At 38.6% G+C, this 72,089-nt stretch overlaps 1 protein-coding gene across 1 annotated transcript; it reads right to left on the reverse strand.

Moving 5' to 3' along the window:
* Positions 14,802–60,736, reverse strand: PPM1A (protein phosphatase, Mg2+/Mn2+ dependent 1A). The gene is made up of 6 exons (XM_018054085.1): positions 60,316–60,736; positions 25,162–26,015; positions 22,673–22,790; positions 18,403–18,511; positions 16,917–16,974; positions 14,802–15,705 (listed from the first exon to the last, which is right to left on the reverse strand). The coding sequence occupies exons 2-6, from the start codon at positions 25,993–25,995 to the stop codon at positions 15,676–15,678; spliced, it is 1,149 nt and encodes a 382-aa protein (XP_017909574.1). The 5' UTR covers positions 25,996–26,015; positions 60,316–60,736; the 3' UTR covers positions 14,802–15,675.

A 72,089-nucleotide genomic window follows, 5' to 3' on the forward strand; every position in this document is an offset into this window, starting at 1 on the left:
GTATCTGCTTGTGCCCCGGAACATGCAATAGAGACGGCAGATGGTTTCCACGCACACTGCCTCCTGAGTCACAGGTGTGGACCTCAGTGGAGGGACCTTTGACAGGAGCGGTTTTAGGGTATTTCAGGGTTTTGTAGGCAGGGGTTCATTTAATGCTGGGGAATAATTCTCCCCAGCGACACTGGGCAGGACAGCTGAGCAGCAGGAAGATGAAGCATCCGGTAGGTGAGCAGAGCCCATGCTGTTAGCTTTTGCTTTTGTTTTTCTTGCTTACTACTTACCTTCAGAGAATTTCTACTAAACAAATCACGTTTAATAGGAAGAGAAATATGTCACTGTTTACCTTATGTCCGAGCTGCAAACGGTAGAGTAACAACTGCTTTAGAATGGAATCAAGCAGAGCTCCACGGGTGAAGGGAAGCTTTCTGAGAGAATAAAGCAGTATTTACATGCAAATCGTCACATTCATCATGAATTGACTTGGGTAATAGCTTTAAAAGCAGCTCAAATATATGCACATAATTATACATCTGAAGATAGTCACATCAGAGATAAGTTGCTGACAAACTGGAGGTTATTTTATAATGTTTTTTAAATTTTATACGTTGTCCATCTTAAAAACTTGGAGAATGATAAACTTTCAGATGGCTGACTGCTTTTAACTGACTCCACGTTCTCAATGTCAATGTTACTTTGTTGGCTTGGAGGGAGGTGGTGGCAAAGGGCAGCAGCAGCAGAGCGAGAGCAAACAGGAAACCTCAAACAGCATTTCATGTGGTCCCGCCTCCCTGCTCCCAGTAACTCGCCTCAGAGTGCACAGTTCAAACTAGACCACAGCTCCTGGCTCATGCTGGGCGGGTAGTAGCCCGGCTACCTAAGGTTGTGAAGAACGCCTTCTACATGAATCTGAAGGGCCGCCAGATCTACTGCCAAGGCTCTCCACAGCCCATCTCTCTTCCGGAGACTCCAGAATACTCCATTTGGGTGAAAGACATAACAAGATAGATTTTTCTGACTGGACAATCAGCCAAAATTATTTAAAGACTGAGGTTCAGGGCCACATTGCCCTGAGTGGTGTATGACGGAAGGATAATTCCATGTGTTACTGAAATGCCACTGAGTAAAGCTGATTTGAGATGAGCAATGTCGTACTCATAAGATAAATTTCATGGAAGCTCTTTTCAAGAAGCAAAGGACCCAAGAATTGACTTTCTTAGACATCTGTCCTTCTCTAACCTCTCTTATACCCCTTTGTCCTCTCTGGTCACCTCCTCCAGTTCAGTTCAGTTCAGTTCAGTTGTTCAGTCGTGTCCGACTCTTTGCGACCCCATGAACTGCAGCACACCAGGCCTCCCTGACCATCACCAACTCCCAGGGTTCACCCAAACCTATGTCCATTGAGTCGGTGATGCCATCCAACCATCTTATCTTCTGTCGTCCCATTCTCCTCCTGCCCTCAATCTCTCCCAGCATCAGGGTCTTTTCCAAAGAGTCAGCTCTTCACATCAGGTGGCCAAAGTATTGGAATTTTAGCTTCAACATCAGTCCTTCCAGTGAACACCCAGGACTGATCTCCTTTAGGATGGACTGGTTGGATCACCTTGCAGTCCAAGGGACTCTCAAGAGTCTTCTCCAACACCACAGTTCAAAAGCATCAATTCTTTGGCGTTCAGCTTTCTTTATAGTCCAACTCTCACATCCATACATAACCACTGGAAAAACCATAGCCTTGACTAGATAGACCTTTGTTGACAAAGAAATGTCTCTGCTTTTTCATATGCTGTCTAGATTGGTCATAACTTTCCTTCCAAGGAGTAAGCATCTTTTAATTTCATGGCTGCAATCACCATCTGCAGTGATTTTGGAGCCCCAAAATAAAGTCAGCCACTGTTTCCCCATCTATTTGCCATGAAGTGATGGGACCAGATGCCATGATTTTAGTTTTCTGAATGTTGAATTTTAAGCCAACTTTTCCACTCTCCTCTTTGACTTTCATCAAGAGGCTCTTTAGTTCTTCGCTTTCTGCCATAAAGTTAGTGTCATCTGCATATCTGAGGTTATTGATATTTCTCTCAGCAATCTTGATTCCAGCTTGTGCTTCTTCCAGCCCAGCATTTCTCGTGATGTACTCTGCATAAAAGTTAAATAAGCAGGGTGACAATATACAGCCTTGACGTACTCCTTTTCCTATTTGGAACCAGTCTGTTGTTCCATGTCCAGTTCTAACTGTTGCTTCCTGACCTGCATACAGGTTTCTCAAGAGGCAGGTCAGGTGGTCTGGTATTCCCATCTCTTTCAGAATTTTCCACAGTTTATTGTGATCCACACAGTCAAAGGCTTTGGCATAGTCAATAAAGCAGAAATAGATGTGTTTCTGGAACTCTCTTATTTTTTCAGTGATCCAATGGATGTTGGCAATTTGATCTCTGGTTCCTCTTCCTTTTCTAAATCCTGCTTGAAAATCTGGAATTTCATGGTTCATGTACTGTTGAAGCCTTGCTTGGAGAATTTTGAGCATTACTTTGCTAGCGTGTGAGATGAATACAATTGTGTGGTCATTTGAGCATTCTTTGGCATTGCCTTTCTTTGGGATTGAAATGAAAACTGACCTTTTCCAGTCATGTGGCCACTGCTGAGTTTTCTAAATTTGCTGACATATTGAGTGCAGCACTTTCACAGCATCATCTTTGACGATTTGAAATAGCTCAACTGGAATTCCATCACCTCTACTAGTCCTTGGACTGCAAGGAGATCCAACCAGTCCATTCTAAAGGAGATCAGTCCTGGATGTTCTTTGGAAGGAATGATACTAAAGCTGAAACTCCAGTACTTTGGCCACCTCAAGCGAAGAGTTGACTCATTGGAAAAGACTCTGATGCTGGGAGGGATTGGGGGCGGGAGGAGAAGGGGACGACAGAGGATAAGATGGCTGGATGGCATCACTGACTTGATGGACATGAGTTTGAGTGAACTCCGGGAGTTGGTGATGGACAGGGAGGACTGGCGTGCTGCAATTCATGAGATCGCAGAGTTGGACACGACTGAGCCACTGAAATGACCTGAACTACTACCTTTGTTTGTAGTGATGCTTCCTAAGGCCCACTTCACTTCACATTCCAAGATGTCTGGCTGTTTTGGGCTTCCCTGAAAGCTCAGTTGGTAAAGAATCTGTCTGCAATGCAGGAGACCCCGGTTGATTTCCTGGGTTGGGAAGATCCCTACCCACTCCAGTATTTTTGGGCTTCCCTTGTGGCTCACCAGGTAAAGAATCTGTCTGCAGTGTGGGTGATCAGGGTCCGATCCCTGGGTTGCGAAGGTCCCCTGGAGAAAGGAAAGGCTACACACTCCAGTATACTGGCCTGGAGAATCCCATGGACTGTATAGTCTATGGGGTCGCAGAGTCGGACACGACTGAGGAAATTTCACTTTCACTCTTATCCCCCTTAGGATATGCATGGAAAGTTCCCACTAAGACCAACATTCTCACTGGCTTCAGCTACCTTTCCTGATACTTCTTTTCCTTTGCTGTTTCCTTTGCTTGGAAGGTTCTTCCTACTTGGCTTTGTGTACAGATATCTTGGGCTTCCCAGGTAGCACTAGTGGTAAAGAACTTGCCTGCCATGGGAGACTTAAAAGACCTGAGTTCAATCCCTGGGTTGGGAAGATCCCCCGGAGAAAGAAATGGCAACCCACTCTATTATTCTTGCCTGGAAAATCCTATGGACAGAGGAGTCTGGTACCCTTCTGTCCATGGCATTGCAAAGGGTCAGACCCGACTGAAGTGACTTAGCATGCACAGATATCCGATCTCATCCTTAACATTATGTATTCCAACTTCATCCCCAAAGGTGCAATAGCATTGACTCTTCATAATTTTGAACACTTACAATATGACACTATATGCTAATGTGCTCCCAGCCATTCTGCTACTAGTACTCCTCTCAAAGGGCACAGTTCAGAAGAGACCACATCTCCTAGAGTGTATGTAACACCAACCTCATCTTCTGCAGGCACACACATGTACAGGCTTATTCATCCATATTATATCGTGCCCGCATGTTAGTAAGTAGGATTGTTCATAATATTCTGGTTTGGTCCTTTTAGGTCCGCTTGAAGTTAGATGTGACTCATTTTAGTCAATGAAACAAACCAGGTAGAGGGAACAGGTGAAAAAAGACACAAGTGTCTGTAAGACCCTAGGGTTTGGATGAGACAGGCATTATCTGGACCAGCCAGGAGAGCAGTATGGAAGCCCAGGGAGGGAGAGGTATGTGAGAAGTCACAGGGACCAGGTTATTTAGAGGGCTTTGTAGGGAGATCATGTAAGGCCTTTGATTCTTACTGAGTGAAATTGGAGCCACTGACTGGGGATGGGGGGCGGGGGGTGGGTGGGTAATTTTAAGTGTGAACCTTTCAACCTAACCCGCACTGCTGAAGGATTTTTTTAAGCTTCCCAAGTAATTCTGTCTTGCTGGCAGACTGCGATCCACTGCTTCAGAAAGGCTAGGAACAGATAATACTGTAGAAGAGAAACCTGCAATCCTTATCATAAACTTCCTTTTGATTGCTTTCCCAATGGAACCTACAAGTGACAGTTAACACCTGAAGTTGGTTCATTCCCTTCTCCTAATACAGGGCCTTTGGAGGGACTTATTGGAGAGCACAAACAGACTCGACTAATTCATCAACTGTAATGCATCACTGACTACTATAAAACAAAGATGATTTATAGGGACTAAATTGATTAATTCTATTTGGAATTTCAAAACAAAATTTTAACTTAAAAAAGATACTTTACTTTAAAACGACTTCCTCTTGTTGCCTTTTGTATCTCTCTCCTTTTCTGCCCCTCCTCCACATTCCCTTCCTCCTCCCATGCCAAAAAGAAAAATGCCAACTCCATTAAATGACTGCAAGTTAATGTTTAAGAAAAATCAGATTCTAAGATTAAAAATTATAATTCTTTTTACATGAAGTATTCCAATTTTTATACCTGAACAAATGATTTCTGAACAAAAGTGTTAACTTTCAGTCTAAGAAACTAAAGTGTCAAGACAGTTCCAAGAGATTTAGAGTACCAAATATGTGATCCTCAAAAACTGCTACTTCATTCTTCCTTATCTCCAGTTACGGAGACTTGCCCTCTAGGAAGTTTCCTTGGAGCCCTGATCCTTCTGAGATGAAGCATTTATTGACACTGTGGTCCTGTGAGATGTCAAATCCATTTGGTAGTGAAGCAGGCAAACCTCTCTGAAGGTCAGGTTGAACCAGTAACAGTACTGATGGGCACGGTGCAGTGGACCTTGAACCAGGATATTTATACATGCATATATAACACATTTATAATCTCACTATCATTAAACAGTCCAGTCCGTATGTTTTAAAAATCAGAGCACATGATAAACCTTTATGATATCCAAGAATACAGAATTCAAAGCTTTCAGATATTTCTAAAAAATATTTACAGAAGTCCTAAAGTAGAATGCACGCTAGGAACTTAGGATATTTAAGACAAAACCAAAGGAAAAAAACAAGGCAATCATTCTGGTTTCAGACAGAAAAGGAAATATTGAGGAAAGCCATCAAGCAAGCTTCCTTTCTGTGACCTAGGCACAGAAACAGTTTCATTACCCTTAAAAAGACCTCTTTCCATTAAGGATCATTGCTGCAGTTTGGCAAAATAACATCAAAAAAGGCAGATAGTTATAAAAACTGAATGTCCATTAGGGAGACTTTTATTTGTCTAATGCAAAGTTTAAAAAATTACTTCCCATGTGCTTCTACTTCAATCACTAGAAAATTTTAAGTTTTTGTTAGGAATGTTCTGGAGACTTTTAGTCTTAAAAAACCATACAGTTTTGTTAGTAGGCAGTTAAAAGACCAATGGCTAAAATAATTGAGAATAACTCTGGTCTCATAATGAAAGGAAAAGTGAAATGTATTAATTGCTCAATCGTGTCCGACTCTCTGCAACCCCATAGATTGTAGCCCACCAGGCTCCTCTGTCCATGGAATTCTCCAGGCAAGAATACTGGAGTGGGTAGCCATTCCCTTCTCCTGGGGAATCTTCCCAACTCAGAGATGGAACCAGGGTCTTCTGCATTGCAGGCAGATTCTTTACACTTTGAGCCACCAAGGAAAACAATGACATAGAAGTAAACATTGTTTTCTTCATTAAATAGAACCAACTATACATTCAAAATGTTAACACTGAGAATTTAAAAGACAATCCCAGAATGGTTTCAGGATGCTAGCTAATATGAGGAAAATACATAATCCCTTTGACTTAGAACAAAAACTTTTCTAGCAAACCTTTTGATCTTTAAATACTAGGCAATTTTAGCCACTTTTTAACAAAACAAACACAAATAGCAAAAAGATCCTTAGGAAGGGAACAGCTTGACTACAACCTAAGTCAGAGTCTGATCATCACCCACAACTAAATTAGAGCCTTCATCCACCTTTAACAAGGACTGAACTTAAAGAGTATGATTCTCAGAAACTTGATTGTATGGATCCAACAGTCAAAGACTGAGTTGGAGCCATACATTTCAACAGCCTTAATAAAATGTTTGAAAGGAACTCTTCACTTATCTCAATTATGTCATATAATTTCCCCACCTTATCTTTTATGCTTTATTACAATTCTTCCTGAACATTTAAATTCAATTTTATTCCCTTTCTGGGTCACTGCTAGAATAACATTTCTCATACCAATGTCTATGCAGCAAGTTGGATCTATCCTAGAACAACTATAGGGGCTTTATGAAAAGTGGGAGTGACAAAGAATAAGTTAGTAATATGAATGTTATCTTAAGAGCTGTCACTTAATTTCAAGGTAGAAATTATAAATTTGGTATTGTCTATATTCAACAAACTTCATATTTGCAAATGTTTTCAAAGCTATAGCTTTTCTTTAAACTTGTCATCTAGTTCTAAGGATCAGTTCTAAGGAGACATGATTTAACTGAAATATAAATGAGAAATGCAGGTGATCCTTGAACACCACCAGGTTTAACTGCACAGGTCACTTGTAGGTGGATTTTTTTCCACTAAATATGTGCTACAATACTACCCAATCTGGTTGGTTGAGTCTGCCGACACAAAAACGAGGGTTTGGAAGGCCAACTGTAAGGTTATACTTGGATTTTCAGCTGTACAGAGGGTCGCGACTACTAACTGCCGCTTTGTTCAAGGGTCAACTATACTGACTCGCAATGTGATCATTTAGGAAGTAATTTCAGAAACTATTAAATTGAGCCAGATAAAAATGGCCATTTTGGTAGATCAAAAATGATCAAATATTGGCAATTTCACTGAATCAAGTGTCTAGAAAAACATGTGTGTAGCTATAAGGAAAACCATAGAGAAAATGATGTATCTGAAAGACCCAACCTGGTACCCCAACTACAGCAGAGAATGACACACATTTAGTGTGTTTAGCTAATGCACTATTTAGGTAACAGTAACATGAAACACAATCTTATAAAAAGCTTTGTTGATACTCTGAATAGCACTATATTAGGTACGAGAATAAATATGAGTCTCCTGTAGACAACAGGCAGCAGAACACAAATCTTTCACCAGTCTCTGGTTAACTGTGTGGTTTTGAGGCAAGTAAACCAAATTCTACAGAGAACACTCATGCCAAGGTTTTCAGGGTAGTTCATCTAAGGATGAACTTCCCTGGTGGCTCAGATGGTAAAGCGTCTGTCTACAATGCGGGAGACCCTGGTTCAAGCCCTGGGTTGGGAAGATCCCCTGGAGAAGGAAATGGCAATCCACTCCAGTACTATTGCCTGGAAAATCCCATGGACAGAGGAGCCTGGTAGGTTAGTCTATGGGGTCACAAAGAGTCGGAAACGACTGAACAACTTCACTTTCACATGTAAGAATAGACTTTTTAACTAGAATTAAAATGTCTGTGATTTGATGGGAATTTCAAGTCTGAACTATTAAGTGATAACAAAGAAAAAAAGGGGTTCCCTAGTATCAATTTCTCAGTGTGTGACCAATTAAGAGACACAACTGAAATCAACATTTTTTACTTAAAAAACCCAAAAGACCCCACAAAAACCTAGGTTCAACATTCAAAAGAATAACTACAAAAAAACAAAAAAACTACAGAACACACTTTGACAAGTGAACGGGTACTAGTTATGCATAAACCAAACTAATCCTTATTTACTTCAATTTTACTTAGCTATAAGACTTGCTGCCTTTGGTTATGATGTCTCATTATTGTGTTTTCATTACAAATTGCAAATGTACAAAATGAGCTCTTGCAGTTCATAGAACTTCACTTACATCATCAATTCAATGTACTCTAAAATCCCTCTATTTATGCAAGCTTATAAAATAAGTCACACTTTCAGACATGAATGAACACAGGGCAGAGGTAGTACAACCAATTTTCAGAATGAGCAGAGGAAGCAAGCACCCTAAACACGTGTCTACTAAGTAGGCACTACACCAGGGGTACTAGCGAGGTGGAGAAGTCCTTTTCCAGGCCACTCCCCATGCAGTCTCAACTCTAAGGGAGTAAGAAATATACATTTATAACATGACAAATGAGAAGTTCTTGCCAAGAGGAACAACTTATGGCTTTTTAAAAAAATTTCTGGGATGTTTTCATGAAAACAACCATCAATCTGAACTTCCTAGCTTTCAGTCATCTTCCTAAAATCAGGGAGGGACAATTCTAGTTCAAATCATTAACTATCAGATCTATCTTCTTTTAAGCAAATTAACCAAGTTCAATTGAACGAAAATTTTCTTGAGGTCTCCTAATGAATAAATTCATCATTTCCAGGTTCTAGGCAAAACAAAAATGCTGCTTGCAGCATCAAACAATCATAGATACACACACATTATGCAACTGCCTGTTTATTTGGTGGCACCAGTTTTGCAAGCTAGAATTATTTCTACTTTCCATTTCATACAATCTGTAACCACTCACAAGTTATTGAATGTGATTTCTTCAATGGACTTGAAAACAAAAAGTACATTCTTAAAAGTTAGAACTGAATTTACATACTTTCTTTGGACCAGGAAATGTACAAAATACAACATATACATTAATGGAATTTCTTTAAGAGTTTGGATCACATAAACTACAAACAGTAGGTGAATTACTGTAGAGAATTTTGTTATACATTGTGTTTAGGAAATAATTCTGTATTAGTTTTACATGTATGGATTTTGAAAAATATATAATGCAACATGCTTTTAACATGGTCTCTCCACTCATAACATTTATACAAATTAACTGAAATAATTTCAAGAGTGAAACCAACAAGTATTCGGGCATATTACTATAAATAAGCTATTCTGCTGCAGATACGCTGTTGACTTAGGTAAGGGCTAACCATGTAAGACAACAGTCTCTATGTTTCAAAATTCCCACAAATGGGAATTACATATACTGTAACCAAACATCCGATTTTGGCAACAAATGCAACAACTAATCCATTTTTTCATGGTAGTTATGTTTAAAAGAAATCTCATAATCCTGTACATTGGTGGCTGTTAGATCCTATTTTAACATTCTGTATCAGTAAATACCTAATTCCTCAGAATTTGAAGTGAATTAAATACTTAATCAACTAAACCTGAGTGAGATCTGATAGTCAAATGTGCTGTTTGTGAATATATTAAATCTATACTACACAGGTCAGAAATGTTCCATCAGCATTTCTGTTTTACCTCTTGTCTGCTGAGATTCAAAAGTGGCAAATTTAGAAATGATGTTATCCTCCAAAACTAGCCTGGATACTAATCATTCTCTTTCTAGCCCTCAAGATACAAATTTTTAAAAGAATATGTTAATACTGATATTAACATAATTAATATCAGTTAATTAATTCTAGCCTAGACCCGTCTACCTCCTCTACCTTTTAAATATGGAAACTATTCTTTAAAATAGACTCAAATTATTTTGACATCCTTGATGTATTTATGGGTTTTGAAGGAAAAAGGCTGATGTGCCCTGTTGTATTGTAGTATAGGGTCTCAACCAGGAGCCCATGAACCACAATACTGGAAACTTTGAGGAGTTATTTGCATTCTATGCATTTTCCTGGGAGACATATTCTTGGGATTATTCAGTCTCAAAGGGCCTGTGACCCTAAAAGGTTTAGAAGCATTGCGACAATTTGTACCATTCATTATACCTAATTAAAATAATACTAGTTTTGTTCTGCAGCTACCCAATTTGTTACACAAATCTAACTTCAGATAGTACCATACAAATATGAATGTTACTAAAAGTTCTTTACTGGATGAAGAGGACTATGTTTAAAAAAATTTTTTTTAAAACAATTTTTCTAAACATTCAGTTCAGTGAGAAAGCTATTATAGAACACTGGCTTTTGGAACAATGAAAAGAACTGAAAGACTTTTTTTTCTCAGTTGTTTCTATGCTGGAGAAGCAGTATTTTTATTTTTATTTTAAATCAATCATCTGACTGGCTAGAAAAATCAAACAATCTGCAAAACCAAAGTGGGTTCTTGCTGGTTTATGTGATGCAACAGTTCTTATTAATATACAGCTAGGTCCAAGGAAGACTTTTCTATGGCTTTTTAAATAATTAAGAGTAATCTTCCTCTGTCCTCTTCACTGGCATCTTCCCACTCCTTGTCCCACATTTTCCTATTTTCAGCCCACGTTTACACAGTTATTAATTGGCTTGGTGAGGTAATGCACTAAGCTTTCTTGCTCAAGAAAATGGAATTGGCCTGTTTTGGTTTGAAAAAAAAAAAAAAAGAAGCCACCAAGAGGGTAGTAGAGGAAATGAAGCAACATTTCCTCCAGGAGAGGGGAGAAAAAAATGTCACTCTGTTGTTATATCAAGTTAAACAACCTCTTCCCCCACTTTTATAAAAGTGTAAGCTATCAACTACAATTTCAGTTTTAATAAGAGTATTTCTAACTGGCATTCTCCTACCTGCTGGTAATATAATTAGGAAAATACGAGAGCAGAGGACACTAAATATATAAAACATGGAAAAGGGAAAGAATCTGTGTCAAAGGGAACAGAAGTGGAGCCAAATGCCTTCCATCGTCTCTGTATAGCATTCTATTGGTAGTAACACGTAACTGAGACTTACTGTTCTGACCCAGTGAAAAAATACAGTATTATTCTCACAATATTTAGAAAATGTATTCTTAAATCTTTCAAGCATATTCTGAAGTATTGTATATAAAAATTAAATACAACTCGAAACTCATACCACATTATAGAAAGAAGTAAAATTAAGCTTCTTAAATTTTAAACTATAAAGTCTTTCTAATGCCTAAAAGAAAAACTTAATTAGAAGACTAGATCACTTAATTTAAAAATGGTCATCTCACCAGCAGTATTTGAAAGCAAAAGTATATGCAACTCTGAAAGTTTCCTTTGAAGAAAAATCTCAAATGAGAAACATTTATATATGGAAATATTTACATAATATTTTCTAATTCCAAATCCTAACATAATATTGTACAAATGGCAATCAAGACATTAAAGGTTTAAACCTCTCAAACTTTATGAATTAGACGTATACAACACCATGAAATTCAAAATTAAAAAAAAACCCTGTAACCAGTTTCATCAGTTCCTTCAGAAACTACAAATAGAATTTCTATATGAATTTGTTCTGTAAAGATGGTCAGTAAAATTATTAAAAAAATTAAAACACAGTAATCACTTAGCTAGAATTGGATATTAACACTGGCAGTGTTTTTTCAAGAAAATACAGACTTTTGGTAAAATAAGGTTAGAGAGATGTGTTTTTACTTTTTATTTTTAAAATTTTCTTGTCTGCACCATGTAGCATGTGGCATCTTAGTTCCCTGACCAGGGACTGAACACACGCACCCTGCATTGGAAGCCTGGAGTTTAACTACTGGACCACCAGGGAAGTCCTAGATATATGTTTTCAAATGCCTTAAACTCCTATTCCCAGGGTTGGATACTTCTAAGAAATACATTAACCTTATTTCTATGATTTGCTGCTGTCAGCAGGAAGTCTAAGCCATTTGTGAAAGGCAGTCAAGCACACTGAAGAGACATGAGCCTCATCAATCCAATTTTATTCCTATGCAAAGTAAAATTTTCTTTTGAATAAGATTTTTAACTCTGAGGAGAATAAAACAAAAGGGTTTTCAAGTGACTAAGGAACTGCAAATAAGCTCTTCGGGCAGACCCACCTTGTTCAGGAAAATATCTGGCAGAGAGCAGGTGGGCAGTAGCTATTTTCTGGATGAGTGATCCAGTTATGACATTAACATACATTAGATTATAAATTATATTCAAATGTAAACTCCTTGAGAGCAAGGACCTATTCATTTCTTGATAGTCCCAAGGTGCTTATCCTAGAAGAGCATGTTGCAATTAACACTTAATTTTGTACAAAAGGTGAGTGGATGGATGATCACTGAAAGTACTGCTATAATTCACATTATTTGAATTACATAGTTGATTTGTTCTTTAACCCAAATTTCTTAATTTTATGAAGTTAGTAAAAAAAAAATTAAGTGTTTGAGCAGTACACTATTTGCACAGAACTCGAAGAACAAATTAATGCATAATTAAAAATGAGTTTGAAACAGTTCTAAAGCTGAGTAAGAAAAATACCACTTAGATTTTTAAATTTAATGCTAATATTGAGAACTGCTTCTGTTATCTGTAAAAGTATACTCCCTAAGAAAATGGAAATTAAGAGAGCCTACCTTGCTAAAATATAGCAAGAGATCAGTGAAATTATTAATGTTAGGGTAGCAAGAATCTGCTATACAAAATGAATGTCCTATTAAAAGCAGCAAAGTTAAAACATTTAAATGAAAGTACATTTGAATAGTATGTTATCATCACACAAAAACTTTTTCCCTCCAAAGAAAATATCAAACATATCAAAAAATAGAGACATTGCCCTGAGTCGCTAATTAGCACACAAAAGGGGATAGGAGGTCAAAAATTTAAGTGGTACAAAAGTGAAATGCACAACAGAGGTGCAAAAGTGCCTTTAAAAAGTGTGCTGGTTCCCCACACACCATGAGCCCTAGGAATCAAGAACACACACACTCTGCCGTTATAATGCATACTTCCTTCCTGCACTTTTATAATGAAAAATTCTATCTAGTATGGCAATGTTGACTCACGTGGAAAAGATTTAGTCTTCTTAGATCATACTTAATACAGTTTTCTCTCACTTCCAGGCCTAACTTCAGTACTAATAATTCTAACAGAGGAATTTTTAACCTCCTCTTTTTAAAAGACTCTCAAATTAAGAAGTCACTAAATATACTACGATGGTTTGAAATATAGCTTTCCATCACATATTTCAGTTATGATTTAAGATTTTGCATCTCAAAATCCTGTTCAAGTTTTTGAAATTTCCATAACTAAAAACTTGAGTCTACTTAAAAAATTAAGGAATTATAATAGGAATTTAGTTTTCAGTACTTGTAATCTATACTAGAAGCACTGGTGTTCATTAAATGTACATTAGGATGCTTACAAAATTGAAACTTAGAACATTATCTTACTTTGTACCTTACCACAGATTTAGACATTAAGCATTTATGTGTAAGTAAAGTACAGAATTGGTTCTGTAATTTCAACTGTTACGGATTTCTAAATATAAATAATACTTGTTTTTCTTCATGCTGGCTTAAGACATAAATTAAATACAATTACGTTACATTTAATCACCTCACAAATAAGATGGATAATGGAAAGATTTTGCTGGTATGTAACTACTTAAGTCTGAGACATTTCACATTATTGTTTCCAACACTTCTCTAACCTTATATTAGTTTTAAGGTTATATATACAAATATGTATATTTCCAAGTTAGGAAAAAAAAACAAATATAACAAAATTATACTACTTTTTTATATACAGTTTTGATTTTATATTTGGTGTTGTATTTAAATCTTATATTTTAAGAGGTTTGTAGTGGGGAATCTGGGAAAGATTGAGGGCAGGAGGAGAAGGGGACGGCAGAGGATGAAATGGTTGGATGGCATCACCGACTCAATGGACATGGGTTTGGGTAGACTCCGGTAGTTGGTGATGGGTAGGGAGGCCTGGCGTGCTGCGGTTCATGGGGTCACAAAGAGTCAGACACGACTGAGCGACTGAACTGAACTGAGTGGGCAATCTGCTTACTGAATGATTAAATTAAATGATGAGTAAATACAATATTCAACCCAAAGAGACAAAAATACAGAAGGGCACAGAACAGTAGTCTTTTCAATGTGACAGATTTTAAAACTTACTTTCACATGCTTAATCAGAGGAATTGAAACCTAAATTAGGTTATTTTTATATCTACAACTCTTTAAGCTGTTGGAACTTATTTTTAAAGGCCAACTGCTAAATATTATCAACATGCTGTATTTCAAATCACTAAATACATCTTAACTACCAGATTCTAAAGACATGGGCCACTTAAAGTCACAGGCGCGCGTGCGCGCATACACACACACATAAACGCACACGCCCCCACCACTGTTGGATTGTCTGGCTTTGACAATTACTTTAACTATACAGTAGGCAAATTCAAGCTGATACACATCTTAATGAAAAAATTAGTAGTCAGAAAGAAACCCACTTAAAAATAGATCAAGGAACAACATAGACTTAAATCTTTTATAGTCTTTCTAATAGAACCAGTTCCATCTATGCCTTGAGTAACAGTATTTTCCAATTAAGAGACTAACATCTTTCCCCATGAGAAACTTCTCATTTACAATGGTATGGTGTTTTAAAATAAGGGCAGAGTAAAGGAGGAATTACACATACATGATTAAATTTCTTGTTTGTTAAATCAAGCTTTATTGATAAAATGGAATTCAGAATATCTTACTAGGAACAGCAGCAGGCCCAGCCAATCATGATAGCAAAAATGTGGCAGTCTCCTACTATTTGTAGGAAGCTGCTGCTTATCAATTAGTAATTAAATGTAAGGACTTGTAAAAGAGGTGCAAAGAATCAAGGCATTTTAGCCCCAAGATTGATATTCTTATGAATATACTCTATTACCTGCAATACTCATGGCAACAAGGAGAGAACCTAAAAGACAGTTAAATGAAGGGATCAACTTTATCAACAATTCCAATCCCACTGCCAAGAACATTAAAAGAGTTTTCAATTAACTCCCTGGATATTCAGCTTTGTAGTAATATTTTGGAATAATTCTCCATAATCAGGTGCACATGTGAGTGTCTAGCTGACACGGCTGCTGCTCTTCCTGTCCCAACCCCAAGTCCAAACACAACATGACTTGAAAGGGCTATATATCTGTTGCATCACACAATAAGCCAAATATTTCTTATAACTTCGATAGTGATTTAAAGCAGTTCATAATTAAATATGAGCATTTTGTACAAGGACAATTACACTTTACAAAAAACAAAATCATACAACAAAAATTGCTGGAGTCTGATTTACAACATATGAATTATGGTTTGAAATCACGTTTACATAAGTCTCAAATTTACAACAACAACAAAAAATCAGTTCTGGGCTAGCTGTTGTACTGCTGAAGTTCTCTGGTGTCATCACTCTCACCCATGTCATTTATGCCCTTCTTTAAAGTTGAGGATGTATGTTTAAAAGGTTCAATGAAGTTGAGCTGCACTCTCCTTTGGAGGTGAAGGTAAACTCCGTGGCTAGATGAGCAGTTTTACCACATATCATCAGTTGATGTAGAGTCCTTTATAGAAGGAAACAAATCAAAACAATGAACTAAATTAAAACTTAAAGATGCATTATTTTCTGGGTAATGCAGAAAGACACGGTTTTGTACGGTTGATCTTTAGGATATAAATGTTTTCTATAGTATATATGTATATGTGTTTATGAAATATCAATATATAATCTATTCCAAGAATTGTTACAAGGCAAAAGAATCAGACACAACTTAGAGACTAAACAATAAGAACCTTTGGGTTTGGTTTTGGAGTAAAATATTTAATATAAGATTTTACGGTGAGGTTGACCAAATGTATTTCTAAACCAATAAATTTCCAGAAAGAATTTTATTTTTCTCTTCAATAAACCCAATTTATTTTTAGAATATTATCTTTATAAATTTTTATTGCATAAAAACCTCAAGAGATTTGAGGATGCTTCATAATGCAGTATATAAAATATTTCAGAGCCAGGCTGAAATGATTTTAAGTTACCAGTTTTTTGTAATCACAACAGTACAATTGAATTGTAATAGAAAACTTAACTGAAGAATGTTGCTGTTGTTAGTCACTCAGTCATGTCTGGCTCTTTTGCAACCCCATGGACTACAGCCCATCAGGCTCCTCTGTCCATGGGATTTCCCAGGCAAGAATGCTGGAGTGGGTTGCCATTTCCTTCTCCAATAGATCTTCCCAACCTAGGGATCAAACCTGCATCTCCTGCATTGGCAGGCGGATTCTTTACTGCTGAGCCACCAGGGAAGCCCTAACTGGAGAATACAACATTCTATACATCTTTATATACACAGAATTCTCTACTTTAGTATTTAAATGATATGTGTAGGGTTCCTGGCATAGAATGGGTATTAATGGAGATGGGCATTCTGAGGTCTTTTGCAGCTGCTTACAAAACTCAGAATTAATTCAAGAAACTGAGCAGAGATACTCCCAACTTCAAAAAAAATTTAGTGGGAAAAAACTTCTGAAGTTGATTGCTTGAAGAGACTTAAAAAAATAATTAAAAGGGACTTTCCTCCTGTTTGAGTTAAATGGCCACTCATCATGATTAATGTCCTCAAGCGCTAGAACTGTGATGCAGGCAGAGTTCAGAGCAATCCATCAAGGGTGTGTGTAAGAGAATGGGTGCAACAAGCAGCTCTGCAAAAACAGGTAGGAAGGATCTGCATTCAGAGTGGAAGGGAAGGGAAAGCAGAGGAGCTAAAATGGTACTTACGGTGTCATCATTTTTATATGGATTCAGTCTATTGTAAACGGCTTCAATTACATTCCGCCTAAATTTAGAGAAAAAAAAAATACAGAAAGTTAATTCTTCAGAGCACAAGACTGCTTAGTAACTCACAGCCAGGTGTTCATTAAAATGTCAAGGATAATCATTCACAAATTATTTTACTTATATTTCTTACTGTCAATAACTGAGCTCTATCTTAAGATATTTGGGCCCCATTGTTAAAGTAGAGGTGAATTTATTCTAAAATGTACCATTCTACTAATACAATTAATAGAAGAAAAAAGTCATGGCTTGGGGGGCGGGAATCGGTCTATATGGTCTATGTCTATTTGAACTGGCATTTAGTTTTTATAAGTCAAAAATGATGATACATTTCTTAAGAAATATTATTAATATATTCTGGTTAAGACTTGAATGTTTTGAAGTAGATATAACTTCAACATCTGTTATGGTAAAATAATTTAGATATTTTACATATAGGTTTCTGCTTTTCATAATGCCCCTTTAAAAAAGCTCTATTAAAACTAAAATGTCAAATATGACATTTCCCTGGCAAGTCTAGTAATTACTTTTTGAATAATATTTTATTAAAAGTAAGAATCGGTAGTGATACTTCTGAGTTATAGCCTCCCTACTTACAAAATTGACTTGAAGCAATTTTATATTCAATCATTTCACAGAATATCTTATCAGAAGAAACAATTTCCAAGACATAAATGCTTCAAACAGGAAGTTTTGAACAATTACATGAAATTTTTAAAAACATGGCTACACTCACAGAACAAGTAGAGAAACAAGGAAATTTGTCAATATATTTTTGTAGATCAATTACATGGACATCTGAGGTAAAAATGTCTTAAGCCTTGAACTGTAAAACTGCGTAAAGTCTCCACTGCAGTTTACAAAGATGTAAGGTTAATATTTAACACAGATTAAGTCCAATTCTATGAACTAAAGTGCAAAGAGAAAAAAACAAGAAATGCATCTACCTATCTTCCTTCACATCAAAACCCGAGCAACCAGCATCGACAACCAAAAACAGGAAAACCAGAGATACAGAGAAATGGTCCAGGTGGAGGAAGAGACAGATGCTCATACATGGGGTATTCAGTTATCCAGAGATTAACAAAATCAAATTGTAGTAGGAATAATACTGACACCTGGAATTTTATAGTACTATGTAATTTAGTTTAAAATTTTCTTTTACTGTTTGATCTCATTTACACTATATGAGATAATCAGTGTAATCTAAGCCTCCACTGAAGACAGCCTTCAGTATAATTAGTTACAATGATATTCTGATACCTACTCCAGATAAGCACCATATATCATTAACACTGAAAAGCAATGAACCACAAGGTAAACATTCTGAAGTCACTTTAGAAATTATGTAAGTACGCATCTGACCTACTGACACCAAACATTTTCATGTACTGAGACAAATGCTAAGAGTGTTCAAAATGTAACTTACTTGCTTGCCAGTTCACCCCCTGGTGGGAGGCTGGGTATGTTCTCACTCGCTAATGTGCGCATCACATGGACTAAGTCAGGGACGCCTTCCCCCTGCTTCTTTATGATTTCTGGGAATCAGAAGTACTTTTTTTGTAAGTGTTATTCAAACTTAATAATAATAATAATAATAAAATGAAACAAAGATAACTTAGGTTTTTAAAGACGGCATATACCACATCTGAGATTTTCTAAACTAGTACAAGGAAAAAAAAATCAAATTGAACTTTGAAAATTGATGACAAAAGGATGTACAAAATGATACAGAGATACAATACTTTCCAGATTAACTTCAAAGACCAAATATAAACAAGATAAAAATGTGAAAAAAATTCGTATTAAAATCAATATATTACATAATCAGGGATACATGTGTACACATGAGGATATTCCTCTTAAGATGCCAGCTAGTTACTTCTGAGGAGATTAACTCCTCTAATTAGACTGGAAACATGTTTCCTGAATTTTGCCCTGAAAAGACAATACACAGATTTAAAGAAAAATAAACAATTGCAAGATCTTAAAAAAGAAAAGTGAAACCCTATAAGTATGTGGGATTTACTGATGATACACTAACACAAATCATATTTACATGTTTATATTTACAAAATGATACTTAAGTAGCATGGGCAGAATAGGTCATACACTTGACACTACTCCCAGCTTAACTTCTATCTAAAGTATCTTTAAGCAATAAACAGATAAATACCATTTCCTGTTGATTATCTGAACAAAGCCTACAGAACAGAAAAAAGTCTAAATTTCATAAGTTTTTTTAAAAAGAAAAAATTTGATAAACCATACAACTGTATTTAAAATTGTTAATTTTAAAACTGTTATTAAATAGGAGAGTGATATGATCTACAGTATTGCCACGCAGATGCATATTGTCATTCATACCACAGAATACCAACCCATTATGCACAAACAACTTAAAAGAGTGCTCAAATTATTCACTTTAAGTCCAATAAGTCTTTACCTGGAGTTTTAGCATATTTATTCTAAACATAAGATCATGCCCAGAGTATTTGTGGTTATATGCTCAATTTTTTGTTTTCCATTATTTACACTAAGAAATTTTCTTTGTTATCACCGGATATCATTCTAGTTCTCAATCTGTAAATACCACTGAAAATAACAATGCATGTAAAGATCTTTCATCCTTTGATCAAGTTTCAAAATATTAATTCATCATTAAAGGCACATATTAAAAGACAGACGCTGCTACCCATACTTCTTTAAATGGCTCAAATTGTCCTTTTGAGGATTAAGGCCAAATTTTACCATCTCTTTTTTAAACCAGTCTTAAATCTGAACAAAAAGCAAGGATCTCAGATTTGGTTTGCCAAGTTCCTTTATTGTATAATCTTTAACATCTAGTATATTTATTCTACATGATTCTAATGCTGGAAATTTGCTGTACAAAAATAAAGGAATTTGATGTTTACCTAAACTGCACAATTTCACAATCTAAAGCTGTAATACACTTAACATACAGTCTCTGCTAAGCCAGTACAATTATTGGACAGATAACTAGATACAATATAAATGAACACTGATGATAAATTCAATTGATGCTTTCAGGTCTAAAAACATTACCTTGAATCATCTATATTTGATGTATTATATACCTTCTTTGTTAAAATATAAAAATTAGGATATTTTAATTGTGAAGAAAATTACAGGAAGACAAATTCTTTAAAAAAATAAGACTTTAAAAACAGTCATATCTCCTGTTCCACATGGGACAATACATTTAAACTATCTGAGCATTTAACACTACACTAGCCTTGCTTCTTTCTGCTTTAAAAAATAAAGAAAAAGAAATTTTAAGAAATATTCCTTTAACTGTTCTTGGACCATACATTTCAATTAGAATTGTAAAAAGACTGAATGCTTTTATTAAAGAATATATGTGTATAGAAGACCTACATTTCACATGCTCACATATGCTGCTCCTCCCCACTTCCCTCTGCTAAGTCTGAGAAATTCTAATAGTTATCTCCAAATTAGCAACTTTAAAGCTTGTGCAGTCAGTAGCAAATAAAAATATATAAACGACACATATATCATCTTAAATTGGCTTAGAAGGACCACAGCCTTAAGTGGTACGGTTTAAATTATGAGCTCCATCTTTTCACAACCCTAGAGAGTCAAGTATAGGAGGAGAGCTAAAAAGCCTTTGTCCTTTTCTGTGGTGTGGACAGAGAAGCCAAAAGTATTCAGTGCAAATAAAATGAGGTTTAGTAGGTCACAGCAATTTAGTGAAGGCATGTATTTAAAGAAAGAAGACTAGAAAAAGGTATTCAGTGCCTGTTTTAAAAGCTGACTGCAGTATTTATTACTTTTTAAGACACATAACAATTTTTACAATGCAAATAGCTACATTCTTTCTATGTTTTTAAATATAGTAGTGATTTTAATTAATATAATATTTAGATGCAGTCTCATCAAATCTACCTTGGTAAAGAATATTGTATTTCTGACATAATAATCTCCAATTGAATAGCACAAGTATAACAAAACTTCAGCATACCCAAAATATTGAGTATTAATGTAAAGTTTGTTCAGATGGCAATTCTTGCTTGGTAATAGGCAATACAAAACTTAACATTATAACATAAAATTACCTATCTAAAGCAATTATTTATAATTGCCTCAAAAACTTAAGAGTGCACACTAAAGAGAAAAAGCAGCAATTCATTTCTAAAATTTGACTTCATTTCTTAGTAAATAAAACTAAACTCGGTATTTCTTTAAATCAATAAGAAAACATGTACACTCAAGTTAAAGTGCGAATAAATTAAATATCAACATATTTCAATATATATTCCTCTTCAGATTTTGTATTTTTCTAAGAACAAGCAGTGTGAACCAATGTGTTGTAACTTGGTAGCATTCTAAATATTTTCTTACTGTATTATGTATAAATAACTCATACTGAAATGAATTGTTTAAAACAAAGAATTTCCAAGACCCTTGGTAATGAGGAAACAAACTCATTGAATAGTATGCTCAGTAAGTGAAATACTAAGTACTACTATGTATATACTTTTAATAGATATATAACTATCAAGTAGGGGAGAGGAGTAAAAAACAAAATAGCAACTCTAAGACAGTACTGGAAATCAAAACCAATCACCATCCTAACACCAGACTAATTATAACTGGTATCAAACAGTAAAAAGAGAGAAAACAAAATTAAAGTGCATATTAATTTTAATAATGCAGGCACAACAGGATTTAAGTATATAGTATATCAATGTTTACATGGTATTAAAGGTCTTTAATAGTGTATCAATGTTTACATGCTATTAAAGGTCTTTAACGTGCAAAGTAATAACATTAGGAGCCCCCCCAAAAATGCGCTTTAACACTATCATAGGCATGTCAAGTTTTTCCTGCTTAAAGAAACTATATAATCTACATGCTTATTGCATATATGCAATAAACTGTAATTCTCTGGGGATACTTAATATTTATACCAAATAGCAGCTGCATCAATAATTATTTTAACATTTTTCAAATATTTGAAGGCATCACACTTGAGAGTTACAAATGCCTTTCTAATTGTCTCAAAGCAATCTGCAGAATTATGATAAATACACTTCCGTAATTTCCAACTTAATTTCTTGAATTTATTCAGCATTTACATTTCTGCCAGGTAGAGACCTAGTATGTCTTCTATTCAGGTTTATGTTGTCTAGGTGAGGCAGTTTATGGCTTAGGCAAGAAGCTTTGAAATAGTTTAAAATAAATTTTTAAAAGCTGTGGCACATAAAAGGCATTAATAGCCAGGCTATAATCTTCAAGTTCTTATTTTAAAATTCCCAAAGATGTTAAATTCATAAACACAGCTTTACACAAAAGATGGCATTCAAATTATCACCATCATAAATAATCTATTTATAATAAACCATAAATCAGACTTTCCTGGCATAAAATTATTCATGCCAGTGAATTAATCAAGAATTTGAAAGCATACAAACACTTTACCAAGTATCCTGAACAGAATGTACTGGGCCATACTTGTTATTTCTAATATAACTGTAATAGGACAGTAACAAATACCTCAACAGCTACTACAGAAATGCCCTTTCCCACTTGTGTACACTAAACACCAAATGTTGAAGTCATGTACGTAAAGATCTAAAAGTTAACATGTTATAAAAGTTTGATTATGCTGAGGTTTTTCTTTAATAAAGCTACTTATTTTTTGTTAAGTGATCCACCTTCTACTCTGCTTTCCAGGTATTTGTCCAACTCTTCCTCCTTCTTCACTGCTTCTGGTGATACTTTGGGTGCATTTGGAAAACAGATCAATATCACACTCATGTTGTCTCGACTTCCCTGGGAAGAAAAAAGTTTGAGAAAACATTTTGTTTCCTTTTTGCTCTTCAAAGCCTTGAGAACCTTTACAGCCATGTCAATTATACTTGTTCTAGTGAAAATATATATTGTTTATAAGGAAAGAAAACTATATATGCCTATGTGGAAGGGCACCCCCCAAATACATATAGAGTACCTATGGTATACAGAATAATCAACACTCCAAAAGACAGGAAAGAAACACTACAGGTTAAACTCTACTGCAACAATAATTTTTTAAAGTTCTATAAATAAATATTTCTGAACATTTACTGGTGGCCTACTTAACATGAAGTGATACCTAACACAAATACACATACACACATACACTGAATTCAACAAGGTAGAAAATTCTAGTGATATTCTTTACAACATGATTTCATCTGTAGTTACACATGTCCCTGACAAATTTACATTTAAAATAAATTGTGGGACTAATTGATTTGCTTCATAATAAGTAGAAATATAGAATTAGAAATAAAACTATATATATAAAGTTTATAAACCAACTTTTAACTTTCATAATTTAAAAAAAAAGGTTTAACTTTTAGGAAGTACATTCATTTAAAGACACCTACATATTCAAAATACTATAATTACAATACTTGAATCAATTTTGGCCTCCCCACAAATCAGACTTTTCCTATTATTAATAATAACTGGGAGTTACCTTCTATAGAGCATAATGCAGAACAGATAAAGTGGAATCTGAGTCATAATTTACTAATATCTGAATCTGGTAAGTCTCTTAAGAAAACAGCTTTTAATTTAGTTAACAAAGTATTTAATTCTCAAGTGCTAATGGATAAACCTAACAAATGAATGCTACTTTGTCCTTTTATACTAAAAGGGACAAAGAACATAAGCATCATTGTATTGTTCCTCCTAAATTCAGAAATTAACAGTGTGCACTATCAAGTTGTTGTTCTATTGATTTTTTAAAACATATTTGTTAGATGTTACATAAACTTGATTTGTGTTAGATGTTACATAAACCTGAATTTTGGTTAAGATTTTAAGTATAGCTGGCAGTTGCGCATATAAAGCTACACACAGTATTCTGTTGACTTACTGTTTCTGAGTTTTAAAAGAAAATCAAATACACAGCCTCCGAAGTTTTATAAAATCAGCATTTTTAAAACAAACAAAAGAAAACCCACAAGAATTAGTAGGCATTATTGACAAAATACAAAAGTGTGGTAGAAAGAACACTGCACCCAAGTCAAGGGCTTGGATTCTAGTGTCATTGCTGCAACTAAAGGAGTAAGTTGTGTAACATTTTAAACTTTTTTAAAAGGGAGCAGCATATTTATATGTATACATTAGCTCATTAATTTCATTCCCCAGTCTTATGAGATAGATACTATTTTCTCCATTCAAATAGCTGAGAGAGGCTGAACAATTTGTTCAAGACTGTACAGTACAAAAGTAACAGAGGTAAGATTTGTTTCCACGTCTGACTCTTAAGGGGCTTCCCTGATGGCTCAGAGGGTAAAGCGTCTGCCTGCAATGCAGCAGACCCAGGTTCAATCCCTGGGTCGAGAAGATCCCCTGGAGAAGGAAATGGCAACCCACTCCAGTATTCTTGCCTGGAGAATCCCATGGACAGAGAAGCCTGATGGGCTACAGTCCACGAGGTCGCAAAGACTCGGACACGACTGAGCGACTTCACTTTCTGACTCTTAAGTCTGTAGAACCTTCTGTTGCTCATCTACACAATACCATTTGATTATCCAGACAACCCCATAAGACAGGGTAATAATATCTCTCTCTTGAACAATTAAAGAAACTGATTTTCCAGATAGTTTAAAGAGCTTACCTGAAGTCATACACAGTCTCATACCAAGTTCTTCTGACTCCATGTCCAAGGCTATTTCTATTACATAACACCAGATCATCACTAAATCCCCTCTGTTGGTGCTATGGATTCATTAGACCAGCCTCAAAGTACTTCCAGAAACATTCTAAGATATCACATGGTAAGATATTAAAATTCTAAAATGCCTTTCATTTATAGACAATGAGGCTTAAACTCTCCCCATTCCCCTTTTGAAAACATTCACTTTGATACAGTCTTTTTACCTTTGATAATATTCCATAATATCAAAAAACTCAAGTAATTATGGTTACTAAAAAAAGACTAAACATCCAGATTATAACTCTTGCATTTATGGTAACTGGATAATTTATTTCTAAGAAGTATTCCTATATTATTTTTGTAAATGATGAAAAGTATCCTGCAACTGTACCAAAAACTTATTTCTGAGCTATAGGCTCTAAGATGATTTTATACTAGAGTAGTAATTAAGATACCATAAAATCATTTTGTCTTAAAAAGAAAAAGTCTAGCTACCTTATACAAACAGGTGTCGACTACTTCATTGCAAACTTTCTCAAGGTCATCAGTGACTTCAAGTCTGGATCTTACAAAATCACAGAGCTCTTCATTTCCCATGACATCCCAAATACCATCACATGCAAGAATAATGAATTGATCATCTTCTTCAGATCTTTCAATATCATGGACTTCAGGCTCTGGTGAAACAAGCTGCTCTGTAGGACCTTTTCCATGGACACATTTGTAATCAAAGTCCCCAAGGGCCCTCGACACAGCCAGAGAGCCATTCACACGCTGAATCATTACAGAACCACCTGCATTCTGAATTCGTTCTTTTTCCAGCGGATTACTTGGTTTGTGATCTTGTGTGAAGAAGTAAACTTTCCTGTTCCTACACAGTAACCCTCTTGAGTCTCCACAGTTAATGAAGTAGGTGTGTTGAGGAGAAATGAGGACACCCACAGCTGTTGACCCACTTCTGTCAGCACCGTGTTTCTTCTCCGACATAACTCTCATATGTTCATCAATCTCCAGGAAACCTGTTCTGATTCCATTCTTCACATTTTCCACAGAGGGTGCTCCTGCAGACCCTTTAAAATCCTGGTTATTGGTGATGTGATCTAACAAATGCTCACAGCAGTATTTGGCAACCTGAGAACCAGCATGCCCATCATACACAGCAAAGAACGACCATGTTTCAAGTCCACTCGGCAAACCGATCACAGCAGTATGTGCATCCTCCATTTCAACTCGCCAGCCTTGCATGCTGCTTAGCCCATATCGCAACCCATTACCCTGCCCCTGGGCATTATGTTTTTCCATCTTTGGTTTGTCTAAAAATGCTCCCATTATGTCTTGATTCTCTAGGTCTGCAAAGGAAGAGAAACAAAAAAGTTAATAACTATCTTATAAACAAACTATCAATATGTATCCAACAACCTTTTTTTTAAGAGTGAAGGAAATAGAAAGAAAGCTTAAATATTTTAGCTGAGTATTCAGGATTTTCCAAAGTTTGGTTCCAAATATCTAGTTTTATTCTTATTACACAAACCCTCTGAAAACAAATAAAAAAAACAGATCTACTTACAATGATCCAAATTTGCATGCTCCTTCCCTTAAGCCTTTCCTCAAGTCAATGCTCTTAACTGGGATTTCCCACCCTTCCTCCTTCCTTATATAAGTACGTATACCAGTCCTTTATGTTCTAGCTCAAATTGTATGTTTTCCATAGGTTTTTCCATCTTTGATAAGCCAATAAGTTATTAAATTACTGTAAGTCATTCAGCCTCAATTTTCAAGCTGCAAAGCCATTATACACATATAACAAAATTTATCTACTATAACCTAACCTAGTGGTAATAACACGTATCATTATTATAGCACTTTACCATCACTCGGTATAAACAAAAGGTCTAGGACAGCATTGTGGGCAAGTCTGAAAGTTTGGCTAACCTTTCCCAACAATCAAAAGCGAAAACCCCTGACTTGGAATGGGCTTACAAGGCAGGAAGACAGTGTTCAGGATTTAGGTTGGCCTTTACTTGAGTAATAGCCTAGGAATGTAGAGACTTGGGGTCCAAGTTATCAAATGAGTCACAACTGAATGCAATCTGAAAGAATGACAGAATGAGATTTAATGAAGGTGAAGAGAGATGGGTAGGAGTGGGGAAAGTACCTAGGTAAATTAGGATGAACTTAGGAAATTGGGAATTTGTGATACTATGATGCTAAGCTCTGAAAAGAAGATGGGAAGAGAAACAGGAAGAAGAAAAACAACTCAGGAACATTTCCCGGCAACCTCTCCCTCCTTTATCCTACTAAAGCCAAACTAATACACAGCAGAGAAGTCTGGCTGATGGGAATGATAAAATGATCTCCTGCCTACTTGTCCGCTTCCATTACAGTTCCACTAATGGAAGTTAAATAATGAAAACTCGCCATTATTCCTTTCTTAAGGTGGTGTTCATCAAATGGATACACAATATGGCAAGGGTGAGTGTTTTGATGGGACAAAAGATAAAATAGTAATGACATCTTAATAGCAGACATTGTACAAGATGAACTCTAAATCATTCTAAGTTTTGCAAGCGTTACTTCAAATTATTCTCAACAAAACTCTGAGGTAGGTTATAATATTATGTTCAGTTTATATTAGGTTGATGAAAAAGTAATTGTGGTTTCAAACCTTGAATTTTAAAATACTGTAACCAGGCTCAAACACATCTTTATTAATCAAAATAGGAACCATTACAATCAAACATTTTTGCCAACAAGAAATAAGTTTGTGTATTCTTGTAGTGCAAAAATCCATGCTTGGGGGCTTCCCTGGTGGCTCAGTGGTAAAGAATCTGCCTGCCAATGCAGGAGACATGAGTTCAATCCCTGCTCCGGTAAGATCCCACACGCCTCAGAGCAACTAAGCCACAACTACTGAGCTTGTGCTCTAGAGCCCAGGAACTGCAACTACTTAGCCCATGTGACCCAACTACTGAAGCCTGTGCATCCTAGAGCCTGTGCTCCACAACAAGAGAAGCCCCGACAATGAGAAGCCCCCACATGGCAACTAGAAAGTAGCCCTTGCTCTCGGCAACTGGAGAAAAGCCCACACATCAATGAAAACCCAGCATGGTCAAAAATAAATTAATAAATAATAACGAAAAATCCATGCTTGGGGATTCAATCAACTCTCGGAAAGCATTTTCTGCCTCCTGCTGATTGTGGAAGCTATTTTCCCTGCAAAAAGTTGTCAAGATGCTTGAAGAAGTGGTGGTTGGTGAGAGGTCAACTGAATGTGGCGGATGAGGCCCAATTTATTCAATTTCTGAAGTACTGGTTGTGCAACGTGCAGTCAGGCATTGTGGAGAAGACTGGGCCCTTTCTGTTGACCAGTGCCAGCCAGCTGCAGGCACTGCAGTTTTCGGTGCATCTCATAAATCTGCTGAGCATACTTCTCAGATGTACTGGTTTTACTGCACTCAGAAAGCTGTAGTGGATCAGATGGGCAGCAGACCACCAAACAGTGACTATGACTTTTTTGGGGTGCAAGTTTGGCTTTGGGAAGTGCTTTGGAGCTGCTTCTCGGTCCAACCACTGAGCTGGTCATCACTGGTTGCATATAAAATCCTTTTCGTTGTGTGTCACAATCCAGTGGAGAAATGGTTCACTGTTGTTGCACAGAATAAGAGAAGACAACACTTCAAAATGATGATTGTTTTTTGGTTTTCAGTCAGTTCATGACGTACCCACTTATTGAGCTTTTTCACTGTTCCAATTTCAAATGCTGAATGACTATAGAATGGTCACTGTTGGGTTCTTGAGCAACTTATCATGTGTTTTAAGAGGATCAGCTTTGACAATGTCTCTCAATTGGTCACTGTCAACTTCCAGTGGCTGGCCAATACCATCCTCGTCTTTAAGGTTCTTGTCTCCTTTGCAAAGCTTCTTGAACAACCATTGTATGTTTTGTCAGCAGCTCCTGAACCAAATGAGTTGTTGTGAGCTGTCTCCACTGGTTTATGACCCATTTGAACTCAAATAAAAAAATTGCTTGAATTTGCTTTTTGTCTAACCTCATTCCTATAGTCAAAAATAAACAGCAAGTAATAAGTCATTAGCAAAAAAACAAAGTGAGAAATGTGCATTAAAACGATGTGTAACATAACTACATTTATTTAAGAATGTATTCCAATATCCAATGGCAAAGTTCAACAATGCAAACTTGCACTTACTTTTGCACCAACCTAATAGATGAACTTTATTGAGACTAAAAAACTTGGCCAACATCACTTATCAGAAAAATTTAGGGGAATTAGGACTCAAATTCAAGTATGCCGCACTCTAAGGCACCATTTACTAAGGCAATGGTCTCAGTCATGGTTGTACAAAAGAACTTATCTGTAGACCTTTAGAAAAAAATCAAAATTAAAAAAAAATAGAATTTCCACAGTAGGATTGCAACCTAGGCATCTGTGTACCACTGGTAAAAATTAGAGAGATGGAAAGTCTAGATAGGAAGATAGAAGATGATAGAGCTGTGGTGAGGTTAAGTCATCTGCTGAAGGTCAACAGCAAGTTGCCTCATCTCTGTACCTCAATTCTTTTAGCGAGGCTAAAGGGGAGGTAGGAGGGGTTACAGCCAGCCCTCAATATCTTTGGGTTTCACATCCGTGAATATGGAGGGCTCACCATATTCACTGCACTACCCTTATAGAAAGGACTTGAGCATCCACACATTTGGTATCCACGAGGGCTCCTGGAATCACTCCCTGTGGATAATGTTGGACAACTGTATACTTAAGACAGTCGTATCACTAACCTAGCATTCTTTCTTCATCTGTAAAGTGGGCATAGTAACACTTACCTCTGAATGTTGCTGCAAAAGTTTAAATGAGGTGATGGGTGCAAAGTAGTTACATTGAGTACAGCAAAAATGAGGAACTCTGCAAATGGAAACTATTTAATTATTACTACATTCTCACATACACAGCCAATCTAGATTCTGTTATTACCTAATAGGGACTTTGCACTTTTATAGAAAAGTCCAGTAGTTATTTTCTAAATATACACATGAAACTACCAAACAAATAATTCTTTGAAACTTTTGAAAAAATATATATTAGGAATGTAAAAATATAACAAACCAAGTCAATCATATGATAAAATTTTAGGTCCAGCTCTACTGTAAATGCAAAAAATGCAAATTAATAATTGTTATTATTAAACATTAATAATAATTATTAACAAATTAATAATTTTGTGTCTGGAGTTTCACATACTGAAAAAAAGCCATTTAGAAATCTTACCTCCTTGAATTCTGAATAATTTGCAGAAGCCTGGTGAAGCAGTTATATAAAAATAATACTTATCAGAAATTATATATATAAGTAAGTAACTTCATAACTGTCATAGTACTTTGTATTGAAATGTTCAGACTGGCTAATAATGCTAGTGTTGTGACGCAACCTAGCATGTGCTCAGAGTTGACTAAATAAAATTAGTAGGCTAAAATGTAGGCTTTAAAAAACAACATAAAAGGCAGATAGGCATGGAAGATAGTCACCAAAGAAAGCAGAAACTTCTTTTAGTGTCATTTTTTCCTATGCCCACTCTATATAATTTGTTTTCTAAATTTCTAAATTACCAAGGGTAAATGACCAAAAAAAGAGGAGAGAAGAGGTAAAGAAGAAGAGAAAATAAAGGGAGAAAAGCAAGAAATCTCAACTTTTAACTTTTATTTTTGGGACTAACAGCAAACAATAGTGCACTAATTGCAGTTTCTGGCAATGCCAATCTCAAATACTCAAGCTAAATAAAATATATTAATAAGCAAAGAACAATAAGAAGATGTATTTTTAAAGATTCAGAAGTTAAAGGTGGGAATGGGCAGGAGGGGAGGGTGGTGAACTCAGTATGCATTAGCTCCAAACTAGAAAACACCCATCAATTTATGAGATGACACTGAATGAGTAAAACAATTGCAGGCTGTCAACCAAAGCAGAAAGAAACAAACCACTCTGAAAGTAGGTCCATGGAAACGAAAAACAATTAGTGAACTAAAATTTTCAATAGAGACAATGAATAGCTAGATACCACAGTTAAACAAGAAACAGAAAACCAATAAATGAGATCACTTCAAGGAATTCTTTTAGAACTCAGAAGTTCTTTCCTCATCTTGATTCCAAACATACAAACCCACCCACGTACGTACCCATCCTCCCTCAGACCTTTCTCTTATATTAGAGTACTCCATCCTCTCACTTAAGTTAAATCCTTCTATTATAGTGTTAGAGGCTAGGCTTCAAAAGAATCTTATACAACTTTTATGTCTTCCCAGGAACCCAACACTATTATTCTCTTTTGACTCCTTTTATTCCTTTATGTTCAGCCTCTCCCTTCCTACTGCAGTACAACTTTTACAGACATTCAAATGTTACCCATTAAAAGTTAAGTATTTAGGTGACTCACTCCCTTTAGCTACCTCCTGCTTCTTTCTCTACAGTTGAGACTCTTTTTAAAAGTGTTGAAGCTCCTAACTGTTGTCTGGCCATTCCATCAAAACAAGTTCCTCCAAACTTAATCCAATGGACATCTGGCTGGCTGATCACAGCAGTGATCAACACAATACTCCCTCTTCAAACACTGTTCCCACTGGCTTTTCAAGATGCTACCTACTCCAAGCTTTCCTCCTACTCCTAGCTCTTCCATCCATGTCTCCTTTGCAGGACCATCTTCATCTCTCAAGCCGTTAAACATAAGCATTCAAGGCTTAGATCTAGGTTCTCTTCTCACTCTATCCTGGCTCCCAAGGTGCCTTTATGCATCTTTTTTTTTTTTTTTTCTTTCACAGCTTTTGCCAGTGAATGTCACCATCATTCATCAAAATGAATAGAAACCAAGGACATATCTTTGATATCTCTTTCTACTTCATCTCCCATCAGTCCATCATCAAGTTCCATGGATTGTACTACTTATATTATTTTAAATATATGTTAGATATTTTACAAAGACTTTCAAATCTGCCCAGTGTTTTCTCTAACACTGTAGTCTTCAAGCTATCATTACCTCTCAATGCGTTATTCTTCAAGGTAGTGTGTGCTCAGTTGTGTCTGACTCTTTGTGATACCATGGACTGTAGCCCGCCAGGCTCCACTGTCCATGGAATTTTCCAGGCAAGAATACTGTAGTGGGTTGCCATTTCCTTCTCCAAGGGATCTTCCCAATCCAGGGACTGAACCTGGGTCTCCTGCCCTGCAGGCAGATTCTTTACCATCTTCAGTTCAGTTGCTCAGTCGTGTCTGACTCCAGGCCTCCCTGTCCATCACCAACTCCAGGAGTTCACTCAGACTCACATCCATCGAGTCAGTGATGCCATCCAGCCATCTCATCCTCTGCGTCCCCTTCTCCTCCTGCCTCCAATCCCTCCCAGCACCAGAGTCTTTTCCAAGGAGTCAACTCTTCACAAGAAGTGGCCAAAGTACTGGAGTTTCAGCTTTAGCATCATTCCTTCCAAGGAAATCCCAGGGCTGATCTCCTTCAAATGGACTGGTTGGATCTCCTTGCAGTCCAAGGGACTCTCAAGAGTCTTCTCCAACACCACAGTTCAAAAGCATCAGTTCTTTGGTGCTCAACCTTCTTTATAGTTCTACTCTCACATCCATACATGACTACTGGAAAAACCATAGCTTTGACTAGACGGACCTTTGTTGGCAAAGTAATGTCTCTGCTTTTTAATGTGCTGTCTAGGTTGGTCATAGCTTTTTTTCCACGGAGCAAGAATCTTTTAATTTCATGGCTGCAGTCACCATCTGCAATGATTTTGAAGCCCCCCAAAATAAAGTCTCTTGCTGTTTCCATTGTTTCCCCATCTATTTGCCATGAGGTGATGGGACCAGATGCCATGATCTTAGTTTTCTGAATGTTGAGCTTTAAGCCAACTTTTTCACTCTCCTCTTTCACTCTCATCAAGAGGCTTTTTAGTTCCTCTTCACTTTCTTTACCATCTGAGCCACCACAAAAGTCCAACATAGTGTTATAAGTCAACTGTATTTTAAACAAAACAATAGAAAATAAGACAAAATACCCCCAAACAAAAAAACAAGCTCATAAAAAAATATCATATTTGTGGTCACTAGGAGTGGTAAGAAAGGGAATTGGATGAAGGCAGTTGAACGATACAATCTTAACAGTTACAAGATAAATAAGTACTAGGGATGTAAGGTACAACATGATTAATATAATGAATGCTGCTGTGTGTTTTATGCATATATAGATATATGTTGTTAAGATAGTAAATCCTAAAAGTTCTTATCACAAAAAATTTTTTTTGTTTTTTTGAATGTAGCAAGGAGATCCAGCCAGTCCATCCTAAAGGAAATCAGTCCTGAATCTTCACTGGAAGGACTGATGCTGAAGCTGCAACTCCAGTCAATACTTTGGCCACCTGATGCAAAGAACTGAGTCATTTGAAAAGTCCCTGATGCTTGGAAAGATTGAAGGTGGGAGGAGAAGGGGGACGACAGAGGGTGAGATGGTTGGATGGTATCATTGACTCAATGGACGTGAGTTTGAGTAAACTCCGGGAGTTGGGGGTGGACAGGGGGGCCTCGCCTGCTGCAGTTCATGGGGTTGCAGAGTCAGCTATGACTGAGCAACTGAGCTGAACTGAGATGACAGATGTTCAGCTAAACATGATCACTGTGGTAATCATTTCATGATGTATGTAGGTCAAATCATTATGGTGTACACCTTAAACTTACATGGTACTGTATATGTCAATTATATATGAATAAGAGTGGAAGAAAAAGATAATACAAGTTTCACCATATCATTCTGTATTAAAAGTTATTCAATGACTATCCTCTCTTTAGGGGGGGATAATGAACTGCTTACTATGGCTCACATGAAATCCCTGAGTTGTCAGGAGCTCATCAACCTTTTCCAGACTTACCTTGCTTCATAATCCTCCCCACTCCATAACCACTCCACCCCAACAACATTCTCTACTCCAACCAGATGGCTTTCTTCAAGTACCTGGCACTTCTCACCGGTTCCTTCCTCCAAAATAACAAATAAATGCCACTCCCTCTACTTAAAAAGCCAATCCTTCCCTCTTACTCATTCTTAGATCTTAACTCAAGTATTAGGTCTTCAGGAAAGATTCCTTCAAATACCCTGGATCAGCTCCTTCAGCATGGAACACACAGCAGACCTTCAACAAACACAATAAAAGAACTCCAAAGAAAAAGCAGATGCAAATAATAAAAGTTTGCTAATAGAAACAGTACACCCACGGAATAAATATAAACATAAAAAGTAAGGCTTTTCTGATGGAAAAAATAGAGAGGCTACCTACTGTTTTGTTGTATTAAAGTCAAATAATATGGTATCATTTGTTTCTTTTTCTTTTTAGTCCCCAGGGTGAGGTGTGTAGGAGGATGTTAGTAAAGCTATATAGCTTTTGTTTTTCAATATATAACCCAATAAATGCTTGAGTTTAATGTTTCAATTGCAGTTGAATATAATATATAGTTTTGGTTTAAGCATATAGGATTTTTGATAAGCTTTCTGTCATTATCTGGCATAATAATTATAGCACATAAATAGGTGTAAATTATCATTTTAGACAACACCTTCACAAATTAAAAAAGATGCTCATCTTATTTTATTCCTTATGCTTGCCTTTGTCTGATATTAAAATTTCAACCTTTGACTTCTTTTTTGTTTTATTTACTTAGTATATTTTGCTTAGTACAAAGTTCTACATACTGGGACATATCCAATGAGTTTCTTGTTTTGATTAATCTCCTGATAGCACTAACCTACCTTTAAACAGATTTTATAGGAATGGTACGTGTATAATACCCCTTTTCAGTGCTGGTATATTTGATAATATCTTTCAATTATCTTGGATTACTGTGATATTGAATGGTTTGCCTTGGAAACAAACAAAGATCATTCTGTCATTTTTGAGACTGCATCCAAGTACTGCACTTTGGACTCTTTTGTTGACCATGATGGTTACTCTACTTCTTCTGAGGGATTTCTGCCTGCAGTAGTAGATATAATGGTCATCTGAGTTAAATTCACCCATTCCAGTCCATTGTAGTTCGCTGATTCCTAGAATGTCGATGTTCACTCTTGTCATCTCCTGTTTGACCACTTCCAATTTGCCCAGATTCATGGACCTGACATTCCAGGTTCCTATGCAGTATTGCTCTTTACAGCATCGGACCTTGCTTCTATCACCAGTCACATGCACAGCTGGGTATTGTTTTTTGCTTTGGCTCCATCCCTTCATTCTTTCTGGAGTTATTTCTCCACTGATCTCCAGTAGCATATTGCGCACCTACTGGCCTGGGGAGTTCCTCTTTCAGTATCCTATCATTTTGCCTTTTTATACTGTTCATGGGGTTCACAAGGCAAGAATACTTAAGTGGTTTGCCATTCCCTTCTCCAGCGGACCACGTTGTGTCAGACCTCTCCACCATGACCCGCCCGTCTTGGGTTGCCCCGTGGGCCTGGCTTAGTTTCATTGAGTTAGACAAGGCTGTGGTCCTAGTGTGATTAGACTGACTAGCTTTCTGTGAGTATGCTTTCAGTGTGTCTGCCTTCTGATGCCCTCTTGCAACACCTACCATCTTACATTCAATATCACAGTAATCCAAGTATATGCCCCAACCAGTAACACTGAAGAAGCTGAATTTGAATGGTTCTATGAAGACCTACAAGACCTTTTAGAACTAACACCCAAAAAAGATGTCCTTTTCATTATAGGGGCTGCTGCTGCTGCTGCTAAGTCGCTTCAGTTGTGTCTGACTCTGCGTGACCCCATAGACAGCAGCCTGCCAGGCTCCCTCGTCCCTGGGATTCTCCGGGCAAGAATACTGGAGTGGGTTGCCATTTCCTTCTCCAACGCATGAAAGTGAAAAGTGAAAGTGAAGTCACTCAGTCGTGTCCAACTCTTAGCGACCCCATGGACTGCAGCCCACCAGGCTCCTCTATCCATGGGATTTTCCAGGCAAGAGTACTGGAGTGGGGTGCCATTGCCCTCTCCTCATTATAGAGGACTGGAATGCAATAGTAGGAAGTCAAGAAACACCTGGAGTAACAGGCAAATTTGGCCTTGGAATGCGGAATGAAGCAGGGCAAAGACTAATAGAGTTTGCCAAGCAAATGCACTGGTCATAGCAAACACCCTCTTCCAACAACACAAGAGAAGACTCTACACATGGACATCACCAGATGGTCAACACCGAAATCAGACTGATTATATTCTTTGCAGCCAAAGATGGAGAAGCTCTATACAGTCAACAGAAACAAGACTAGGAGCGGACTGTGGTTCAGATCATGAACTCCTTACTACCAAATTCAGACTTAAATTGAAGAAAGTAGGGAAAACCACTAGACCATTCAGGTATGACCTAAATCAAATCCCTTATGATTATACAGTGGAAGTGAGAAATAGATTTAAGGGCCTAGATCTGATAGAGGGCCTGATGAACTATGGAATGAGGTTCGTAACATTGTACAGGAGACAGGGATCAAGACCATCCCTATAAAAAAGAAATGCAAAAAAGTAAAATGACTGTCTGGGGAGGCCTTACAAATAGCTGTGAAAAGAAGAGAAGTGAAAGGCAAGGGAGAAAAGGAAAGATATAAGCATCTGAATGCAGAGTTCCAAAGAATAGCAAGAAGAGATAAGAAAGCCTTCTTCAGTGATCAATACAAAGAAATAGAGGAAAAGAACAGAATGGGAAAGACTAGAGATCTTCTCAGGAAAATTAGAGACACCAAGGGAACATTTCATGCAGAGATGGGCTCAATAAAGGACAGAAATGGTATGGACCTAACAGAAGCAGAAGATAATAAGAAGAGGTGGCAAGAATACACAGAAGAACTGTACAAAAAAGATCATCATGACCCAGATAATCACAATGGTGTGGTCACTCATCTAGAACCAAACATCCTGGAATGTGAAGTCAAGTGGGCCTTAGAAAGCATCACTACGAACAAAGCTAGTGGAGGTAACAGAATTCCAGTTGAGCTGTTTCAAATCCTGAAAGATGATGCTGTGAAAGTGCTGCACTCAATAATGCCAGCAAATTTGGAAAACTCAGCAGTGGCCACAGGACTGGAAAAGGTCAGTTTTCATTCCAATCCCAAAGAAAGGCAATGCAAAAGAATGTTCAAACTACCGCACAATTGCACTCATCTCACACACTAGTAAAGTAATGCTCAAAATTCTCCAAGCCAGGCTTCAGCAATACGTGAACCGTGAACTTCCTGATTTTCAAGCTGGTTTTAGAAAAGGCAGGGGAACCAGAGATCAAATTGCCAACATCCGCTGGATCACTGAAAAAGCAAAAGAGTTCCAGAAAAACATCTATTTCTGCTTTATTGACTATGTCAAAGCCTTTGACTGCGTGGATCACAATAAACTGTGGAAAATTCTGAAAGAGATGGGAATATCAGACCATCTGACCTGCCTCTTGAGAAACCGATATGCAGGTCAGGAGGCAAGAGTTAGAACTTGACTTGGAACAACAGACTGGTTCCAAATAGGAAAAGGAGTACATCAAGGCTGTATATTGTCACCCTGCTTATTTAACTTCTATGCAGAGTACATCATGAGAAACGCTGGGCTGGATGAAGCACAGGCTGGAAATCAAGATTGCCGGGAGAAATATCAATAACCTCAATGACACCACCCTTATGGCAGAAAGTGAAGAGGAGCTAAAAAGCCTCTTGATGAAAGTGAAAGAGGAAAGTGAAAAAGTTGGCTTAAAGCTCAACATTCAGAAAACGAAGATCTTGGCACCCGGTCCCATCACTTCTAGGGAAATAGATGGGGAAACAGTGGAAACAGTGTCAGACTTTATTTTGGGGGGCTCCAAAATCACTGCAGATGGTGATTGCAGCCATGAAATTAAAAGACGCTTACTCCTTGGGAAAAAAGTTATGACCAACCTAGACAGCATATTCAAAAGCAGAGACATTACTTTACTGACTAAGGTCCGTTTAGGCAAGGCTATGGTTTTTCAAGTGGTCACGTATGGATGGGAGAGTTGGACTGTGAAAAAGGCTGAGCGCCGAAGAATTGATGTGTTTGAACTGTGGTGTTGGAGAAGACTCTCAAGAGTCCCTTGGACTGCAAGGAGATCCAACCAGTCCATTCTGAAGGAGATCAACCCTGGGATTTCTTTGGAAGGAATGATGCTAAACCTGAAACTCCAGTACTTTGGCCACCTCATGTGAAGAGTTGACTCAATGGAAAAGACTCTGATGCTGGGAGGGATTGGGGGCAGGAGGAGAAGGGTACGACAGAAGATGTGATGGCTGGATGGCATCACTGACTCGATGGATGTGAGTCTCTGTGAACTCCTGGAGTTGGTGATGGACAGGGAGGCCTGGCGTGCTGTGATTCATGGGGTCGCAAAGAGTCGGACATGGCTGAGCGACTGAGCTGAACTGAACTTCAATTATCTTCATAATAAATGCTAACTTTTCATGGTCTAGATTTCTTTATCCTCAGCATTTACAGGTATTACTTCATTATTGCCTATCATCTGACATTGAAAAGAAGTTTGAGGCCAGCCGCATTTATTTTTGTTTTTATTTTTGGCATGTTTTGTCTAAATTTTCATTTTCGTTTTTAAAAAATATTTTAACTTTATTGGAGTATAGTTGATTTACGGCTTGCATTTGATCCCTGTGTCAGGAAGATCACTGGAGAAGGGAATGGCCACCCACTCCAATATTCTTGCCTGGAGAACTCCATGGACAGAGTAGCCTGCTGGGCTATAGTCCACAAGGTCACAAAGAGTCAGTCATGACTGAGTGACTAAGACAAACACACACACACAGAATTGATTTACAATGTTGTAGTAGCTTCAGGTGTACAGCGAGGTGAATCAGTTAAACATAATACATACATACATTCATTCTTTTTCAGATTCTTGTCTCATACGGGTTATCACAGAATACTGAGTAGAGTTTACAATAGGTCCTTGCTGGCTATCTCTCTTACATGTAGCCGCGTGTGTGCACTGAATCTACTGAAGCGCCTAGAGCCTATGCCCTGCAATGAAAAGCCACTGCCACGCCAAGTCCACGCCCTGCACCTAGAGAGCAGCCTCTGCTCTCCAACTACAGAAAAGGCTGCACACAGCAATAAAAGCCCCAGTACAACCAAATACCAGTAATTGAATAAAAATAGATGCAAATATTTTAAAAAGGAAAAAGAACAAATTACATGGACAATGAAATTCATGAAATAATGCAAGTGGCCAATAAATATATGGAACAATGATAAATCTATATAGCCATTAAAAATAAATTTGCTTTTCACACATTGCTTTAATAAAGATCAAAAATTCATAACTATTGGCAAAGGAGAAAAATATATACTTCTCATAGGTAGGAGAGCAAACTGGTACTTTTTTGAAAGACATGCACCATATACATTAATTTTAAATGATGACTTCCATTAAAATCATTTTGTATATTCATCCTTTGAAGTGCTCCTGTGTTCCAGTTGTGTTTTTAAATACATTACTATAAAACAGAAAATTAAGAAGACCAAGCCACCTGCTAAAGACAAATTCTTACAATGCAAAACACCTGAGGAAGCTGAAACTGTGAGTCTCCCAGGCTCAAGTAACAGAGATGCACAGAAGGCTACATCCCATAAGGACAGTAACAGAAACTACAAATGCCCCCGTGCAAGGCTGGGGTAGAAACCAGGCTCACTGAAACAAATGCCTGCAGTGGAGGGGCTCCTTGCCTATAAAAGGAGCAGGGGAAAGCTACTTACTAACCATTGCATGGAAATTTAGTTTAAATGTAGTTACATGCTCCTTCAACAGAAGAACAGACCTTCTTTTGGTTTGTATTTCTTGGAGAGATAAGCCTGATCCTGATGTTATCAAGAATCAGGGGACCCAACCCTCTAATGTAAGACAGGGTTTCAGGCTGGAACATGCAAAACACACTAGATAAGGATGAAAAGAGAGAAAACAAACAAACAAACAAACAAACAAATCCCACTTAATATGAAACCAAAACACACCAGGACAACTAAACTAAGATGGACAGCCAACAAACACCAACAATTATAGGAATTCAACCTAGAAGAAAAAGTAGCAATCAGAAAATAACTTAAAATGTGCATGTTTAGTATCCTTCCAAAGCTAAAATACAAACAAAAACAATAGACATGAAGAGGGAAAAAAGGTAAAAAAACAGCCAGAAACCAAACCAGAATAGGCGGCAGTGAGTGCGAGCAAGCAAGAACCTGAACATGATGAAGTATTCACTGAGAAATAAAAACAACCAAGGTCACATAAATTGGCTGAGCAAAGTCAACGCGTAATTAGTAAACTGGAAAATGTACCTAGGAATTGCCTAGAAAATAACACAGAAATTAAGAAGAATTAGGAAAAAGCAGTATGTGAAGATATAAAGGCTAATAAATTTTCTAGAACTGAAGAAAGATGAGTCATCAGATCAATAATTTATTTAAAAGAATGCCTACAGATAACACAACATACACACACCTAGGCATATCATGGGAATGTGTTCAGAATATCAAGTATGGTAAAACAGCAAATACTAACATCTACACCATACTTGAAATATGCAGGGCTCTAAATGCTTTCTGTTAACGTAATCATGACAGTCTCTATGATAGATACTACTTCATTACCTCTGTTGAGAACTTGCCCAAGGTCACTGAGTAAACAGTGGTGACAGGATATGGAAAAGGAATATTTTTTAAAATTACCAGAGGAAAACATTACATAGAAAGGCATAACAATTAGGTAGAGACCAGACTTTCAGAGTTCCAAGTCTGCCAAGTTTCATAATACAATGAAATAATATCTTGAGGGTGCTGATAGGAAGGGGGGAAAACTATTAATCAAGAATTTTTATTTGAAAACAAAAATACTGTGTAAAATATACTTTCATACAAAAACTAAGGACATTTACAAGCCATACTCTGTTGCTAAGAAAATTACTAAAGGATACACTTCAGCAAGAAGAAAGGCAAATCCTTTAAATACAAGGAACAGTAAGTACAAAATCTGGTAAAATACACCCCATAGATTGTAGCTTGCCAGGCTTCTCTGTCCTTGGAATTCTCCAGGCCAGAATTCTGGAGTGGGTAGCCGTTCCCTTCTCCAGGGGATCGTCCCAACTCAGGGATCAAACCCAGGTCTCCCGCATTGCAGGTGAATTCTTTACAGTCCGAGCCACCAAGGAAGCCCTATAAATAAGGAAATGAAATTTATGCTACAAAAGGGGAAATAAAACTGTAGGCAATTATATACATGATGGAGTGAATGTTTGGTGTTTTATCAAATATAAGCTCATAAAAAAGTCAAACATACAAGGAAACAAATTGTCATGAATAGGAATTAACATAACATATATAACTCCCTTAGTGTTGTAGGAAAATGGGGTGTGAGAGGATAGTCATATTCTAGGTCTCGAGTGAGTCCATGGGACAGGCCGCCAAGCGAAGGGTCCTTGCCTTCTCACTGTAAAGAATTCAAGAATGAGCCTGAAGTTAGGTTTATTTAGAAAGATACACACTCCACACACAGAGTACGGGCTGTCCCTGAGGGTGAGAGAGGCAGCCCCAAGACATGGGGTCCTCTAAGAAAGTGAGAGTTGCTCTGGGAGATACACATTCCACAGACAGAATGTGGTCAGTCTGAAAAGGTGAGAACTGCCTGCCTCGAGGTGTGGGGATGGCCACTTTTTACCGGCTGGGTAATTTCATCGGCTAAGAAGTGGAAGGAATATTCTAACTATCTTTGAGAAGCGGCAGATATTTCTAGGAACTGGGGTACTATCCACCGTTTGGCTTTTAAGGTCACCCTCAGAACTACCACTGTGCCTGGGGTGTGTCATTTAGCACATGCTAATGTATTACAACGAGTGTATAATGAGGCTCGAGGTCTCTCGAAGTTGAACCTTCTACCTACCCTCTTGGGCCTACCAGGTTCCAACCAATGTTTGTGGTGTCCGGTTCTTCAGGGTTCTGTCATTCTTTTAATGGTTGTGCCCTACCCGCTTCCTTCCTGTCTTGTAAGGACTTCACATATTAATAATAGAATTAGTGAGTTTAAGATACAAAATAACTATATATGAAATGTTTAATAAGATTTTTAAAAAAACAGAAAGTGAAAAATAAGAAATTTAAAAATTACCAAACAAATTGGTAAAGAATTAAATGCCACTGTTAGAAGTTATGAAGATTGTTTTTTAATCTGTTGGGTATGTAAATTTGGTGCAGCCACTATGGAAAACAGTATGAAGGTTCCTCAAAAAACTCAAAATAAGAGCTGCCATATGATCTAGCAATATCAGTCTTGGGCATATGCTCAGACAAAACTATAATCTGAAAAGATACATGCACCCCTATGTTCACGAAAGTGAAAGTGTTAGTCACTCAGTCGTGTCCAACTCTTTGCAACCCCATGGACTATAGCCTGCCAGGCTTCTCTGTCCATGGAACTCTCCAGGCAAGAATATTGGAGTGGGTTGCCATTTCCTTCTCCAGGGGGGTCTTCCAGATCCAGACAACAAACCTGGGTCTCCTGCATTGCAGGCAGACTCTTTACCATCTGAGCTACCAGGGAGCACTATTTACAACAGCAAAGTCAGGCAAACAACCTAAGAGTCCATCAACAGATGAATGGATAAAGAAGATGTGGAATATACATATATGACTATATGAAATGGTATATTACTCAGCCATTAAAAAGAATGAAATAATGCCTTTTGCAGCAACGTGGATTGACCCAGAGATTATCACACTAAGTGAAATAACTCAGAAAGACAAATACCATATGATATCACTTACACATGGAATCTAAAATACGACACAAACCTATCTACAAAACAGAAACTGACTCACAGACACAGAGGACAGATTTGTGGTTGCCAAGGGGGAGATGGAGTAGGGGAGGGAAGGATTGGGAGATTATAAATCAACTTCAATAAAATTTTAAAAAGAAATAAAATTTAAAAATTTCAAAAACAAAAGTTAAAAAAATTGTTGATATTAAAAACTCAAAGGATGATTTAAAAAACAGATTATAAAGAAATGCAGTAAATTAGCTCATTGAGTTGAGGAAATGTGAAAAATTACATTCACTTCAAGAAACCTGCAACCAATGGATGAGAGAAAAGAAAAAGGTGAAAAAGAAAACCAAATTCTCCAACAATAATAAGTAGTATAAATACAAATAGTCCTTTAAGAATTGGAGCACTGGATATTGCAGTGCTCCTGGAAACTCAGGAACTATTAACTAATCTCTCTGTTCATATCAACTGCCTGTAACATAGGAGTTGTAGAGTTCCCTAGACCCTATTATCAACATTTATTCCACTGAGAGGATCAGAAGACATCAGCAAAATAATGGTACCTTATACTATACAGTGGGCTTCCCTTGCAGCTAAGTCGGTAAAGAATCTGCTTGCAGTGCAGGAGACCCGGGTGGATCCCTCGGTTGCAAAGATCCCCTGGAGAAGGAAATGGCAACCCACTCCAGTATCCTTGCCTGGAAAATCTCATGGACAGAGGAGCCTGGTGGGCTGCTGTCCATGGGGTCGCAAAGAGTCAGGCACAACTGAGCGACTAACACACACACACTGCACAGTAAGGCTTAATGAGTAAGGCTCATTCAACAAATGCTCTTCTGGTATCCCATATTTTCTAAATATACTTAAGTCATAGCAATCTAAATTTTCACATCTTTCTTTAAAGATTGAAGTTTCGTACATGGTATATCAGTTTGCAGTTCCCAGGTCAAGGTCTTCAGAATATTACTCCAATCTTGCTCAAGACTAAAAGTATTTTCACAGGTTTCTCTGGTTAAATATTCTTGTAATGAAGCTCAATTTATAGACTAGTAGTTAAATCAACAAGTACTCTTAAGCTTCTCCTTCTACAGTATAAATAATCTATAAAACAGTCATATATTATATATACAGTAATTATTTGTAAATAAAAGAGTACTTACTTGCTATTAAAGCAAATTATACACATAGTCATTTTGTAAACTTGGTTTCCAATATTAAAATTATTCACATAAATCAGATAACACATTTTATCTGTTAAATAAGAAATCTCAACTGTTTTAAAGAAAACATATTTAACTTATATGCAGAGTACATCATGAGAAATGCTGGGCTGGAAGAAGCACAAGCTGGAATCAAGATTGCTGGGAGAAATATCAATAACTTCAGATATGCAGATGACACCACCCTTATGGCAGAAAGTGAAGAGGAACTAAAAAGCCTCTTGATGAAAGTGAAAGAGGAGAGTGAAAAAGTTAGCTTAAAGCTCAACACTCAGAAAACGAAGGTCATGGCATCTGGTCTCATCACTTCATGGGAAATAGATGGGGAAACAGTGGAAACAGTGTCACATTTTATTTTTTGGGGCTCCAAAATCACTGCAGATGGTGACTGCAGCCATGAAATTAAAAGACACTTACTCCTTGGAAGGAAAGTTATGACCAACCTAGACAGCATATTCAAAAGCAGAGACATTACTTTGCCAACAAAAGTCCATCTAGTCAAGGCTATGGCTTTTCCAGTGGTCATGTATGGATGTGAGAGTTGGACTGTGAAGAAAGCTGAGTGCCGAAGAATTGATGCTTTTGAAAAGTGGTGTTGGAGAAGACTCTTGAGAGTCCCTTGGACTGCAAGGAGATCCAACCTGTCCATCCTAAAGGAGATCAGTCCTGGGTGTTCTTTGGAAGGACTGATGCTGAGGCTGAAACTCCAATACTTTGGCCACCTGATGTGAAGAGCTGACTCACTGGAAAAGACCCTGATGCTGGGAGGGATTGAGGGCAGGAGGAGAACGGGACGACAGAGGATGAGATGGCTGGATGGCATCACCGACTTGATGGACATGAGTCTGAGTGAACTCCGGGAGTTGGTGATGGACAGGGAGGCCTGGCGTGCTGTGGTTCATGGGGTCGCAAAGAGTCGGACACAACTGAGCAACTGAACCGAACTGACTGAACCTATCTTCATCAGCTGTTTCTTAAAAAAGGTATATATAAAACAATATAAGCATATTTCTGATAAGGATTTATATGCTTTATTGTAAGCATGTTTCTGATATAGGATTTTAAATATATCAGCCAAGTGGTCAAATACAGGTACTAACAGTTCCTATTAGTGCTCCCTTCCCCCCAAAATCTCCTCCTTCATTACAGGATTTTACTGACTTTAAAGCTATATGTGGGAGTCCAGATCTTTGGGGGGGACTGAGTACCCCTAAAATCTTATTAACAATTCTAATTCAACCAGAAGGTCTGCTCTATCAAGTAAGATTTTCTTTGGCAGCAGCAATTGCTCAAATTAGTACCATTCTCTGGCTAATTCTAAACCTCTGTAGCAGCCCTATAGGGGAGCACTCACAACAGAATTCTGCTCCTTCAATCCAGAGAGCCAAGGGGCACAGTGAGATTTTTATTCTCTGTGGGACTTCTCTAAAGAATAATTCCAAGGTGACAGGAGTTCAAACTTGAGGATCTTCGAACAACCCAAAAGAAACCTATGACTATGGTTCAAGTTCAACATTTCTACAAAGTTGTGGAAAGAAAGTAAGGGCATTATACTTCATCAAAAAATGGATTCATCATTTGTGCTTCACAGACATAGGACTAAAATTCAAAACTTAGAACTGAAAATTTCCTATACTTTTCACTTTTCTTATCTTTTAATATAACATTTTTGCCTTCGGTTTCTTCCCTCTAGGTCTTACTCTCTTCTAAGCAACCTCCAATTTTTTTATTCTTCTGCCCACAAATTCAATCTCCTTGAAAATTTTATACCATTTCTAGTCTTGCTCTTTGTCCCTCCCAGGCCTGAGCATCTATCTGTTCTCCCTTTCTTGCTTTTAATTCTTCCTCATTCTTGTGTTTATGACAGAGTAAGAAGGCAGGGTACAGGCAAACCAGCTGTAAAGGAAAATATTTCAATGAATTCATGCACGTCTGAGTTCATGAGGTAAGACAGAAATGGCTATTAGATCAACATATTAGGGAAGCTAAGGGGCTACGGAGCAACCCACAGTGAAAAGCACTACTGGAGGTGAGGACTACGTATTTATCCCCTGAAGTTACTAGTGAAGAGCCTGATTTTTGGTTTACATTTGGATAGTGTTTACAATTACTGAATAATTTGTCCTGGTCATAGAAGGGGGGAACAGTCATTATTTAAGCTATAAAAGGAGGTTAAATTATTTCTAGCTGGCTAGCTCATGAGATATACAAGATGTTTATCAAGGCTAGAAATCACTGATCAAAAAGTTATCTGGATCCCATTTATATAAAATACCCAAACCTACAGGGACAGAAGTGGGATGAGTGGTTGATAAGGGCTGGGGGAGAAGAGGATGGGGGGTGACTCTTAACAAAAACCAAGGTTTCTTTTGGGTGTGATGAAAATGCTCTAAAATTAAACTGTGGTAATGGTTGCACAATTCTGCCAATACACTGAAAACTACAGAGTGATAAACTTCATATGGGTGAGTTTTATGTTATTTTAGTTACGTCTTAATAAAGCCATTAAAAAAGATTACTGTGATTTTTTACCATACGATCAAGAGATGCAGAAAAAACTTTTGACAAAACTCAACACCCATTTATGATAAAAACTTCAGAAAGTAGGCATAGAGGGGACATACCTCAACAGAATAAAGGCCATATATGACAAGCCCACAAAAAACGCCATTCTAAACTGTGAAAAACTGAAAGCATTCCTCTAAGATCAGGAACAACACAAGGACATCCACTCTCGCCATTATTATTCAACATGGTTTTGGAAGTCCTAGCCGTGGCAATCAGAGGGAAGAAATGAAAGGAATTCAAATCACAAAAGTAGTAGTAAAACTGTCACTGTTTGCACATGATATGATACTATACATAGAAAATCCTAAAGATGCCACCAGGAAACCACTAGAGCTCATTAGTGAATCTGGTAAAGTTGCAGCACACAAAGTTAACCCACAGAAATCTTTTGCATTCCTATATATACTAACAGTGAAGATTAGGAAGACAAATCTCGTGACTTCCCTGGTGGTATACTGGATAAGAATCTGCCTGCCAAAGCAGAGGACATGGGTTCGACCCTCGTCCAGGAAGATTCGACATGACGTAGATCAACTAAGCCTGTGTGCCCCAAGTACTGAGCTTGCACTCTAGAACCCGTAAGTCGTAACTACTGAACCGCGAACCATAGCTACTGAGCCTGTGTGCCGCAACTACTGAAGGCCACGTGCCTAGAGCCCACGTCCCACAACTAAAGAAGCTTTCACAACGAGAAACCCACACACTGCAACTAGAGAAAGCCTGTGAGCTGCAACAAAGACCCAGCTCAACCAAAAACCAAATAAATACATTAAAAAAAAAAGATTTTAAAAAAGAAAAATTAAGGAAACAATCCATTTATCACTATAACAAAAAGAATAAAATACCAAGGAATAAACCTACATAAGAAGGCAAAAGTCCTAGAAAACTATAAGATACTGATGAATGAAATAAAAAACACAAACAGATGAAGAAATATACCATGTTCTTGGACTAAAAGACTCAATACTGTGAAACTGACTATACTACCCAAAGCAAACTACAGATTCAGTGCAACCTCTATCAAATCATTGACAGCATTTTTCACAGAATTAGAACAAAAAATTTTACAGTTTATATGGAAACACAAAAGCCCTGAATAGCCAAAGTAATCTTGAGAAAGAAAAACAGAGCTGGAGGAATCAGGTTCCCTGATTTCAGACTATACTACAAAGCTACAGTAATCAAGACAGTATGGTATTGGCAGAAAAACAGAAATATAGCTCAATCGAACAGGGTAGAAAGCCCAGAGATAAAGCCACATGCATATGGTCACCCAATCTATGCAAAGGAGGCAAGAATATACACTGAAGAAAAGACAGTCTCTTCAATAAATGAAGCAACTGACAAAAGATTAATCCCCAAAACATATAAACAGCTCATGCAGCTCAATTAAAAAGAAAAAACTGAATTAAAAAAATAGGTGGAAAACCTAAATAGGTATTTGTCCAAAGAAGACATATAGATGGCCAACATCACTAAGCACTGTTGTTGTTCAGTCACCCAGGAAAACTGGACAGATACATATAAATGACTGAAATTAGAACATTCCTTATCACCATACACAAAAATAAATTCAAAACGAATGAAAGACCAAATGTAAGGCTATAAACTATAAAACTCTTAGAGGAAAACATAGAACACTTTGACATAATCACAGCCAGATCTTTTTTGACTCACCTCCTAGAGTAATGAAAATACAAAAATAAACAAATGGGACCTAATTAAACAAATGCTTTTGGACAGCAAAAAGGATCATAAACAAGATGAAAAGACAACCCTCAGAATGGGATAAAATATTTGCAAATGAAGCAACCGGCAAAAGATTAATCTCCAGAATATACAAACAGCTCATGTAGCTCAATATCAAAAAAGCAAACAGTCCAAAAAACTGGATGGAAGATCTGTATAGACATTTCTCCACAGATGACACACAGATGGCCCACAAACACATGAAAAGATGCTCAACATCACTAACTATCGTTTAGTTGCCCAGTCATGTCCAACTCTTTGTGACCCCAAGGACTGCAGCGCATCAGGCCTCCCTGTCCCTCACCATCTCCTGAAGTTTGCCCAAGTTCATGTCCATTTTCATCAGTGATGCCATCCAGTCATCTCATCCTCTGATCCCCACTTCTCCTTCTCCTCTTCACTAAATATCAGAGCAAAACAAATCAAAACAACAAATGAGGTACCACTTCACACTGGTCAGAATGGTCATCATTAAAAAGTCCACAAACAATAAACACTGGAGAGGGTGTGGAGAGAAAGGAAACTCCTACACAGCTGGTAGGAATGTAAACTGGCACAACCGCTATGGGAACAGAATGGAGGTTTCTCTAAAACTAAAACCAGAACCACCATATGACCTCGCAATCCCACTCCTGGGCATATACCGGAAGAAAACCGTAATTCAGAAAGTTACGTGCACACCAGTGTTCACTGCAGCACTATTTACAATAGCCAAGACATAGAAGCAACCTAAAAATCTCTCAACAGAGGAATGGATAAAGACATAGCGGGGTGGGAGATTGGGCCTGACATACATACACTACTGTGTATAAGACAGGTAACTAATGAGAGCCTACTGTATAGCACAGTGCTCTGTGGTGATAAGTGGAAAGGAAATCCAAAAAAGAGGGGAGATATGCATACATATAGCTGATTCACTTTGCTGTACAGCAGAAACTAAACATAGCATTGTAAAGCAACTACACTATTGTAAAGTAATTAGCTTCCAATTAAAATAAATAAATTTTAAAAATTAAAGAGAAAAATATAATTATAAAAAAATTAAAAAGAATTACTATGATTTTATATGACTTTCTGTATATTTTATTTTGTATAAAAAGGTTTTAAAAGATGACATTATTTGTAGCAACATGAAAAAGACTATATTAAATTTTTTTCAGATTAAAAAAGTTATCTGAAAGTTTCTCAGCTGTTCAATATCTCTTCATCTTACAGCTTCAATATTTACTTCACTCTTTCAACTAAATAATGACTTAACCTCTGTCAACAAACTAAATTTCACCCAAATGAATTCTAATACAAAATATTGTTGAGTTAAATATACCCTAATTTAAAAGTCCAAATTAAAATCTTAAAAATTAAATTTCAAAAAGCAAATCAAAGTTGACTAATCAAACCAATGAAAATAAGTCAGATAAAGCTCTTATGCTAAATAGTATTTCCATAAAACTCATGACACAAGTCATTTAGCACCCAAACTACAGTCAGTTTACACAGATATTAGCAGCAGTTTCAATTTCACAAAGTGTGAGACAGAGCTTGCCACTTTTGATGCTTCCTTCATGTTTCATGATTTTTTAATGTATCACCATCTTCTAGACATGCTATGATGTTAATTACATCCTCTATTAAGATACTCTTCTTAAACTTCTACAAAGCTATGTAGAAATTACTACACAATTTTTTAAAGTAAACTTTAGAAGTACACAACTGCCTGAAGAATACCTAAGCTTAATTTAATCTTCGTGACTTAGAGGATTTAGTGACTATAAAATTAGACACTGAGCTATTTCTACTAAACATTATAGTATAGGCAAAATATTAAATGATTTAGATGGCATAGAGCTGTTTAGTTTTTAAAGTTTCCTAAGACTGTTCTGGTATTCACAATCTCAATTTGCCTCATCTGTTAACCATTTCAAATTTCTCAGTTCTGGATAGCTTGTCTGTATATTCAGAAGTGGATTCAATTTCCAGTTTGCTGTTTTTTAATCCTTGCATATTTGAAGATTCACACACTGGCCCAGAAAACACAATAGCTGACTTCCTCAACCAGTTCATTACTTTTTCAAAGGAAACATGTCTCTTTTGTTCATAGGTATCAATATTTAGCATTACATAGTGACATCTGATTAATATATGACATCATCATCATGACTTCTCCCTTGTCAACGGCACTAGGAACTGCTTCCTACCAAGGAAAAGGTGTTCTCATAGAAGGAGACCAACAAACAAATTGTATCCTACCATTTCCACTGTTATTCTACAGAATACATAGTTCTAATTTACCAGTCAGAAACTTGATTTCGGGTTACTGTTCACTGACTTCCCTGGTGGCTCAGATGGTAAAGCATCTCTCTACAATGCGAGAGACCCAGGTTCAATCCCTGGGTCGGGAAGATCCCCTGGAGAAGGAAATGGCAATCCACTCCAGTACTATTGCCTGGAAAATCCCATGGACAGAGGAGCTTGGTAGGCTACAGTCCATGGGGTCGCAAAGAGTCGGACACGACTGAGTGACTTCACTTCACTAATGACTTTTAAAAGTTTCTCAACATCATTAGATACACATTCATTACTAAAAATGCCACATGAGATATGCTGAAGGAGATAAGAGAAAAGATGTAGTTTTGACTAGAAGCTACAGCCTATACATTTTCTTTCCCTGGGTTATTATTCATTTGCTCATTCAACATTCATGAATGGGTACATTTTTAAAAAAGACTTTTCTATGTGAGAAGCAAAGTATAAGGAAATTTAAACTCAAAGGATTAATTTCTGGGAGCCAAGTGTGATTTCAGACAGAAATATCTTGAATTTAGTCTGGGAGTTTTACAGTATAAAATGAACAATCCCGTTTGCATTTAAAGAGATCCTTATTCTACTGACTGTAGTACACCAGCACAAGATCACTCTAGATGGCTGACTGCTTGTTAAAGTACTTGCTAACAGTATCAGGAAGTATTTATACAGACAGAGAAAGTGAAGATGACAGATATGGAGTAACAGAATTAAATTATGGGTTGACCACAAAACAAAAGCTGCCACTTCTAAGATCTGCTCCTTGAAGTCCAAAACAGCCTTAAAGACTCTTGGCAAAGATAATAATACTGCTTTATGAAAAGTGAAAATTCTGTTTACTATCTATTTATATTCTGAAGCATGACAGAATACTGCAAAAACATTTTCCAACAGTCTGGTTAAGTTTTGCAATTCTGTTTGTAAAACAAAACACACAAGAACATATATACATAGCCACTCCATGCTTAGTCTCATTGTTAATATTTTCATTACTAAATTTTGTTAACAAAATAAGCAAGCTGCATCTCAAATAGCTGTTGTCGTTGAGTCACTAAGTCATGTCTGACTCTTTTGTGACCCCATGGACTGTAGCCTGCCAGGCTCCTCTGTCCATGCAACTTCTCTGGCAAGAATACTGGAGTGGGTTGCCATTTCCTTCTCTAGGGGATCTTCCTGACCCAGGGACTGAACCCACATTTCCTGCTTGGCAGGTGGATTCTTCACTACTGAGCTACCTGGGAAACCTGCATCTCAAATAGACATGCCAAATATGACACAATTTTCTACCACTCATAATTAAAGACAAGGAGCAATGCTAAGAAGCCAAGACATTCAAAGTTGGTAATGAACTATGGTCTTATTCTCAGAGGCAGTACAACAGTTCCTAAATAGCATATTTTAAAATAAAATAATTAAGCCACATACAGCATGACTCAAAGCAAAACAAACAAAAAACCTATTTATCTATATCCCTGCCTGACAAGAGTATTATCACAGATGAACACAAAGCACCAGCCTAAATTTAAACTGGATTATCTGTGACCTATACTGTCTCATAGTCTGCTATATTTCTGGCTCATATTCAATTTTCTTTGTCCTGTGGGTAGGCATGGCAACCCACTCCAGTATTCTTGCCTGGAGAATCCCATGGACAGAGCAGCCTGGCAGGCTACAGTTCACAGGGTCGCAAAGACACGACTGCAGCGACTTAGCACGCACGCACATGTTCATCAGAAAACGAGCAGGGAGACTACAAAGAATAAATAATCATATTATTGAGCACATATTTAAAACAAATGAAACCTGGTCCCTGTTTTCAAGGAATTTACCTTTAATAAACCTTCTTATGAAATGCTCTATTTACAGTATAATCTCTATTATGAGACCTTGTGTTTAAGACTATCTTCTTAAACTAAGAATTTAATTTGAAATAGCTGATGAAATCATTTATGTCAGTGGGTGTCACACAAGTGAACATGAATTAAATAAGCCATAAGACAAAATTATGTATGACTTGTAGTACTAGTTGTATTATAGCTTTAACTTATAAGTGCTTTGTATATAAAAAATTTAATGGTTGTTTTTGATGAAAAGTTCTAAAGGGAGCTGACATGACATGTGATACTGTAGTTTTCAACTCTAGTTTATACTTCACTTCAGATTGCAACTCAATCACAAGATTTACTCTCTAGGTACAAAGGAACTGTAGTCACAACCTTCATATACAAAGATTTCTCACCCATCACAATTGCCTAAAGTTATTTTCACCAGTAGCACGACTCTTTGCGACCCCATGGACTGTAGCCCACCAGGCTCCTCCGTCCATGGGATTCTCCAGGCAAGAATACTGGAGTGGGTTGCCATTTCCTGCTCCAAATGAAACTGCAGTGACACACATACATAATTACTTGAAAAGTCCAAGGAAATGTATTCGGCTTCTGTTATTAGCTGTGAAAATTAACCTCTGTCTTAACTTCCTCATCTGTTGATACAAGTAGTAATAGTACAATATCTATCTCATATAGACAGTTATAAAAGATTTAATGAGCTAGTACTTCAAAATGTCTATGATAATAACTGGCATATAAGTGGTCAGTAATGTTAGCTCTCATTGTTACAAGCTAATGTCAAGGCCAGAAAAAGTTAAGAGGCATACAAAGAATCAAATTTGTGATTCTGGTCTCATTAGTATCATGCTCCAATAAATGGATCTAAGCAATCACAGACTCCTTATATAAAATTACCCACTCAAAAAATTCAATAAAGAAAAGTTTACTGTCTATTTTCTAAATTCTAGAAACAGTTAACAATTTGATAAAGCTTAAGATTAGCTTAGAGATTTATATGAACACAGACTATTCATATATTAGTCATTTGTATAAAAGTTAAAAGTCAAAGTAAAAGTTGATAGTTATTTCCTTTTTTACTTATTTAAAAAATATTTTATTTAATTAATAACATTTTTGCTGCACTGGGTCTTCGTTGCTGCCCACGGGCTTTTCCTAGTTCCTTTCTGCACTGTGCGGGTTTCGTTCACTGCAGTGGCTTGTCACGAAGCACAAGCTCTAGGTGTTCAGGCTCAGCAGCTGCAGCATGTGAACTCAGTAGTTGCAGCCCATGGGCTCTACCGCTTGGGCTCAGTAACTGTGGCACATGAGCTTAGTTGCCTGGCAGCATGTGGGATCTTCCTGAACCCATGTCTCCTGCACTGGTAGGAGGAGTCTTAACTACTGGACCACCAAGAAGTTCCTATCTCCCTTTTTAAACTGATAACATTGTCTCATTACTGTGATTCCACAATTCCTTTCTGTTTAAAAGAATGCCTGGTTATAATAATTTCAAATATAACTCTGGAAAGGGATGAATGGGATGGCTATGAGTCCTATTTAAACCTCAAAGCCAAAACACAGGAAGGTAAGATGAAATCCTTAGATTTAGAATCAACATAATTTTCTACACCAACATAACAACTCTGACACTGTTCAGATTTGCACAATCTTCATGCACTTAAAAATGTAGGTTTCGGGGCGTTCCCTGGTGGTCCAGTGGTTACAACTCATCTTTTTCACTGCCAGGGCCCAGGTTTAATCCCTGGCTGGGGAACTAATATCCTGAAAGCCAAGTAATGTGGCAGGAAAAAAAAAAAAAAATACAAGTTCAACCAAAATAATATTTAAAAAGAGAGTGAGAAGAGAGTCAGAAATATCTGCCACCAGAAAGCCTTTTTCTGCTACAGCAATCACACCTACCTCCAGGTAGATTTTGCCTAATAAAAAATACCTGAGTGTCCACTATCCAAAGGCCCTGTGCCAGGCTTTGGATACAGTAAAGATACTGTATTTTCCCCTTCTGAATTTTATAATTAAATTGAGCACAAAGTTATAATTAAAACACAAATACTTCACTGTAAAGTATATGATTAAAGCTGCACAAATAATAGATGATACTATGGAAGTACAAAGAGAGGAGAAATGAAACATTTTGTGGGGGAGAAAAAACTAGAAATGAGCTTTGATAAAGAAGAAAACAAAAGCTGGTGAAGGAGGGGTAAGAATTCTGAACTATCAATTAGCATGAGCAAAGATCCACTGAGAGGGAAAAAATACAGGGTGTGGTCCAGAGATGGCAAGGGTACCAGTTTGGTTGAAATAGATCAGTCCTGAGGTCCAACTATGGGAAGTGTCAAAGCCAAACCAAGAAGTCTAAACTTAATTCTAGAGGCAAAAGGAAGTTACTAAATTTATTGAGCAGAGAAATAATGTGATGAAAATAGTATTTTAGGAAGAATTTCATGATGTTTTAATGAATGGAGAAGAGAGATGCAGTATAAGATGCTAATAGAAAAGACAAGTTTTGGAGTATTAACCATGGTTTGGGTATGAATTAGTAAGACCTGAGCTGTTCCAATACAATTTTTCAATCCTAAATAACCCAGGACCCACATACAAAGCCTAAGTGCCTTTTATGAAGACTATTTCTTTTGTTTCACAAGAAGAACTGAGTTACTTAGAAGAATGTCTGTTATGTCTCCTACTCTCTTTTGCATCTTTTCTGTAGTAACAATCCTCTTGCCCATTTCTAATCATGAACTGTCTCCTTTTTAAAACTCCAACCCATGTCCTCCTTCATTTACTGATTATTCTTGTCCGAACATTCACCTTTGCTTTATTACTTATTCTTTATTCTCTATTTAACCATCAACTCCCACCTAATCATTAACCTAATTTATCTCCAGCTTCATATAGTCAAATAAATCTACTCATGCGCAACTTTCTTTTCTACTGCCTCTTAATTTTTAGTGTACTCATATACAAGGTCTATACGCCCACAACCTTTACAATCTCTTCTAAAGCCTCCACTCAGTCTCCTAGTTTGTCTTCCAGGCTCACTGCTAAAGCTATGCTCAAAGACCACCCTTCTCATACTCCCACTCCCTCATACGTACACCCACTCATACTGTTTCTATTCCCCTAAGAATCTCTAGATTTCATATACTCAATAATAGCAGCTACCATTTATTTCTTCACAGTAGAAAACGTGTCATGTGCTTTACATGATCATCTCATTTAACCTTCGAGATTACCTAATGACAGAGCTTCCCTGGTAGTCCAGTGGTTAAGAATCTTCCTGACAATGCAGGCGACATGGATTCAGTTCCTGGTCTGGGAAGATCACACGTGCTGCAGACACACCACTAAGTCGTGTGCCACAACTACTGAGTCGCCATGCACTGCAATTACTGAAGCCCATGTGCCTAAAGCCCACGCTCAGCAACACCGAAGCCACCAGAAAGAGAAGCTGGAGCACAGAAAAGAGAGTAGCCCCCGCTCACCACAACTACAGAGTGCCAGAGGACAACAATGAAGACTCAGCGCAGTGAAACAAAGATTGCCTAATGAGAAAGGTTTTCCATTTGACTTTGACAGATGAAGAAAACTGAGGCTTAGAAAAATTAAGTAGCTTGCTGAAGATCACCCCACTAGTAAGTTTCACCATGTTCTCTGGAGCCTTCAATATAGGTCCACTGACTGTATACACTCAGAAACATTTCCCCAAGTCCTTCATTACAGGTATCAACTATCTGACAATTAATATTGATTCCATTTCTTAGTCTGAACAATGATAGTTGAACACATAAAATTGTTTATCTCTGTTGACTTTTGAAACTTGAGAAGATGATCTTAACTTCTTAAATTTCTATGGAGGGAGGGAGGTGGGAGGGGGGTTCATGTTTGGGAACGCATGTAAGAATTAAAGATTTTAAAATTAAAAAAAAAAATAAAAAAAAAATAAAAAAAATAAAAAAAATAAAAAATAAAATAAAATTAAAAAAAAAAATTTCTATGGAATGTTTTAAAAGGGACTCTTGCACTGGAAGACTTATACTACATAAATTTGTAAGGTCCCTTTTAATTCTAGGAATCTGTATCAGAAGCATAACATTCAGCTTTTCAAATTTTGATTCCTAGGAAGAACAAGGCTAATCTAACTGGGAAAAGCCTGCTCAGGAGTTTTGTATTTACAGATCTGATTCTGGCACATTACTTACACTCTCTAATCCTACATTTCTTCATCTGCAACACAGAGATAACATCATATGCTTTAGACGGTTGTGGTGAAAATTAAAGCCTCACGCAAATAAGTGGTCAATAAATTACAGATTTTATTATTCCTTTCCTATGTATCTAGAAGTAGTTTGGTTTCATAGGATTTTAATTCAAATCAGATCAGCCATGAAAAAAGTCTAGTGACTTTCAATCCATATCCTAAATATGAATACTACATAAACTAAGAAAATGGAGTCCAGATAAACATATTAAGAAATATAAAAACTGAAACTCCCTTATCACATTTACTCAACGAATGTTTAAAACATCTCTTAATTTATATTATAAACACACATATATTATAAACAATCCATGAACACACATTAACATTCATTATCTTTCCCTCAGTTTTCTACAAAAATTCTAAAAACTCTTATCACATTTAGATAAAGTTATACAGAAGCTCACCTCTCTTAATTACTTTCTCTAGCTCCTTCTACCTACCTCAGCAAAAGAAAAGTTAGGTAAAGATACACAGATAGCTAGGACATCCAAAAGTCAAAATCAGCAAGAGATATATTCTAGAGATTCATAATAAAATATAAAATTATTACTTGTGCATAAGAGCAAATTAGGCATTGGAAAGAACAAAAGAAAGAATATAGGTAATCAAACTTTTGATTTTTATATTCAGTTCAGTTCAGCTGCTAAGTCATGTCCAACTGTTTGCAACCCCATGGACTGCAGCACACCAGGCTTCCCTGTCTGTCACCAACTCCTGGAGCTTGCTCAAACTCATGTCCATTGAGTCACTGATGCCATCTAACCATCTCATCCTCTATCGTCCCCTTCTCCTTCTGATACAGTTTAACCCAAATTACTTTCATATGACACTAGTTAATAATCCCAAGTCAGAAAATTTCCTCGCTAACAATGAAATAGAAAATGAAGCAACTCAATCTTTAAAAGTTTGTCACCAACATATGAGATGGAAGACAGAACATATTCTGGAATAAAGTTACTAACCAAGGTACAGGAAGGCACAAACTTTTACCTAGTTGCTTCACAATACCTTTTCCTTACCCTAAGGTCCATTTATTTCACAGGGCCACACCTTGTTTTATCTTCTATTTGACTCTTACAGGACTTCACTCGCACAGATTTTCTTAAAGGGATGCCTCCTTCCTCTGCTTGGGTAAGGATGGAAAGTAGTCAAGAGTACCACTCAAGAGTCAGGTGCCCAAATGTCATTCAGGGGATCATCAAAATATCACCTTACAATTAGTTATTTAATTGTAACTACATGATCATCAACTCACATCTTAAGAGATTAATCTAGCACTCAGGCATGAGCATTTCAGGGATAACAAGCTCCCTATGGACATATGTCAGTCTTTAGTTTTAAATTTTCAAACAAATAAGCATTTGCAGTTAAACCAGAATCAGCTACACATGCTATCAGCCATTCTAATAAAGTCTAAGTGTTATGTGAAGAAATTCAAAGACTGTAGGTTTTTTACTAACTGCTTAGCAATATTTACCATGTGACAATACAGTGTACTATAAATTTCTTTGAAAAAACTGCATATTCGAGAATAAATTTTCAAATGAAGGTTTATTAACGAGTCAAGATAAGCAAGACCTAGCTTGAACTGACAGGAAAACCTGCACAATGTGTTCTTAAAATGCCCTTCACATCAAATTACCAAGGGTCCTGTGCTTGTTCAAACCTGTAGGCTCAATCACCCTTTGTCTCTTGCGGAATCTCCATCTGCCTTCCTCCCAAGAGCTTTTCTAGACTTCTCACTCCCAACAGAAAAATCAGTAAAGGCTACCCATAGGAATATCTTTCCTAAATAACAATCACTGACTTAAAATTCTTTCAAGAAAGACACAACCCTGAAAGAAAATCAGCGCCAGAATGCTGAAACATCTAAGTGCCTGGCACATAACAGGTATTGAGTCAAAGTCTATTAAACACACAATGTTGAGAATAAGAAACATTTGATAATCTGCCCCTTTGGCTTTACTGATGTTTGGAACACAACCACGACCAAACAATTCTTGACTCCTAGTGCAGTGTTGCTTTCAACAGTTTATACTGTACTTATAGGCATCAATTTTGTTCTTCAAACTAAAATATAAACCACCTTTATATGTTAACACACACACACACATCACATAAAAAGAAATTCTGATGACTCAAGCATTTGACCATCTTATTTCTCAAATATATACTGAGGTACCTAGCCAAAGTTTACCAGTCTTAATATACCTCTTCTATAAAATAATTACTTCACTGATGTGAAAAATATCTAGTGATATCTAATCAAAAATGTCTTAACTTCTATGTGCAGTTCATTAGTTTCCAAAATGTAGTATAGCTGTACCTTGCAGGTTTAAAGTAATCACTTTATGATTGAAAGTTTAAGCAGATACATGTGAGTTACACATAAGAACAGACCTAAACATCAAACAAGAAATGTTACTTTGTGCTTCAAATTGTCAAAAGAAACAAAATCAATCAATAAAATCAAAAGAAGAAAAATACACTTACAAAACAGGGAGCGGGGTGGGTCACGATTGCCCTAGTCAGTTTCCTACTCTCTAAAGAGTTACAGAACCACAGACTTTGGAAAAGGCCCAATATGTAAAAAGATAAAAACATTAAAGTGAAATTGTTCGAGTTAAAGAGCAGGTAGGGAGCAATCCCTGCTGAACTCCTGAGGGTTCTGGAACTGCTAAGGCTCAGAAGAGCACTGCTAAAAATCTCTGACTCTGTTCAGAGTTCTTTGCACCTAAAAAGTGGTTGTGTTTAAAACCCCAACGTCCAAGTTTGAAAAGATTAAACCTTTTCCTAGGAACAACTTTTTAAAATTTCTAATTTCCTTTAGTAATGTCAAAATCATCTACTCGGGGAAAACAAGAACCACCTCCCATAGGTTTTTACATCTCCCATACCCTTCCAGTCACTTCTTAAGATGCGTTCGGCTTATTACTCCAATCAGAAGAAAATTTAGAGTTGGGAGTTGGGGGCGGGGGGCGAATAGACTTCTTGGCTTGCACAGCTGAAGTATGACCTTTGTGGATTTTTAAGAACCGCGGTACTTGGTACTTGGGGAGGGGGCGGCGGGGAACTCAGGTGATGAGATTTTCAAAACATATCTAAAACTGCGGTTGGCAGAGGCTCTCCACAGCTAGCTGTCCTTCAAGAAAATACTTAACATGTACAAGCAAAGCAGAACCACACCTCAATAAACTCTAGCATCAGGAACTTTTATACGGTTAAAAAGAGAAATCAGTTCGATTTACTTCAATGGATTTGTTCGATGCCTAAATAATGAATGAACTGGAGGCATCACTGACTTGAGTTCTGAAGGAACCTCACTCTCAGCACGGTCTCCATAAAAACCTGAAGCAAATTCCCCCAAATTTAGTGTTTCGAGGCCAAGTCCGGTCCGAAGGAAGCCTCCCCCCGCTTCTATCTCTCGGCCTCGCTCCATGGGTTGGAGCCCAGGCGGGTGGGGGCGCCGGACGCCCCCTCCCCGCTCGGGAAAAGTTCCGCCGGCTGCTCTCGGGACAGGCCGGGCCGCGGGCCTCGTCCGCGTCGCCGCTACTAACATCGAGCCGGGCCTGGGCGGCCGGAGGGTCGCGACCCTCCCCCGGCCGCCGCCACAAACACCCCGCCCCCGCCTCCCCGCCACCGCCCTCGAGGAGCCTTAACCCCTCGCCGCCCGCCGCCGGGCTCCGGGGAGGAGGCCGGGCCAGGGGGTGGAGTTGTCGCGTCTCCTCCCGGGAGCGCCCGGGCAGACGCCCGGCTTGTTTACAGGCCCCAGGCCCCAGGCCTGGCCACCGCCGCGCAGGCCCACGCCGCCCGCCCTCCCGCCCGCCGTCGGCCCGAGCGTCGCGCTTACCCGGAGCAGCCGCGGACGGGCAAGTCCCTGGTCCGCCGAGGCGGCGGCGGCGGCGGCGACGGCGGCCGGGGAGGGGGCGGGAGGGGGGTCACCGCGGCGGCGGCCGGCCAGGTCAGGCCGGGGAGGGGGCGGAGGAGGGGAGGAGCCGGGCTGCGTCCGGGCCCCCGGCTCTCGGCGCCCTCGCGGCTCAGATCATCCGGGCGTTGGAGCGGGAGGCGGAGAGCGGGTCCGGGAGGAGGAAGAGCCGAAGAGTCATAGCTTTCGCGCCCCACCTGCCTGGCGCCCCCCACCCCCCCTCCCCAACCACCGGTTCCCGAGCTGCAGCCGCCGGAGCACCCGAAGCTGCAAGCCGGGCGGGCGCCGAGACCACAGCTCCCTCCCTCCCGCGCGCGCTCCCGCCCCTAGAGCCGCCACCACCGCCGCCGCCGCCGCCTCGAGCGCGTCCCCGCGCAGGCGCGCTCTCGACGGCGCCGTGCTGCCCCTCCCCCACGCCTCCGACTGCCCCGCCCCGCCCCACCCCTCCCCGTCGGCTCAGCCCTCGCTACAGCTGCGGCGAGGTGGAGCAGCTGGAGAGACCCGGATGTCGTTGGGCAGGAACCGCAGCGCCGGCCGGCAAGCGGGGGACGGGGGGAGGGGGGAAGGGGAGGGGGGAGGAGGCGGGCGCAGATGACGTCACTGCCCTACCCGGTGTCTTTCGCCGCAGTCGGCTTGCTACCCCGGCCTCAGACCGAGGCTTAAGGGAGCATCGCGAATCCCGGATCGGAACTGGAACCGGGGCCTTCATCTCCCGGCGTTGGGTTGGACGGAGTGTGTGATTGTTAGGAGCCCCAAGAATCGAGATGCCCTCCAAGCCTGGCAGTCTGCCGACGGGAAATCAGACGCTCCCCCGTGGCATCCCGGCCTCCCGGCGCGGCGCTACCATCTGTCTGCAAATACACAAACCGCTCCCTGCTTAGGCGCAGTCCACAGAAGCTGAAGGACAACCCCGTGCTTTCGACTTCTCTCGGGCACGGTCGCGGCCTGGTCGAGGCCTGGCTGCTGCGGCTCAAAAGTTAACTCGGTGTCAGGCCGCCGCCAGACCCCCTCCTCCAAGGCTCCACACCTCCAGAGCCACCCTAGCCCCAGGGACCCTTGGAGACACACGCAGGTACCCCAGCTACACACCTCGCATCTCGAAGGGCAACTACCAGTACACCGTACTGCCACCCACCCACATGCGAGTGCAACTGATACACACACGAGGCACATGCTCTGAGATTCTGGCCGGTTTCCAGTCTGTAGCTCGTGAGGTTCCACATTGTATTTATTTGCACTTGTTAGACAGTCACGTGATTCTGTCACTGAGGACTTCCAACGATCTCCAGTGAGGTTAAAGAAACGAAAGATTTTTCAAATTCCAGAAGACAATAAAAACGTAACAGCTGCTTATATTAAGAGTTGCTGCTGCTGCTGCTGCTGCTGCTGCTGCTGCTGCTAAGCCGCTTCAGTCGTGTCCGACTCTGTGCTACCCCATAGACGGCAGCCCACCAGGCTCCCCCATCCCTGGGATTCTCCAGGCAAGAACACTGGAGTGGGTTGCCATTTCCTCCTCCAATGCATGAAAGTGAAAAGTGAAAGTGAAGTCGCTCAGTCGTGTCTGATTCTTAGCGACCCCATGGACTGCAGCCTACCAGGCTCCTCCATCCATGGGATTTTCCAGGCAAGAGTACAGGAGTGGGGTGCCATTGCCTTCTCCAATATTAAGAGTTGGAGATCTGCTAAACCTAGTTGAAACTGAGCGTTCAGGTGACCAAAATCCAGCTTAGCTAGCTAGACCTCGGAGGACCCACGCTGTTTGCAGACGCGGGGGATAGAATGACAAACCCTAGGCGGCCAATGAATCAGAACTGAGGCGCAGTACATCACCAGCAGGGTCTCCTATTGGCTGGGGTGTCCTTCCTTTCTCTCGTCAGAGACTTAACCTGTTCAGAGATTTGACCTATACCACATTTGCAGGAACAGAAGTTTATAGATCTGAGATTTTAAAAATTTTTAAGATTTGAGATTTAAAAAAAGATAGATTTGAGATCTGAGATTTAAAAAGATGCTCTGGTAAATACAAAGAAAAACCAAACACTTCATTATTAGAAGCAGGTACTTTAAAAAGAACAACTGAAAATATTATCCAAATAGTGTTCTGGTGGATAAGAAGGTAAATTTGTGATGGGGCCTCTCTATTTTATCCCAGGAGCTTGTATCCTACTTTGTATCTTCTAAAATACAAGTGCTTAGTTTGTATCCTAAAACCGCTTTGTTGCTCCAACTCAGATCAAAAGCAACCCATTTATTCTGTCCCTGTCATATAGCTTGGGCTTCCCTGGTGGCTCAGCTTGGTTCGATCCGTGAGTTGGGAAGATCCCCTGGAGAAAGGAATGGATACCCACTCCAGTATTCTGGCCTGAAGAATTCCATGGACTTAACAGTCGCAAAGAGTCAGACACGGCTGAGCGGCTTTCACATGAAGTGAAGTGAAATCGCTCAGTCGTGCCCAACTCTTTGTGACCCCATGGACAGTAGCCTGCACCAATCTCCTCGGTCCATGGGATCTTCTAGGCAAGAGTACTGGAGTGGGTTGCTGTTGTGGCTCAGCTGGTAAAGAATCCGCCTGCAATACGGGAGACCTGGGTTCCATCACTGGGTTGGGAAGGTCCCCTGGAGAAGGGAAAGGCTACCCACTCCAGTATCCTGCCCTGGAGAATTCCATGGGCTGTATAAGTCCATGGGTTTGCAGAGAGTCAGACATGACTGAGTGACTTTCACATAGCTGCTTTTAAAGCTGTAAAAGCCATCTGGAGTTTTTCCAACATTTTTGGGAAGATTCTGTTCCTTTCACTTTCAGGTCTGGGACCTAATAACAGTATCAAACAATATCACCTAATGATCACTGGCAGACCACTTCTTCAAGGAACTTCAGTGTTATTCTACCCAGTATCTTTGTGGTTAGGATTTCTTAGAGTAAGATGAAGATAGGATCCTTTCCAGGTATACAAAGTGAAAATAAAGTTCACTTATATATTTGGTCCCAGTATTATCTGAGGACATATTTCCTAATTAATTCTCCCCACATTTACTAAAAGAAAAAAGAAGGAAATTAGATCAAATATCTTTGAAATTCTACCTAATTGGAATCCATAATGCTTCAGACGTGGATTGCTAACATCCATGCTAACATCTACATGCTAGCAGCATGATTAGCATGCTAGTGGACTCATTACCATTCTAAAATGGAAAAGCCCATGTGACTGCCCCTATTTGGAGCACCCTTAGAAAACAAATTTTCTTATTCATAAGACAGAACCTGGGTCACCAGTGGACCATAAAGAGCTTGAAAGTCTTGCCTGTCATTCTGCTTCCTTCCTTTAGGCTACCACATCTTTCTTCTCTCTGTTCTACGCTTATAGAAGAATCTGAGTCAATTATAATGGAAGAGGTAGAAAAATAGGAAATATGAGCATAAAGAAAATTTTAAGGTGTCTGTAGTGTACCATAGACTGCCAATTAAGCTGTACCTTCCCACTATTTATTTCTGAATACAGTTTGCAGGAACATTCAGGTATTGCAGGTATTCATGAGGAAACTCATAGGTTGTAAGACTAACAGTTTAAGATTTGGAAGAAAGATATCTTAATATTATCCAAATAAATGTTTAGATGTGCTTGATGTTAAATGTGCTTGATATAATAGCCTCTTCCTTATCATTAACATTATACTACATTTTATATTCCCTAAATATTGTACTAAATTGTCCCTAAATATTATGCTAAGGGCAAACAATTAAACTACTAGAAGAGGGGAAAGTGACATTGAAAAAAGAAGGTTACATTTTCTTCTCTTTTCAACTACAAGGCTTTGCTTGGGCCTCCTACACACATTTGGGATGTTCATAGTCAGTTTTGGCAAAACATCAGTGAGAATACATTGCCATAATTGTACTTCGGTAATTTTTACAGGTATATTGTAAAACTGTTCTACTCTGCTTCAGAAATCTGTTTGTATTTCAGTTACCAAAGAGGAAGGAGGTTTTCTGAAAGGTTAGTTTTCAAGTCCTGGATTTACCTGTGTGCCATTAGACTAGCAACTGAGAGGCTTGGGGATGCGGACAGGCAGTGATGAATTGGAAGCTTACCCTGGTCAGCAGTACTCCCGTCTTTTCCTCCACAATCAAGATTTTTTCTTAAGGTCTACATTTTTTGTAAACCCAAATTACTATTGTGAATCCATCCAAGATAGTCACCTAAGACAGCCTGGCTTGGGCTTCTCGAAATAATCTCAGTGATGTAAGTAGCCCCTCAGGTGAGACCTGTGAACCCCTCAGCTGAATCATCCATCCGTTCACACTGAGGCCAGTCACTACCCAAGAGCTGCAAAGCCAAGCAGAACACACACTCATCACCCTTCCTCCTCCTCCTCCACTACCTGTTGCACGTATTCTTCTCACAGATATCCTCTTCTTCTTATGTCCTCCTCTTCTCTCTTTTCTCCTTTTTATTCTCTCTTTCTTCTGTTCTCTTCTTGTCTCCTTTGCTCTTCTTTTTTTCATTTTTCTTTTCTCACTTTTCCTGAGCCTAGTAGAAATTACAGTTTCTGCTACCCACTTTCTCCTGAAGAAATACATATGAGCTGCTAGGCCCCTACACTAATTTTATTGGGAGGGGTAAACCCCCCTCACCTGACCTTCCTTGCTCCATCCTCTCTGACCAGAGCAGGTCATGAAAATCAGCTGTTTAAAGGACAGTCACAGAATGAACAGGATTAGAGAATCTTGTCCTGTATGACATCACTGAGGTGGCCCCACTGGGGTGGGGCAGACAGGAGCCAGCAGGTTGGAGCTGCCATTGTGGCTACTCCTGGACCCTAGAGAAATGTAGCCACTGGGAGTGTCACAGGTGAAGCCCTGGCTAATCTTTAGGGTAGGATATTGCTTCAAGAGACTGTAGGTGGCCCCAGCCCCACATCATCGATGTAGACCTTGTTAGACAAGTTCATCTGTTCAAAAGCTGCCTATTGTGTGCCAGGCACTGTGCTGGATACTAGGGGTAGTTTATGACATCAATGAGCAAAAATCTCAGCCCCAAGCAGCTACTGTTATAATGAGGGATACGGACAAAGAAGTAAACAAATGAACAAGGAAATTACAGGTTGTGATCAGTGCTGTGAAGGAAATAAGTAAGGAAATAAACTGGGGAGAGGACTTGAAACAAGTATACAGGGAAGACCTTTCTAAGAAGGCAGCATTCAAGCTGAAGGATAAGAAGTCAGCTTTGTAATCAACCAGGGAAGAGCTTTACAGGCAGAAGGATTGCCAGAAATCAAGGGCCTGATATGCGAAAGGGCTTGAGAGAATAGTTGTCTGCAGACCAAAGAGAAGTTCAGCATGCTCAGGCAAATATTTTATAAAGTTGCTCAGTTTAGAATTATAACTTAAAATATTTGAGATACTTAATCCAGTTTACAGCTAAGAAACCACATTGAGCAGAGGGGCACAATTCATACAAAATAACTTGCTGAATTGATCTAGCCCCAAAAGGCAAAGCAGCTTTGAGAATCAAAATTAAAACTCAAAGGACTTTTATTCAGCTATTGAAATTAAGAAGCATTCTGCAATACCATAAAGAGGTCCCTTCAAACTGTCCAACAGGAGCTAGAAATGAGTAAACTAAAGTTTAGAAAAAAATGTTTTTCTCCCAGTTTAGATAGCTATTCTTAATAAGACTAAACAAAAATTTAAACTTCTTGAGAACAATTTTTCTAGGAGTTTACTATCTGTTGTGGGCATTACAGAAGATCTCACACTAAAGCATACTTTTGAAAGCTGCAACATATTTCTGAGGAGAAGGGGATGACAGAGGATGAGATAGTTGGATGGCATCACTGACTCAATGGAAATGAGTTTGAGCAAGCTCCAGGAGTTGGTGATGGAAAGGGAAGCCTGGCATGCTGCAGTCTATGGGTTTGCAAAGAGTTGGACATGACTGAGCAACTGATCTGAACTGAACAATGGATGCCTGGTTGAAAACTAGTGATGAAATGACCGTCATATATATATTTTTTTCTGTATCTGACTCTACAGTTTACAAAGCCCTGTCACTTAGACCAGCCAATTTTATCATCAAAATAACCCTTGGGCAAGGCAAGAACTGCTCTCATCCTTTACAGAAGAGAAACCTGAGGATCAGAGAGCTAGCTAGCAATTGCCCAAGGTCATCAAAAGCCATGACTAGTACTCAGGTTTTCCCTTGTATCCTATCAGTTCAGTTCAGTTCAGTCGCTCAGTTGTGTCCGACTCTGCGACCCCATGAATCGTAGCACGCTAGGCCTCCCTGTCCATCACCAACTCCGAGAGTTCACTCAAACTCCCGTCCATCGAGTCGGTGATGCCATCCAGCCGTCCCATCCTCTGTCGTGCCCTTCTCCTCCTGCCCCCAATCCCTCCCAGCATCAGAGTCTTTTCCAATGAGTCAACTCTTCTCATGAGGTGGCCAAAGTACTGGAGTTTCAGCTTTGGCATCATTCCTTCCAAAGAAATCCCAGGGCTGATCTCCTGGGTGGAATGGACTGGTTGGATCTCCTTGCAGTCCAAGGGACTCTCAAGAGTCTTCTCCAACACCGCAGTTCAAAAACATCAATTCTTCGGCGCTCAGCTTTCTTCACAGTCCAACTCTCACATCCATACATGACCACTGGAAAAACCATAGCCTTGACTAGATGGACCTTTGTTGGCAAAGTAATGTCTCTGCTTTTCTGTAGACCAACCCTAGCTTTTACATGTAGTAATAAAAGTAGTCAGGAGAGTCAGGGGTAGAAAGAGCATGGACTTAGAGTCAATGATGGTGTTCAAAACTGGTTTATACTATCTCCTGAGAGCAGACTGTTAAATTTCTAGGAATTTCGCTGGTTTGTTAAACACAGCCACTGTTAAAAATTAAATTATATAAACCTCCAATTATATTTTAAACAATGATGATATATAGTATTGAAACAAACTCACAGATATAGAAAACAAACTTATGGTTACCAACAGGGGAAGGGGATAGAGGGATAAATTAGGAGTTTGGGATAAACATACACACACCACTATATATAAAAATAGATAACCAACAAGGACCTATTGTATAGAACAGAGAACTATATTCAGTATCTTATAATCTAGAATGAAAAAAAATCTGAAAAAATGTATATACATATGTATGTTTATACGTATGTATAACTGAATTACTTTGCTGTACACATGAAATGAACACATTGTAAATAAACTTATTTCATATCTAAAATAAGAAAAAAGATAATATATATTAAAACATATATACTTGCTACTATTAAATCATGCTACTATTATCTCTGCTCTTGAGGTACTTACATGTATTGTGCCTGAATGGTAGAAATACTCTATGATGTGTTACTGCACATATCTTCCCAATGCCACATTCAGTGACTTCGCTTTAAGAGCTTGAAACTGGCCGTGGAGGGAGCATTTACATGATGGCAATCGGCAAATGCCACAAATCAAGAACTGACATTATTTTGTTGATGGTCTAGATAGAAGAAAGTGACAGAGGAACTGTTAATAATGCAAATTAAATGTAAAAAGCATGTTGCTAGAGCTGTTAGGTGGTAAATGGCACAAGAACATTCAACTCAGCAAAGAAGTCTTATTGTTGCTGAATAAGTTCCCATATACGTCTTTATTGGGTCACTTTTATCTTAGATGAAAATATTAAGAGGACGACAGAGGATGAGATGGTTGGACGGCATCACCTACTTGATGGACTTGTGTTTGAGCAAGTTCCAGGAGTTGGTAATGGACAGGGAAGCCTAGCGTGCTGCAGTCCATGGAATTGCAGAGTCAGACACAACTGAGAGACTGAACTGAACTGACTGATGTCTGAACTACATTTGGGCGGTCTATAGGATACAAGGGAGAGCTGGTTGTTAAACATTTACCAGCATACCACTGGGTCTGCTGCACTATGCCAGCTGGGCCACTTATAGATTTGGTGACCTTAAGCTTGTCACTTACACTATTAGCCTTGGTTTCATTCTCACAGAATACTTCCTCTCCGGATGTAATGTGATATTTAAAACAGATGCGGTGCTCTTGACCCCCACACCCTTCTTCCTCCTCCTTGGCAGACCCTTCTCTCACTAGAGTTTGTATGTAGATGCATTCGTTCTTAGTCTCCCTTGCAGCCTAGGGCAGCACCCCAGCCTCTGTCAGCGCACACTGCTATATTTCAAATAGGTTACAGATGTGACAAGGTATTGATCCCTTAAGCCTTCAGAACATTTGAGTGAGGCTCAGCTGCTGAAACCTGAGATGGTCCCATCTGGCTAAAAGCAATTCTACTCAGGCACGCTCTCTGTCATAAAAACATTGCTTTATTTATTTCTGTCACTGTAAAAAGTGTTGGGTAGCGCTGGCTTAAGGCAGGGATGTGTGACGCAATTCTGACCAATGGAACCTGAGGAAAAGTCTTGGGGGGGTGGATCTCAGACTGATTTTCCTCCCTAATAAAAAGAGTCACACAAGAGAAAGTACGCCTAGGTGTGTTGTTATCTCTATAGGTGAGTCTGAAAACCTCTGGGCTGTCTTGCAAAGGACCAGCTGATGAGGAGAAGGGGAATGATGGCAAAAGTCTGGATGCTACTACCTGGTTGAGCCATTGAGCCATTATAGTAGTTGCATACTATAAACTTACACTTAAGGGGAATATTAATTTTCCTCCTTGTTTAAGCCACTTTTCTTTTTGTATTTGGGGTTTCCTCAGTGGCTTGTAGCTAAAGGGCTTCCCACGTGGTGCTAGTGGTAAAGAACCTGCCTGTCAATGAAGGAGATGCAAGAGACGCAGGTTCGATCTCTGGGTTGGGAAGATCCCTTGGAGGAGGGCATGGCAACCCACTCCAGTATTCTTGCCTGGAGAATCCCATGGACAGAGGAACCTGGCAGGCTACAGTCCATGGGGTTGCAAAGAGTTGGACACGACTGAGGCAACTTAGCACTCATGCATCGTAGCTAAAAGCACAAGCACCCAAATATTCTAGAAGAGGTGGTATGTCCCCAACACACAGTGAGTGTTCAGTAAGGTTGTCTAATAACCAGATTGAATCCTTAACCTATAGAAAAACTGCATGGTCAGCTGTAAACTTATTCTCTAAACATTTGAGGAATTTGTTCACTACTTACAGTTCACCTTTAAAGTTTATCTTGATTCTTGCTTAAACATGAATTAAGTTGGGTACTAAAAGCAGTAATTGAAAAATGAAGTCATTTAAAGCTTGAGAGCAACTGGACACAGAGATGTTCATATGAATTTTCTTTTCTTGAAGGATCTTGGAAGCTAGAGCTCGGTTGCCTGAAAGATGACATAATCCTTTCATGTTCTGCAGAGCAGTCCTAGAACCAGTGCTTGGGAATTACAGAGAAGGCAATTTTAGCTCAGTATCAGGGGAATAAATTTGGTTTCATTGTTGTTCAGTCACTCAGTTGTGTCCAGTTCTTTGGGACCCCATGGACTGCAGCACCCAGGCTCCTTGGTCCTCCATTATCTCAGAATTTGCTCAAATTCATGTATACTGAGTCAGTGATGCCATCCAACCATCTTATCCTCTGTCATCCCCTTCTCCTTCTGCCTTCAATCTTTCCCAGCATCAGGGTCTTTTCCAAAGAGTCAGCTTTTCACATCAGGTAGCCAAAGTATTGGAGCTTCAGCTTCAACATCAGTCCTTTCAATGAATATTCAGGATTGATTTCCTTTAGGATTGACTGATTTGATCTCCTTGCAGTCCATGGGACTCTCAGGAAGAGTGTTCTCAAACACCACAGTTCAAAAATATTAATTCTTCGGTGCTCAACCTTCATTACGCTACAACTCTCACATCTGTACATGACTACTAGAAAAACCATAGCTTTGCCAACATTTGTTGGCAAAGTGATGTCTCTGATTTTTAATACACTGTCTAGGTTTGCCATAGCTTTCCTTCCAAGGAGCAAGTGTCTTTTAATTTCATGGCTGCAGTCACCTTCATCAGTGATTTTGGAACCCAAGAAAATAAAGTCTGCACTGCTTCTACTTTTTTGGGGAAAAAAAGTGGCATCTATTTGCCATGAAGGGCCTGGATGCCATGATCTTAGTTTTTTGAATGTTGAGTTTCAAGCCAGCTTTTTCACTCTCTTTTACCCTCATCAAGAGGATCTTTAAATCCTCTTCACTTTCTGCCATTAGAGTGGTATCATCTGCATATATAAGGTTGTTGATATTTCTCCCGGTAATCTTGATTCCAGCTTATGATTCATCCAGCCTGGCATTTTATGTGATGTATTCTGCATATAAGTTAAATAAGCAGAGTGACAATATATAGCCTTCATGTACTCCTTTCCCAAATTCAAACCAGTCAGTTTTCCAGTTCTAACTGTTGCCTGTTGACCTGCATACAGATCTTGGCCTAGAATGTGCCAAACTCCATACAAGGCCCCTTATGAGTGTTATTTGATTCTCACAATAACTTTGCAAAGGAAATACCTTTTTTCCATTTTATAAAGAGGAAACTATGGCTAAGAAAAGTGATTGTTTACAGACCTAGGACCCTCTAATTCCACAAGGCTGCATTTTCTGTTACAGAAGCAGACTGGGCCTTCTCCTTGAGGTCCTTTCCATTGAATTTTCTTATCCAGGAAAACAGAACAATTTCAACAATGATGTTCTAACTGAAGATGTCTTGGTGAGATGGGAGAGGAGTTATATTGCATATTACGTGGCAAAATATTTCCAAGTTCCATGAAAAATCATCACTTACCCTAAAGTTTTGCATGGGCTCAGTAGTTGCGGTGCATGGGCTTAGTTGGTCTGCAGCATGTGAGATCTTTCCGAAACAGAGATCTAACTCATCTCTCCTGCATTGCAAGGTGCATTCTTAACACTGGATCCCCAGAGAAGCCCTAGATTGTTCTTCTTATAGTGCTTCAAAAGGACTCCGAACCCTATGTATTTTATGTGTTATAGTATTTTTAATTTTTATATTATATACTTAGGTCATATATTTTATTTGATCAATAAAATACTTGGAATATGCTAGGCATTATTCTCAATCCTAGGGACATTGGGGTGAAAAAGAAAGGCAATTTTCATGGAGCTTACCTGCGGTCAATAAAAAACAAACAAGGTCATCGCAGAAGGATAAATACCATGAGGGAGGTAAAGAAGAGTATGATGTGGGCAAGCAGGATGGTAGACCAGTCGATCAGAGAGAGCCTCTTAGTGGAAGTGGCAGTTGGCCAGGCCTGAATGACAGGAGAAAGCCACCATGTGAAAATCTAGGGGGAGCGTGTCCCAGACAGAAGCAAAGGCTCTGGGGGTGGACGTGAGCTTGGCATGTCAAGGACCAGACAGAACTCTGGGATGGCTGGGGCATGGTCATGGAGGGAATGCTATGTAAGAGGGTGCCTTTAGGCCACAGTAAGGATTTTGATTTTAGTGTGATGGAAAAACCACTGGTGGTTTTTATGCAGGGGAGTGATGTGATCTAATTTGTTTTGCTCTTGCCGCAGTATGGAAAAGAGATCCAGAAAAGCAAAAGTGGAAGTAGAAAAATCCTTTCATCTCAGTTTCATAAATCCTTAAAGAGGAAGTGAAATTAGCTTTCAGCTTTAAGTGGCCCAGAGTGATTACATTTTGGTGGTAGGAATGTCTTTTAGAGAGTTCTTGTTACTGGGGCTCATGTTTTCGTTCCGTGGGAACTAT

Source organism: Capra hircus, chromosome 10 (assembly GCF_001704415.2).
Source record: "Capra hircus breed San Clemente chromosome 10, ASM170441v1, whole genome shotgun sequence".
Classification (NCBI taxonomy): Eukaryota; Metazoa; Chordata; class Mammalia; order Artiodactyla; family Bovidae; genus Capra; species Capra hircus.

What these genes read in the sequence shown, in the direction of transcription:
- PPM1A (XM_018054085.1), bottom strand. Translation starts at nt 25,995, where the DNA reads ATGGGAGCATTTTTAGACAAACCAAAGATGGAAAAACATAATGCCCAG. An exon ending in CCTGGAAAGCAGAGTAGAAG is followed by an intron (nt 18,512 to 22,672) that starts GTGGATCACTTA and finishes TCTGATTCCCAG; the next exon opens with AAATCATAAAGAAGCAGGGG. An exon ending in CATATAAAAATGATGACACC is followed by an intron (nt 15,706 to 16,916) that starts GTAAGTACCATT and finishes CCTTCTATAAAG; the next exon opens with GACTCTACATCAACTGATGA.